At 41.8% G+C, this 72089-nt stretch overlaps 3 protein-coding genes across 3 annotated transcripts; 1 reads left to right on the top strand and 2 right to left on the bottom strand.

The window, feature by feature from the left end:
* Positions 1-3253: 3253 nt before the first annotated feature.
* On the bottom strand, positions 3254-22820 carry LOC117504440 (F-box only protein 15-like). The gene is made up of 10 exons (XM_034163913.1): positions 22626-22820; positions 15865-15900; positions 14838-14942; positions 14219-14449; positions 11088-11288; positions 10446-10566; positions 6874-6956; positions 5103-5248; positions 4725-4849; positions 3254-3700 (listed from the first exon to the last, which is right to left on the bottom strand). Exons 1-10 carry the CDS (start codon positions 22799-22801, stop codon positions 3440-3442), a joined length of 1485 nt encoding a protein of 494 aa, XP_034019804.1. The 5' UTR covers positions 22802-22820; the 3' UTR covers positions 3254-3439.
* Positions 22821-24432: 1612 nt separating this feature from the next.
* Positions 24433-55298, top strand: dyrk2 (dual-specificity tyrosine-(Y)-phosphorylation regulated kinase 2). Its single transcript, XM_034163914.1, has 8 exons — positions 24433-24463; positions 32895-33054; positions 38022-38127; positions 45837-46170; positions 46661-46824; positions 47256-47645; positions 47727-47817; positions 48574-55298. Exons 1-8 carry the CDS (start codon positions 24433-24435, stop codon positions 49221-49223), a joined length of 1926 nt encoding a protein of 641 aa, XP_034019805.1. The 3' UTR covers positions 49224-55298.
* Positions 55299-64201: 8903 nt separating this feature from the next.
* LOC117504089 (interferon gamma-like) lies at positions 64202-70907 on the bottom strand. Its single transcript, XM_034163461.1, has 4 exons — positions 70619-70907; positions 69734-69805; positions 65935-66219; positions 64202-65019 (listed from the first exon to the last, which is right to left on the bottom strand). Exons 1-4 carry the CDS (start codon positions 70736-70738, stop codon positions 64861-64863), a joined length of 636 nt encoding a protein of 211 aa, XP_034019352.1. The 5' UTR covers positions 70739-70907; the 3' UTR covers positions 64202-64860.
* Between the last annotated feature and the right edge of the window lie 1182 nt (positions 70908-72089).

Here is a 72089-nt window from a genome sequence, read left to right on the forward strand (position 1 = left end):
AAGCGATGATCCGTATAGCAATCCGCGCTAGGCATCACCCTGGTATGTAGTACGTCTCTTCTATCACGCTGTCGCGTCACCATGTAGTCCAGAAGGTGCCAATGTTTGGAGCGTGGGTGTCTCCAGGTTGCTTTGAATCTCTCTTTCTGTTGGAACAGGCTGTTGGTGATCGTCAAGTCATGTGCAGAGCAGAACTCCAGCAGCAGGCGGCCATTGTCGTTACAGTTGCCTATGCCATGTTTCCCTAGCACGTCCTTCCATACATCAGAGTCGCGGCCCACTCTGGCGTTGAAATCTCCCATGATGAGGAGCTTGTCCTGGGTGTTGACGCTCTGTAGAAGGTTGTGCAGATCGCTATAGAAAGCCTCCTTAATTCTGATGTCGGCCTGCATGGTTGGGGCATACACACTAACAATAGTGGCAAAATCCTTGTTGTTGATGGGGAGCCGGAGTGACATGAGTCGGTCAGAATGTCCAACTGGCAAACTGTGTAACCTATGTGCTATGGCGCTCTTAATCATGAACCCGACCCATGAGAGTCGACGATCTTCTTTAGCCTTCCCTGACCAGAACAGTGTGTAGCCTGTGCCTTCCTCGGTGAGTGACCCTTGGTCTGTAAAGCGCACCTTGCTGAGTGCAGCAATGTCTATATCAAGCCTTGCTAGCTCTTTGGCGACTAAGGCTGAGCGTCTTCGAGGACGATCGCTATTGTCTGAGTCCATCATTGTGCGTACATTCCAGCACGCAATTTTCAGGTTCGTTTTTCTTTTCGCACCGCGTGTAGTGATGCCTGTTGGCAGCGGTGAGCCAACCGGGTCTAGTGAGACAAGCCATGTTTAGACCACCCTTTCTAGGTCTGTCTCCATGTGGAGCAAGCAGGGCTATCCCTAAACAGGGCTGCTTGGTCACCCAGGGCCCTGCCGGATGATGCTGTTGTCTCGGGTCAGCAATCAAACGACCATAGCTCCTGAGCCGCCTGCATGCAGGATCGAGACTGCAGCTCCCAGTGCCATCATGCACCTGCTGTTTTCGCCTCTTCCCATCGCTGCAGGGCTTTCCTTCCTGCCTGCGCTCATTGCTTAAAGTGGGGATCAGCTCGCACACACCAATTCCACTCTTTAGGCAAGGTGGCACTCCACAGTGGCACAGACAAGCTAAGATGGCTGTGGCGACCACCAGGCTGTAGGTTTTACATCAGAGTGACCTTCTCCTAGCCTCTGGCTAAAGAACCTTCCACGGGGGCAGTAACCCAGGCTGGGGGTTTAACATCAGGGTTTTCCTTCCCCTAGGTGGACCGCCTTAACAGGGCTAATGAGTCCCATCTACCCACTGCTATAACCCAGTCAGCTGGGTTATAGCAGTGGATAGTGGGATTATAGCATATAGAGATGGCTGTCATTACATCATCAATAAATGCACAAGTTTACGTTGATATTTTGGACACTTTTCTTATCCCATCAATTGAAAGGATGTTTGGGGATGATGAAATCATTTTTCAAGATAATTCATCTTGCCACAGAGCAAAAACTGTGAAAACATTCCTTGCAAAAAGACACATAGGGTCAATGTCATGGCCTGCAAATAGTCCGGATCTTAATCCAATTGAAAATCTTTGGTGGAAATTGAAGAAAATGGTCCATGACAAGGCTCCAACCTGCAAAGCTGATCTGGCAACAGCAATCAGAGAAAGTTGGAGCCAGATTGATGAAGAGTACCGTTTGTCACTCATTAAGTCCATGGCTCAGAGACTGCAAGCTGTTATAAAAGCCAGAGGTGGTGCAACAAAATTCTAGTGATGTGTTGGAGCGTTCTTTTGTTTTTCATGAATTGAGTGATTCCCTATTTTTTTCCCCTCTGCTTGGTCTAAAGAAGTAACCGTTACTGACTGCCACAATTTTTTTTCCTGATTTCTTATAGTGTTTCTTAAAGCCAGAAAGTTGCCATTTGAAATGACTTTAGTTTTGTGTCATGTCTGTGATCTGCTTCTGTGAGCTGCTTTTTTTCTACAAAATTAAACAACTGAATGAACATCCTCCGAGGCCAGTGATTGCATAATTTTTGCCAGGGGATGTACATTCTTAAAAGGAAAAAATTAGTAATTTTAAGCTACATTACAAAATCTGCCCCTATGATAGACAGGTGACCAGTCCAGGGTGAAATAAGCAGGTTCAGAAAAATTGATTATAAAATTGAAAATCAATGTTTTTTTGTTATAAAAAAAAGGGGGGGCTAGCAAATATGTCTGTTCCTGGAAATGAAAAAAAATCATCAGAATCTTTATATATTCTAGCTGCTTGAATGTGGACTTGTTCAGTTGAGGTGAATAAAAAAAAAAAAAAAAAAAAAACTGAACCAGTTTTGAAATATTTCAAACTGATTTATATATTGCAGCATTTCAAACATTATGTCAACTTTCATAGATTGTACTGCAGTTGGTGTCAAGCCCTGAGGCACATTTATTGATGGTGAAAACTTTGTCCAGTCAAAACGTACCTGTAAATTGCCATGTTTGTTTTAAAACCAATTTGTAAAGCTAATTTCTACATTTTTTTAATCAAATGCAACACTGAGCATAACCTGTATCACCAAGCCCAACCTCAGACTTGTCTACAAAAGCAAGCTTCATGGCGTTATTGCGTACATTAGGTGTCAAACACTCCGCCCCCTACTGTCTGAAATGTATGTAACACTGAACATGTCCAAAGCTTCCTCGAGGTGACTTCTGTACCAAGTTTCACCTCAATATACAAAGTCTTTGTCAAGATATTGCGTACACATTTCAAGACCTCAGTGTCACTTCATTTAGCAATTTTTTTTTTAAACTTTCCCCAGCGACAAATCTGGCAACTTTCACTCCACAGAAATCGGTAGCCCGACAACTGGCCCTGAATCGGGCCAGATACTGGCCTCTCTCTCCTAGCCTGTAATTGGTTGGTGGCCAAGACTGACATCAGCGCATGCATCAGCCTCATGTTGATGTGGCACGAGCGCTGCTCTCATATTGGTCGTTTAGGGGTGGGAAATCTCACTCCAAAATTGAGGCCAGTATCCGGCCCAATTCATAGCAGGGCCGGTTGTCGGGCTAAGAAATCAGTCAAAAGTTTGACAGTAAGCACTGTTGTGAGATCGCCCTCTGGTGGTTACAAGTAGAACTGAAGCACAGCCAAAGGTGTGGAGTCCTGCCAGGTATGAACGGATGAACAAGTGACACTTTGGCTGTAAGATGAACTGACAGAATCTGACAAGTTATTTAAAAATAAATTAACTTTTTTATTTTAACACAAAAAAGGAGTCTGTAGTACTCCAACAACAAAACAAGCCTAATCGTTAGTTCCAGTCTCACAGAAACTACATTCATTTTTGTGTAACAAATAAATGATGATGAAACAGAGAACTGAAGGAACATTTGGAAAACCAAAGTGACCTCAGCAGCTCAGGTTCAGCCGCTGAAGTGTTTTTTAACTCTGGCAACAGAGACAAAGAGGCAGAGGCTGATGAGGAAGAACTGCTTCTCTTCATTCATCCAGACTAGGAGCATCTTCACCTGGCCGTCCGGGCTGTGGTAGTCAATCACATAGTGCTCGCCGCTGTACGCCAAAGACTCCAGATTCTTGGCAATTTTGATGCAGACGGGATGGGTGACGCACCAGAAGGGTTTCTGAGAGATGTCCAGCAGAGTCAGCGTCATGATGCAGCAGCCCTGCCACAAGACCGACACACACACACCTGAAACACTTTTTCACAGAGACAACTGAAACGCCAATCATTCAGCGATGGAACACGGGCTGCACATCGTGCATTTATTCATTTTGCATTACTGTGCAAATAAATAAGTTATATTGCTTTGCAGGAATGTTTCTGAAAACGTGGGTCACCAAAAACTGCTGAGACAAAAGCAACTGTTTTTGACTGGTCCTTATTTTGAATTTGTAGCGCCCCCTCCTGTCTGCTGAACGAGACCTTCACCTCAGTCTGCTTAATTTAGCAACTTTTTTTTTTTTTTTTTTTTTTTTTTTTACTTTCCCCAGCGACAAATCTGGCAACTTTTATTCCACAGTGATTAAAGGTTTGACAGTAACCACTGTTGTGAGGTCGACACGGCCAGGTTTATATTTCGATTTTTTTAAGTTTTTTTTTTTTTTTTTTAGCTTTATTGTCCAGTTTAAAACTATTTGTAACAAGTATAAATTATGGTTATGGAGTAATTAAAATAGTTTACTCACATATTATATTTCAAACAGACTATTACATTTTAAAAGCAAAACAGGTAAGAAATTAATCTATCAATTATTGTAATGATTTTTTTTTTCCAAAAATTCTATCAAATATTTACTCATTAGGCAATTAATCCTTTGGTTAACGTACTAGTAAATAATAACTATAACTTTTACCAATAATTTTTCAGCCTTATGTTCAAAAGTTGCATAAAACACGACAATAATTTAAAAATAAATGATTAATAAAATGGAATATACATGAAATACTATTTAAAATATTACATATCAGATTGAAGGTAACAGAAAACTTAAGTCTGGTTTTAAAAGCCGCTCACATCCACAACTTTAGAATTTAATGTTGTTCATGTTTCTAAATATTTGAGTAAAATGCATTTTTAGGATCCTAATTTGTTATTGAGGAGGTTTGAAAAAGCTCAGACTTCAGATAAGATGATGTTTTGGACGATCTGCAGGTTTTCTGAGCCGGTGGATTTTGGACAAACTTACATCCACTGAGCCCTCCAAGTCCTCGGTCCTCCAGGGAAACTTGATGTTTCCGGACAGCGATCTGTGCTGCCACACTTTGGACATGTTGATGGCGTTCAGCTTCATCAACCCATTACGGATATCAGCTGATTTAAAAAAATAAATAAATAAAAAAATCCAGGTTTTCACATCAGGTTCTGCGCAGCCACAACATCAGATAGTTTCCAACAAATCAGAATCACTTAAAATGGTATTTTATGTCAACAAAAAATAAATAAATAATAATGTTTGCAGAAACCATTAGCGCCTGTCAATCATAATGTGTGAAATTACAGAGTCAGGGCTGCATGATAATCTGCCTGGTTAGCGTAATCAGATTACACGACATAATCTGAATACCTGGGTGACATCGCAGGTGACTGAACTGCCCCGACATGAACACAGTGCTGGGGTTGTGCAGGACAATGTGAAGCGTGTAGCTTTGCAGAACGTATGCAGGGTTGGAGCAAGTCGCTGGAGGCCTGTCCACAGACTCAGAGTACGGGCTGCAGCAGGGGACAAACAAGAAGAGGACAAAACTGAACACACAACATAATCATTCAAAGAGATGCAGCTTTCCCTTCAGCTTCAAAGGTGGAAAAACAATAAAAATAATGATGATGAACATGTATGCATCTTGCATGAGAGGGAACATCCAGTTTTGTCAGGTGGCACACAAAGATGCCGGAAACTGGAAAAGGTCGGGGTCACGGCCACAGGTCAGCGGGCTGAAGCAGACTGACTGTCAGGAGGTCGGGGACGGACTCGCTGTCCATCCTTAAACACACTTTACAATATCAAATTAGGTCTTCTTCACTTTTTTCATATGTAATGATGTCTATTCTAAAATCAGACAAAATTCATACCACATTTGAGTCACAAATAATTATAACAGTATTTAATAAAATAACTGATAATAATAATATGGCCGATGAAGTTAATCTTACAGGCAGAGGTAATTTAATATGTGCAAAATAATAATTTTCAAATTCCACCCTTTTGTCTGTTTTTAAGCTTTGCTGATAGTCCTGCAGTGATGTGAGGACACTGGCAGAGGGCGCTATTACTGTATTTCCTAAAGCCGTGGTCACAACCCGCCATACTTGCACGTGCGTGCAGTCTACTTGCAAAAACGTGGACTAAATTTGGAGATCCGTACGTCGTAAGTACTGCCTCAGTACGAATTTAGGAGCACGCAGACACGCCATAGAGGTTTTAGTGCATGCAGAACTTTTGCTGTGGTCAGGCTGCGGATTCACCAGCAGTACAGATGACGCACGTTGTGAGTACTGCCTCAGTATGGATTCAAAGCAGCACATTTTCATTCAATTACTATTGAATTAACCAAATCCGTACGTAGGCAGTACGGATTACGGCACTCACCACATACTATGGAGGCCGACAGACTTGCATGCACGACACAGCTTCTCACTTGAACTTGGACATTATTTCCAAACTTCAGCAACACAGACACTCCACAGCTTCAGTCTGATAACTAGCTTTAACTTTTCGAGGCAAGTAAACACTCGTACAACTGACCGCTGCACAACTCGTACAACTGACCGCTGGACATGCTCATGCATCGCCGACGCTGAAAACACCTGCTGCTCCGGTACCACTCATAAAAAAGAAAAGCGACCCCACACACACACACTGCTTTATTGTCAACTCTCTATCGTTACACTCCTAGAGACGTGCGTTGAACGTACTCCCTCCCTCCTCTTGCTACTGCCTCAGTATATTTTCACAAAAACGTAGCGGCCGTGGTATCCGCAGAAAACGTACGGCGAAAAAAAAAAAATGCACGGTGGGTTGTGACCGGGGCTTTACAGACAGCTTCAAGTGTAGTCTCACCACCAAGGGTGCACGGTCCAATGTAGAGTGTGCACGGTCCATGGCAGAGCATGCACGTTCTGGAAAACCTTTCTGATACGTAAGAGTAGAATTGCTTCCTCAATGCAAACGTTGGTGCTAATTAAGTCAAAAATGCTACATTTTGAAGGTTGGTTTAAACTTGGCAGAGTGTGCACGTGACGTTAGAGGCACGAGCCAGCACCTCCTGCAACTGGACTCTCTCAGCTAAATGTGCAGATGACAAAACTCTGAGTCTGTGAACATCTGGACCACGTACCAGGCTGGAGTTCCCAGCAGACTTTTCTCCACCAGCCTGTGGAAGTGCAGACTGACCATGATGAAGGCGATGGTGCCCCGACCCTGTGCACGCACACATGCACACACTTTGACCTCAGGTTTTAGAAGCTGAAATCAACCAAAATCATTAACAACAACAACATATCTGTTGGGTTCTGGTTCTGTGGTCGAGTGCTTTTGAAATTAATTGTGGATTAAAAGCAGAAATTTATAAACTCAGCCACATGGGGTGTGCAGCCAGTACATTCTGAGTGCCGGTCCCAAGCCCGGATAAATGAGGAAGGTTGCGTCAGGAAGGGCATCCGGCGTAAAAACAAGCCAACCCAACTATGCAGACTCAGAATCGAATTCCCATATCGGATCGGTCGCGGCCCGGGTTAACAACGTCCGCCACCGGTGCTATTGCCCAACAGGGTGCCAGTGGAAATTGGGCTACTGCTGGGCGAAGGACGACGAAGAAGAGGAGGAAAACGTTGCCACGAACAGCGGAGAAGAAGAAACTAGAAGGGTGGAAATGAGAGTGGGGACTTTGAATGCTGTAGTATGACTGGTAAAGGGAGAGAGCTGGCTGATATGATGGAGAGGAGAAAGGTAGACATATTGTGTGTGCAAGAGACCAGTGGAAGGGAAGTAAGAGCAGGAGCATCGGCGGTGTGTACAAGTTGTTGTACCATGGTGAGGACAGGAAGAGAAATGGTGTTGGGGTCATTTAAAGGAAGGAGAGTATGTTAAAAGTGTGTTGGAGGTTAAGCGAGTGTCTGACAGGGTGATGAGTGTGAAGTTGGAAATTGAAGTGGTGATGATGAATATCATCAGTGCATATGCCCCACAGGTAGGTTGTGAGATGAAGGAGAAAGAAGATTTCTGGAGTGTGTTAGATGAGGTGGTGGAGAGTGTGCCCAAGCATGAAAGAGTGGTGATAGGCGCGGACTTCAATGGGCATGTTGGTGAAGGGAAAAGAGGTGATGAGGAAGTAATGGGTAGATATGGTATCAAGGATAGGAATGGGGAAGGACAGATGGTAGTTGATTTGCAAAAAAGGATGGAAATGGCTGTGGTGAATACCTACTTTAAGAAAAGGGAGGAGCACAGGGTAACATATAAGAGTGGAGGAAGGTGCACACAGGTGGACTACATTCTTATAGGAGATGCAAGCTAAAAGAAATCACAGACTGTAAGGTGGTAGCAGGAGAGAGTGTCACTAGACAGCATAGGATGGTTGTTTGTAGGATGACTTTTAGAGGTAAAGAAGAAGAAGAGAGTGAGAGCTCAACAAAGGATCAGATGGTGGAAGCTGAAGGAGGAAGACTGTTGTGTGAAATTTAGCGAGCAGGTGAGAGAAGCACTAGTTGGAGGGGAAGCAATTTTGGACAACTGGAAAAGTACTGCAGATGTGGTGAGGGAGACAGCTAGGGCAGTACTGGGTATGACATCTGGACAGTGGAAGGAAGACAAGGAGACTTGGTGGTGGAATGAAGAAGTCCAGGAAAGCATAAGGAGAAAGAGGTTGGCGAAAAAGTTTTGGGATAGTCGGAGAGACGAAGAAAGTAGACAGGAGTACAAGGAGATGCGGCGTAAGGCGAGAAGAGAAGTGGCAAAAGCAAAGGAAAAGGCATATTGCGAGCTGTACAAGAAGTTGAATAGTAAGGAAGGAGAAAAGGACTTGTACCGATTGGCCAGACAAAGAGACAGAGCTGGAAAGGATGTGCAGCAGGTTAGGGTGGTAAAAGATGCACATGGTAATGTGCTGACAAGTGAGGAGTGTGTGCTGAGAAGGTGGAGGGAATATTTCGAAGAGTTGATGAATAAAGAAAATGAGCAAGAGAAAAGGCTGGATGATGTGGTGAGAGTAAATCAGGAAGTAAAAGAGATTAGCAAGGAAGAAGTGAGGGCTGCTATGAGAGGATGAAGAGTGGAAAGGCAGTTGGTCCAGATGACATTCCAATGGAGGCATGGAAATGTCTAGGAGAGATGGCAGTAGAGTTTCTAACCAGATTGTTTAATAAAATCTTGGAAAGTGAGAGGATGCCTGAGGAGTGGAGACAAAGTGTGCTGGTTCCTATTTTCAAGAACAAGGGTGATGTGCAGAGCTGCAGTAACTACAGAGGCATAAAGCTGATCAGCCACAGCATGAAGTTATGGGAAAGAGTAGTAGAAGCTAGGCTTAGAAAACAGGTGAAGATCTGTGAGCAGCAATATGGTTTCATGCCGAGAAAGAGCACTACAGATGCAATGTTTGCTCTGAGAATACTGTTGGAAAAGTACAGAGGACAGAAAGAGATACATTGTGTGTTTGTGGACTTAGAAAAAGCTTATGATAGGGTGCCAAGAGAAGAGTTGTGGCATTGTATGAGGAATGTTGGAGTGGCAGAGAAGTATGTTAGAGAAGTGCAGGACATGTACAAGAATAGTGTGACAGATGAGATCAGACAGGAGTCCCCATGGACTACGATGTTTGCAGATGACATTGTGATCTGTAGTGAGAGTAGAGAGCAAGTTGAGTCTAGTCTGGAGAAGTGGAGATATGCTTTGGATAGAAGGGGAATGAAAGTCAGTAGAAGCAAGACTGAGTACATGTGTGTGAATGAGAGGGAGCCCAGTGGAATAGTACAGTTACAAGGAGTAGAAGTGGTGAAAGTAGATGAGTTTAAAAATTTGGGGTCAACTGTTCAAAGTAATGGAGAGTGTGGGTAGAGAGGTGAAGAAGAGAGTGCAGGCAGGGTGGAGTGGGGTGGAGAAGGTGCAGGAGGGATTTGTGACCGAAGAATTATCAGCAGAGTGAAGGGGAAAGTTTACAAACAGTAGTGAGACCAGCTATTTTGTATGGTTTTAGAGGACAGTGGCACTAACAAAAAGACAGGAGGCAGAGCTGGAGGGGCAGAGCTGAAGATGTTGAGATTCTCTTTGGGAGTGACAAAATGGACAAGATTAGAATGAACATATCAGAGGGACAGCTCAGGTGGGACGGTTTGGAGACAAAGAGAGGCGAGATTGAGATGGTTTTGGACATGTGCAGAGGAGGGACCCAGGGTATATAGGGAGAAGGATGCTGAGGATGGAGCCACCAGGCAGGAGGAGAAGAGGGAGGACAAAGAGGAGGTTCATGGATGTGCTGAGAGAGGACATGCAGGTGGTTGGTGTGACAGAGGAAGATACAGAGGACAGGGTGAGATGGAAACAATTGATCTGCTGTGGCGACCCCTAACGGGAACAGCCGAAAGACAAAGAAGAAAAGCAGAAATTTATAAATTTTAGTTTTGTGTGGTTGTTTTTTCATTTGTTTGTGGTGTTTTGTTGTTTAGTATTCAGCTGCATCTTATTCCTGCCAGTACTAACAAAACTATCTCAATGTGCTTCACAATAAAAGCTTTTCAGGATGCTTTTATTGTGAAACACTGGATAATGTATCACAAAAGAGCCATAATAAATATCATAAAATAAATTTACAAATACTAATAATAAATAAAAAAAATCAAATCACAAATGTATTTATGTCATCGATGTGAAAGCTACTGCTGTAACTAAACGTGTGGGTTTTTTTTCTTTAGTTACCCTCCAGATGCCGATGATGAAGCCTGAGGTCAGAAGCATCAGTTTGACCATTTTGTCTTTGCCGATGAACCGACCAGCTTCAGTTTTCATGTCCATCTGAAAAATCAGAGAACGCCAACGGCTCTGACGGAAAGAACAAACTGATTAAAGCACTCACTTCACACATTTGTAGAATGTTGGTTTGATGACAATGAGTTAAGACGTTATTGCACTCACAATATTTTTACAAAGTATGCTCCCAGTGACTTTGACCTTTGACCCCAAAGTCAATAGGCTTCTTGGGGTCATTATATTACTTAACACACATACAGTTTGGAGATGAGGCAGTTCTAACAGAAATTACTGCCCTCATAAGAGTGTTACAAAGTACATTCCAGTGACTGTGGCCTTTGACCTTTTGACCCCAGAATCAATAGGTTTCTTGGGGTCACTATGTGCAATGTATATAGCATGTTTGATGGCAATCAAGTAAGTACAACTGAAGTTATCTTGCTAAGAATTGAAATGCCAGATACTGACCGACTGGCTCCCTGCACACAGTGACGTCGAAGCTGCTAGCCTGAGCTACGGTGAAGAGAAATAATTTACCCGGGGGCACGGAAATGTTTGCGCACTGTGTAGGTGGGAGGGGTTGCGTGTTACTTGTTGACTTGGGGGTTCTGCAGTTCCTCACTCTTGACTCCGTGCAACTGCATGTAACTGATCCGACTGTACGGCGGCCAACAGCCTCCACGCCAGCAAACAATGGCGGACGACTCAGAAAAGTAAACCAGACTCTGCTTCAGCGTGCTCTCCCATCCCGACCAATCACAGACCGTCAGCTCCCAGTTTACCATCCAGTTCCTGAAAAACACAAGAACAGAAACAATGCACAAAAATCACCATGACAGATTTAAAAATATATATATTTTTAGTGCCTATACAGCTTCAACTGCTTATCCAGGATCGGGTAACGGGGGCAACAGCTCCAGCAGGGGACCCCAGACTTCCCTTTCCATGGCCATATTAACCACCTCTGACTGGGGGATCCTGAGGCGTTCCCAGGCCAGTGTGGAGATATAATCTCTCCACCTAGTCCTGGGTCTTCCCGGGGTCTCCTCCCAGATGGACGTGCCTGGAACACCTGCCTAGGGAGGCGCCCGGGGGCATCCTTACCAGATGCCCGAACCACCTCAACTGGCTCCTTTCAATGCGTAGGAGCAGCGACTCTACTCAGAGCTCCTCGTGGATGACTGAACTTTTCACCCTATCTCTAAGGGAGACACCAGCCACCCTCCTGAGGAAGCCCATTTTGCACGCATATATCCGCGATCTCGTTCTTTCGGTCATGTCCCAGCCCTCATGACCATAGGCGAGAGTAGGAACGAAGATTGACCAGTAGATCGAGAGCTTCACCTTTTGGCTCAACTCCCTTTTCATCACAACAGTACGGTAGAGCGAATGCAACACCGCCCGTGATGCACTGATTCTCCAGCCAATCTCACGCTCCACTGTCCCCTCACTCGTGAACAAGTCCCCGAGGTACTTGAACTCCTTCACTTGGGGCAAGACCTCATTCCCTACCCTGAGTAGGCAATCCATTGGTTTCCTGCTGGGAACCAGGACCTCAGATTTAGAGGTGCTGATCCTCATCCCAGCCGCTTCACAGTCGGCTGTGAACCAATCGAGTGAATGTTGGACGTCACAGGCTGATGAAGCCAACAGGACCACATTGTCTGCAAAAAGCAGTGATGAGACCCTGAGCCCACAAACTGGAAACCCTCCTCCCCCCGACTACGCCTCGATATCCTGTTCGTGAATATCACAAACAGGATTGGTGACAAGGCGCAGCCCTGGCGGAGGCCAACCTCCACCAAAAACAAGTCCAGCTTACTGCCGAGAACCCGAACACAGCTCTCGCTTTGTGAGTACAGAGATTGGATGGCCCTGAGAAGGGACCCCCTCACGCCATACTCCCGCAGCACCTCCCACAGTATCTCCTGGGGTACCCGATCATATGCCTTCGCCAAGTCCACAAAACACATGTAGACTGGGTGGGCATATTCCCAAGCCCTCCAGGATCCTTGTGTGAGTGAAGAGCTGGTCGGTTGTTCCACGATCAGGACGGAACCCGCATTGTTCCTCTTCAATCAGAGGTTCGATTATCAGCCGAACCCTCCTTTCCAGCACCCTGGAACCAACTTTACCAGGGAGGCTGAGTAGTGTGATGCCCCTGTAGTTGGCACAAACTCTCTGGTCACCTTTTTAAATATGGGGACCACCACCCCAGTTTGCCACTCCTTAGGCACTGTCCCAGACCTCAACGCAACGTTGAAGAGACATCTCATCCCTCCACACCCAGAGCGTTCAGCATTTCTGGATGGATCTCATCAACCCCCAGGGTTTTGCCACTGCGTATTTGTTTGACTACCTCAGTGACTCCAACCAGGGAAAATGATGATGAACCTCCATCAGCTTCCAGCTCTGCCCCTACTATAGAGGGTGCTCTGGTCTGATGCAGGAGTTCCTCAGAGTGTTCCTTCCAGTGCCCTATTACATCTTCAGTTGAGGTCAACATAGTCCCATCCTTACTGTAGACAGCTTGGATGGTTCCCTGTTTTCCTCTCCTGAGGTGCCTCATGGTCCTCCAGGAGCACCTTGGTGCCGACCAAAAGTCCTTCTCTGTGGTTGCTCTGAACTCCTCCAACACCTGCTGCTTTGCCTCCCCCACAGCAGAGGCTGCTGCCCTTCGGGCCTGTCGGTGCCTTGCAACTGCTTCTGGAGTCCTCAGCGATAACATATCCTGGAAAGAGTCCTTCAGTTGGATGGCTTCCCTGACCACTGGTGTTCATCACAGTGTTCGAGGGTTGCCGCCCCTTGAAGCACCTAAAGCCTTCAGGCCACAGCTCCCTGCTGCTGCTTCAACAATGGAAACTTTGAACATTGTCTATTCTGGCTCAATGACCCCAACCTCCACAGGGATGCTAGAAAAGCTCCACTGGAGGTGTGAGCTGAAGATCTGTTGGACAGCGGGCTCCTCCAGACATTCCCAGTTCACCCCCACTATCCGTTTGGGCTTACCAGGTCTGTCCAAAGTCCTCCCCACCCTCTGATCTAACTCACCACCAGATGGTGATCAGTTGACAGCTCTGTCTCTCCACCTGAGTATCCAGAACACGCGGCCTCAGATCAGATGAAACGATCACAAAATCAATCTTTGATCTTTGACCTAGGGTGCTCTGGTACCATATACACTTATGAGAGCCTTATATTTGAACATGGTGTTCATTATAGGCAGGTCATGACCAGCACTGGTGTCTCCCTTAGAGATAGAGTGAGAAGCTCAGTCATCCATGAGGAGCTCGGAGTAGAGCCGCTGCTCCTTTGCATTGAAAGGAGCCAGCTGATGTAGTTCGGGCATCTAGTAAGGATGCCCCCTGGGCGCCTCCCTACGGAGGTGTTCCAGACACATCCATCTGGGAGGAGACCCTGGAGAAGACATTATATCTCCACACTGGCCTGGGAACACCTCGGGATCCCCCAGTCGGAGGTGGTTAATGTGGCCCAGGAAAGGGAAGTCTGGGGTCCCCTGCTGGAGCTGTTGCCCTCGCGGCCTGATCCCGGTTAAGTGGTTGAAGATGAGTGAGTGGTGTGGTCTAGATGAGACACCTGATACTTCCACAAACAACAGTAACATAAAATGTGCGATTTGTAAGCGATTGAGAAAAAACCTTCAGGATGTGTTTTTAATTAATACCACTTCAGGAAGATGTGGTTCCAGGTCTGTCTGGTACCTGAGGATCCACTCGGTCAGGCTGGGCAGTCCTGTGTACGGACTGATGTGTCTCAGGTGTCTCTTCCACTTGCTCATCTCCTGTCCGATCGTGACCGTGAAGTACAGCTGCTTCCAATATCCAGCCGGCATCTTCAGGCCGTCCAGGTCCGAGGCCACATCACCCTTGGACTTCAGGTTCCATTTCTGAATATTCCCGAACTCTGACATGTAAATCTTATACCACATGACACTATGATGGGAAAAAAAAACAACAGAAAACAACTATGAAATATACTGTGTGTTCTCAGACTCGCCTGTTTCAAACCTCAGCATCCAATGAAGAGGTTACAACAATCCCTCATTTATAACAGGTGCAGTACAACATGTGGACACTAGGCTGTGCACTCACTTTAAGAATGTTTCAATATTTCAAATTTGCCGTCTTTCTGGGGATTTTTCATGGACAGGAGACTCTAGGATTAATCTGGTCATTTACTCCTCAACAAAATAAATCAACATCACGAGAAATAATTTTTATTGCCTAAGTTACCGGTGTGCAAGATTCAGGAGTTCAAGTGCCGGGAAACTTTGATCACCTCCTACAAACTGTGCAGGTGCGCCGACCTTTGGAGACTTACTTGTCGCCGGTGAGCCGGTTGAAGAGCTTGTTGACGTGACTGACGCAGAGCAGCGCGGATGCATCCAGGTACGACAGAATCTTAATCAGAATCTCAGAAGGCAGCCTGACGGAGAGTTAGAGAGACGTTACTGCGGGGAACTTTACGAGATTTATTCTTTAGCACCTGAGCAAAATCTCATATCAAGGTTCTTCGTCCATGTAGACATTACAACTTTTAGTGAACACTGAAAAGGTGCTATGACAACACCGAGCTTTTCTGTTCAGACATAAATCTGCACACAACAAGTTGAGCAAAAAAAAAAAAAAAAAAAAAAGCCAACAAATAAAACGGTTACTGACAGCTGCAGTTTGTCTTGCTGAGTCCACTAAGCCTTGACGATCAGAGTATTTGTGAAAGATCTTGTAATATCAGCACTGAAAATGTGAAGACAAACTGCCTTTTACACACTTCCCAACTGACCACCATTTCTAGAAGCTCACCTCCAGTGTCCAAATGAGGTTCATAACCTGCCAAGACTTTTCATTCTCAGTTGCCTAGCCATCTTGAAAAGGACATTACTTTCAATTATTTACTGTTAGTTATTTTTTTCTAAAATGTTGTCGATCTGAACAATATTTCCACTTCCAGACTCTGGCTCTGTGCACTTCCAGAAGTCTTGCACTGTAGCCAAATTACAATATGGTCCAGGTCACATCCATTTCCTTTGGGATAGTAAGAAATTTGAAGGCCCAAATTCAGAATAATTTTGACATACGTACTAAGCAGAACACGTGTACTGCAGAACCCCATTGCATTATGGGTAATGACAAATCACTTCAAAATCCTTAATTTTTTTATATTGGTTGGACAAATAAGTACTCAAAGGTTTGACTATGATCTATGAAAATCGAATATTTCCATCGATTTCAGTTTTTTAGAAACATATATAGTGAAATTAGCTTTTTTTTTTTTTTTTTTTTTTTTTTTTTTTTTTACATTTTGCAATTTACTATTATTGTGCGAGTATTGAGGGATGCTAACTTACCTTTCCAGAAAGTTTTTCCTGGGATGGAAAAGATGTCAGTTTGACAGAATATGCGCTTTGTTTTACTGTTCTCAGTGCAGCACAGCTGGAACCCACATGGTATATGAAAAAGATAATACCAATTAAATCTGTTATCAGACTTTCGCTGACTCGGGTCCAAACAGCTGCTGTGCTGAATTCAGCACTCCTGCCGTGAAAACCACCCCTTTCACAGGAACATGCATTGGAAGCATGTCGCCTTGTTCACGACAGATACACAAATGAAACGCACACAAATCAGTATTATTCTTATTCTGCGTCACGTTCTCTCCAGATATGTGCAAGTAAAGAGAATATGTTCATATTTACAAGCTCTTGGCTGCTTTTGTTCATTTGGAATGAATGGTCTGCTATTTTTATATTTATTTTATGAGATTTCATCACACAGGATGGTGTTTGTTTTAGTATTTATTTGTTAAATGATTTTAATTTTATTCATTAGTGTTATGATTGAATAAGCTTGAATAACTGTGGACCGTTTGAGGACCTTTTTGGAATCAGACTCAGTGTCCATTCCTTTATATATATATGTGTGTGTATTAGATAGATTAGACAGAACTTTGATTCCTTGGGAAGACCCCCTCAGGCAAATTGAGGTTCCAGTAGCATTATATAGCAGCACACAGGGCAAGAAGCACACAGTATCAAAAGTGAAAGTAAAAAAGAAAATCAGTTTGCAAATATAAATACACAATATAAATACCAAACACAGAGATCAATGCTGGTTTACTGACTACTACTGTTCCTCTCATTCCCAACCTCTGTCTTCCTGTTATATCTGTCTGTATATATTCAATATTTATTCAGAAGATCACAATAATAATCATCACCATCATCATAATTCTTATGATAGCTATTATTGTTATGATTAAAAAAAAAGTACACAAATCAATGGTTGTCATTTCATGTTACTTCATCTCCAAAACTGATTTGGGGGGGTGGGTGGGTTGGAGAGTACATTTTGCAGCAAGCCACGAATGTGCCCCCTCATACCCGACTCTACACTGACTGCACCTCGGTGTGTGTTAATGTGTGTGCCTGTATGTGGCCCTGTGGTACACTGGCGCCCTGTCGAGGGTGTCGCCCACCTCTTGCCCTAAGACTGCTGGGATAGACTCCAACCCCCCTGTCACCCTTGATTGGAGTAAGTGTATATACAAAACAAATGAATACAGTATGTTCATGTTTAGAGCGGTGTTTTATACAATAAATACTTTATTTCCTTAATTTAATTATATTGCTGAAATTTATTTCAATGCTGTTGTTGTGTCCTTTGTTATGTTCGGGATTTACAGAGTGTTTAAATCACAATTAAGTTTATTTCCTCAAGTTATATTATTGCTAAAATATGTATTTTAATATTGTTGACTTTTAATATCGTAGTGTTGATCAGTGTAGTAGTTTATATTAGGGATGCACCAATACCACTTTTTTTCCAGACCGAGTACAAGTACGAGTACATACGTACATGTTGGTACTCATCGATACCGAGTACCGATACAAATACTTCATGATACCATTACAGTTTTATCATGATTTTGAAAACATGTTTTATTCATCAGTTGTTGCTTACTTTTTGACTGTAACTGCTACCAATATCATTAGCTTTGTTTTTATTTGCAAACATTTAACTCAAATCGTGTAACTTCACTTTTTGACTCCAACAAATTGTCCTTTAACATTAACCGTTGGTTTCTTAACAAATATGACACTGCCAGACATTGCAGTGAAATGTAACCTGTGGGCTTCAGCACTACAAATTATACACCAATAACTGAACTCAAAGTGTCCATAACTTTTAATATGTCTGTGATCCTTTTTTGAAAATGTGAGGTGCAGATTCTTTTTAATGAAAAGAAGCTTCTCTGTGTTATCAGCTTTAAGCCTGTTTGTTTTTATCTACAATGTGTGACGCTGAGCTAAACAGCCTTTCACTCTCCACACTATTTTTTCAACTTCTAATTAAATACGTACCATTAACATACACAAATACAAGCCATAAATTTTTTTTTTCCACCAAAGGTGGAACATGTAAATACTGATGAGCACGACGTGCGCACACACGTGGCGTCTCCACTTCACAAGGAGGCAAAACAGAGTAATTTTAAAATTATTTTAGTGATTTATTTTTGGATCATGGGATAATTTCGTCGGGTGCACACAGAATCGTCTGATGCCTGTGGTAACTGAGATGTTAATAAATAAGGTGCGCAGTGACTCTTTCAACTTGAGGCACAAAGCACGGCCCATGGAGGGGAGCAGAGGCTCCAAAAGCAGCGCCACAGACATTCAACAAACGGATTACACCTGTAGCGGATAGAGCCGTTCTCCTGGCCTTGACAGCCACACCAGGGGCTGAAACTCACCAACCTGATGGACAATCTCCACCGCCGAACTACCCTGAGACATCCTTACTCTGGATGGCATTACCCTGACCTCTAGTAATACTGTGAGAAATCTTGGAGTCATTTTTGATCAGGATATGTCATTCAAAGCGCATATTAAACAAATATGTAGGACTGCTTTTTTGCATTTACGCAATATCTCTAAAATCAGAAAGGTCTTGTCTCAGAGTGATGCTGAAAAACTAATTCATGCATTTATTTCCTCTAGGCTGGACTATTGTAATTCATTATTATCAGGTTGTCCTAAAAGTTCCCTAAAAAGTCTTCAGTTAATTCAAAATGCTGCAGCTAGAGTACTGATGGGGACTAGAAGGAGACAGCATATCTCACCCATATTGGCCTCTCTTCATTGGCTTCCTGTTAATTCGAGAATAGAATTTAAAATTCTTCTTCTTACTTATAAGGTTTTGAATAATCAGGTCCCATCTTATCTTAGGGACCTCGTAGTACCATATCACCCCAATAGAGTGCTTCGCTCTCAGACTGCAGGCTTACTTGTAGTTCCTAGGGTTTGTAAGAGCAGAATGGGAGGCAGAGCCTTCAGCTTTCAGGCTCCTCTCCTGTGGAACCAGCTCCCAATTCAGATCAGGGAGACAGACACCCTCTCTACTTTTAAGATTAGGCTTAAAACTTTCCTTTTTGCTAAAGCTTATAGTTAGGGCTGGATCAGGTGACCCTGAACCATCCCTTAGTTATGCTGCTATAGACGTAGACTGCTGGGGGGTTCCCATGATGCACTGTTTCTTTCTCTTTTTGCTCTGTATGCACCACTCTGCATTTAATCATTAGTGATCGATCTCTGCTCCCCTCCACAGCATGTCTTTTTCCTGGTTCTCTCCCTCAGCCCCAACCAGTCCCAGCAGAGGACTGCCCCTCCCTGAGCCTGGTTCTGCTGGAGGTTTCTTCCTGTTAAAAGGGAGTTTTTCCTTCCCACTGTAGCCAAGTGCTTGCTCACAGGGGGTCGTTTTGACCGTTGGGGTTTTACATAATTATTGTATGGCCTTGCCTTACAATATAAAGCGCCTTGGGGCAACTGTTTGTTGTGATTTGGCGCTATATAAAAAAATTGATTGATTGATTGATTGATAGTGCAGATACTAACAGGTACAGCAAATTTCATCAACATGACACCTTCTGGGGGGGGATATAGGATGGAGTGCATTTCATGGCATTGGCTTGCTGCAAAATACCCCCCCCCCCCCCCCAATTAAATCTGTTTCCATATGTAACTACATAGACAGAAAATAACTTTAAATAAATTTAACACACATTTCCAAAAATACACATGTTCTTTTCACTTTTGTGTTGTATTTTGGAGATGAAGTAAGATGGAGTGACAACTGATTGTGTCATTTCTATCATAATAATGGTAATAATAATAATCATAATTATTATTATGATTGAATAAAATTAAAATAATTGTAACAATAAATACTACAACTCAGCCACATGGGGTGTGCAGCCAGTACATTCTGAGTGCCGATCCCAAGCCCGGATAAATGAGGAGGGTTGCGTCAGGAAGGGCATCCGGCGTAAAACAAGCCAACCCAACTATGCAGACTCAGAATCGAATTCCCATACCGGATCGGCCACCGGTGCTATTGCCCAACAGGGTGCCAGTGGAAATTGGGCTACTGCTGGGCGAAGACGATGAAGAAGAGGAGGAAAACGTTGCCACAAACAGCGGAAGAAGAAGAAAACTAGAAGGGTGGAAATGAGAGTGGGGACTTTGAATGTTGGTAGTATGACTGGTAAAGGGAGAGAGCTGGCTGATATGATGGAGAGGAGAAAGGTAGACATATTGTGTGTGCAAGAGACCAAGTGGAAGGGAAGTAAGAGCAGGAGCATCGGCGGTGGGTACAAGTTGTTGTACCATGGTGAGGACAGGAAGGTGTTGGGGTCATTTTAAAGGAAGAGTATGTTAAAAGTGTGTTGGAGGTTAAGCGAATGTCTGACAGGGTGATGAGTGTGAAGTTGGAAATTGAAGGGGTGATGATGAATATCATCAGTGCATATGCCCCACAGGTAGGGTGTGAGATGAAGGAGAAAGAAGATTTCTGTAGTGTGTTAGATGAGGTGGTGGAGAGTGTGCCCAAGCATGAAAGAGTGGTGATAGGAGCAGACTTCAATGGGCATGTTGGTGAAGGGAACAGAGGTGATGAGGAAGTAATGGGTAGATATGGTATCAAGGATAGGAATGGGGAAGGACAGATGGTAGTTGATTTTGCAAAAAGGATGGAAATGGCTGTGGTGAATACCTACTTTAAGAAAAGGGAGGAGCACAGGGTAACATATAAGAGTGGAGGAAGGTGCACACAGGTGGACTACATTCTTTATAGGAGATGCAAGCTAAAAGAAATCACAGACTGTAAGGTGGTAGCAGGACAGAGTGTCACTAGACAGCACAGGATGGTTGTTTGTAGGATGACTTTAGAGGTAAAGAAGAAGAAGAGAGTGAGAGCTCAACAAAGGATCAGATGGTGGAAGCTGAAGGAGGAAGACAGTTGTGTGAAATTTAGCGAGCAGGTGAGAGAGGCACTAGTTGGAGGGGAAGCAATTTTGGACAACTGGAAAAGTACTGCAGATGTGGTGAGGGAGACAGCTAGGGCAGTACTGGGTATGACATCTGGACAGTGGAAGGAAGACAAGGAGACTTGGTGGTGGAATGAAGAGGTCCAGGAAAGCATAAGGAGAAAGAGGTTGGCGAAAATGTTTTGGGATAGTCGGAGAGATTAAGAAAGTAGACAGGAGTACAAGGAGATGCGGCGTAAGGCGAAAAGAGAAGTGGCAAAAGCAAAGGAAAAGGCATATTGTGAGCTGTACAAGAAGTTGAATAGTAAGGAAGGAGAAAAGGACTTGTACCGATTGGCCAGACAAAGGGACAGAGCTGGAAAGGATGTGCAGCAGGTTAGGGTGGTAAAAGATCAAATCAAATCACTTTTATTTATATAGCGCCAAATCACAACAACAGTTGCCCCAAGGCAAATAATGTTAAAATGACTCTGTTCTGCCCCAAGATGCACATGGTAATGTTCTGACAAGTGAGGAGTGTGTGCTGAGAAGGTGGAGGGAATATTTTGAAGAGCTGATGAATAAAGAAAGTGAGCGAGAGAAAAGGCTGGATGATGTGGTGAGAGACTCATTCAAGGTGGAGGTGGGATTACACCAAGGATCAGCTCTGAGTCCTTTCTTGTTTGCAGTGGTGATGGACAGGTTGACAGATGAGATCAGACAGGAGTCCCCATGGACTATGATGTTTGCAGATGACATTGTGATCTGTAGTGAGAATAGAGAGCAAGTTGAGTCTAGTCTGGAGAGGTGGAGATATGCTTTGGAGAGAAGGGGAATGAAAGTCAGTAGAAGCAAGACTGAGTACATGTGTGTGAATGAGAGGGAGCCCAGTGGAATAGTGCAGTTACAAGGAGTAGAAGTGGTGAAAGTAGATGAGTTTAAATATTTGGGGTCAACTGTTTAAAGTAATGGAGAGTGTGGTAGAGAGGTGAAGAAGAGAGTGCAGGCAGGGTGGAGTGGGTGGAGAAAGGTGGCAGGAGGGATTTGTGACCGAAGAATATCAGCAAGAGTGAAGGGGAAAGTTTACAAAACAGTAGTGAGACCAGCTATGTTGTATGGTTTAGAGACGGTGGCACTAACAAAAAGACAGGAGGCAGAGCTGAAGATGGCAGAGCTGAAGATGTTGAGATTCTCTTTGGGAGTGACAAGAATGAACAAGATTAGGAATGAACATATCAGAGGGACAGCTCAGGTGGGACGGTTTGGAGACAAAGTCAGAGAGGCGAGATTGAGATGGTTTGGACATGTGCAGAGGAGGGACCCAGGGTATATAGGGAGAAGGATGCTGAGGATGGAGCCACCAGGCAGGAGGAGAAGAGGGAGACCAAAGAGGAGGTTCATGGATGTGCTGAGAGAGGACATGCAGGTGGTTGGTGTGACAGAGGAAGATACAGAGGACAGGGTGAGATGGAAACGATTGATCTGCTGTGGCGACCCCTAACGGGAACAGCCAAAAGACAAAGAAGAAGAAGTAACAATAAATACTACAACAAACACCATATGTCTGATGGAGCCTCGAAAAAAATAAATATGAAAATAGCAGTCAAGTGCTCGTAAATATGAACATATTCTCTTCACTTCCACATATCTGGAGAGAAAGTGACACAGAATAAGAATCATATTGATTTGTGTAAGTTTTATTAAGGTGACGAGCACCGAATGCGCGTTCCCGCGAAGGGAGAGCTTTTTCACGACAGGGGAGCAGAATTCGCTACAACACCTGTCGGATGCTCGCGGTTCTTTCACCTGGCCGGGTAGTTTCCGCGTGTCCCCGCCGGGTTCGGTGCTGCTTTGGGCCGCCTGCCCGGTCCGGGCCGTCCCCTACCTCGACCCGGCTGTCTTCTACACGGAACCTGGTCCGCGGGATTTCTCTTCAAACCGTCGGCGAAACTCCGAAAACACTCACCTCTTCCAGCCGCCATCGTTTAGCCAATCAGGAACAGTTGTGCTTTATTTTCACAATAAAAGCTTTAACTTGTCTCCTAACCTGATTAAAGTCATTACGTCATTCAGAATGATAAACATGCAGCTGAGTTTTAAGCATATATTTCCTGTCTTATAAAAGTGAAAGATAACTGCAGAGTAACTTAAGATTATGACACAATCGTAAAATGCTTCATGGGTTTGACTGTGTTAATTTTCTCTGACAGAGGTGGGCGATAGCGGGAATTTTGGTATTGATTCGATACCAAGGAAATACAGGCCCAGTATCGCCGGTATCGATACCGATACCAATACGTTTTCATATTTCAATTTCATAGATCCAAAGGATCCAAAAGACCTAGGATAGAATTTCGCCAAACATTGTACGTGACAATAAAATACTTTATTATCACAATCAACATTTTTGTTTAAAAAAATATCACTCAACACAACTTAAAACAAAATCTCCTGAGGTAGAGGGCTGACAAACCACAACACAAGGGTGCGCTGCTACGTGTTGTGTGACACAGCGCAGCGCTGCTCTTACAGACAGAGGGTAGACTTTGATGAATCTGCATGCGCAGCAGTCAGTGCGTGCGGGAGAGAAAAAAAGCTTGAGTATCGATCTTTTTACACGAGGATCGTTCAATATCAGTACCAGCGTTGGTATCGATATTATCGATATTAGGATCGAGCCGCCCACCTCTAGTCTCTGAGGGCCAGATCGTCATAGAACGTGGCCTTAGATGAATTGGGACCAGTATGTATGCTCCAATTTTGATAGAAAGTGATGTGAATTATTGGTTGGGTTAATAGGGTTTTAAAAAGGAACAGTTTGCACCATCTGTCATGCTACAGGATAACGGGGTCATAGAATCCAATGGATGTCCACTTTGTTTGACATTTTCTTTGAAGACCAAGCATTCAGCATGAATAAACTATTCCATTTAGTAATCCGATTAGCTCAATCAATAATTTTCATCACTTTTTACCAAAATTGGAACAATTTGAACACTTGACCCCTTTTTTTGTCGCTATTTTTACCGTTTTTACCCCATAGCTCCATAACATTCAGTCACAGATAGTCCAAACTATACCTTTTTGGAATCTTTATGATCAGACAAATAATGTGGTGTATGTTTCAGTATGATTGGAACATTTTTCACTTTTGACCCCTACTTGGCTATGGCTGCCTCCCTGGAATGACCGCCGTATATTTTTGTGTAGGTCATGGTACATTGAGGCTGGATTTTAAATCTTTAAGCAGTGCTGATTACGTCAAAATCAATGACTGTCTCATGGACTATGTTCCTTGTGGTTGGATTGTTTGTTTGGGTCTGTGATGTCTCACTCATCATACAAGCTGACTGATCTCAGACTGTCATTCTACACTGTCAGCAATTTTAAAACACAAAACTGTAACGTACCTATTAAGCTGCTTTTACTTCCTCTTCTGTCACACATTGTTCTATAGTTTTTCCTCTGACATACTGACTGACAATCAGGAAGACAGCAAAAGAAAAGGAGAAAGAGGAAAACTGTCAAGAAAGTCAGAGCCGTCAGTAAGCTGCGGCTCGCTTCAACTGAATGATATCTGGGCACGAGTGAACTGGTTACACGTCTTAACGTGATGTGGGAGACCTGCTCACAAATCCCCACAGGTGACTGAGGATTCCATTTGTGTTGCCAAAGTTTCCAGAAGGAGGTGTTTGATCTCAGTGGGCATGCTGGATATCAAGACAAGTGGGAGTGTGCAGCTCAGTGACAAGTCTGAACTGAGAAACAGTGCTGTGAACACCCGGAGGGTGTGCAAGGAGGCCTGTGCAAGACCAGGCTGTGGGCACCTGTGGACTAGCAAACCCAGTCAATGGAATCAAAGCACTCATTTAATCTGAACCTACACCTCATGGTGCATGAAAGCCTGGCCCTGGTGGATCACCTCGCTACATATGTAACGGAGGCCAGCAGGTGTCGCTGTGCAGATGTAGTTAGTAAATCTCACTCCCAACAGCTCAAAAGGATTCTCTGGTCACAAGGCCAGAGCCCTGGGTTTTAGCCTTCTGGTTACAGAGTCCGACTACCATGCCGGAGATTGTGAGTTCGTGTCCCAAGGGGAGCGAATGGGCGGAGTCATAACAACACAACGCAGAGTGCAACCGTTACACATATATGTGTTAAGTTTGAACCAAAATGGGTTGAAAATGAAAATCCTTTATCTAGACCTCAATTAATGACCTTGACCTTTGCCAGAATGAACCCTTGAGGACTAATGACAAGATCAACTTTCATCCACATGCACAGTTTGGTAGAAATTAGCCAACTGACAGATATCAAATCAAATCAATTTTATTTATATAGCGCCAAATCACAACAAACAGTTGCCCCAAGGCGCTTTATATTGTAAGGCAAGGCCATACAATAATTACGGAAAAATCCCAACGGTCAAAACGACCCCCTGTGAGCAAGCACTTGGCAACAGTGGGAAGGAAAAACTCCCTTTTAACAGGAAGAAACCTCCAGCAGAACCAGGCTGAGGGAGGGGCAGTCTTCTGCTGGGACTGGTTGGGGCTGAGGGAGAGAACTAGCAAAAAGACATGCTGTGGAAGAGAGCAGAGATCAATCACTAATGATTAAATGCAGAGTGGTGCATACAGAGCAAAAAGAGAAAGAAACACTCAGTGCATCATGGGAACCCCCCAGCAGTCTAAGTCTATAGCAGCATAACTAAAGGATGGTTCAGGGTCACCTGATCCAGCCCTAACTATAAGCTTTAGCAAAAAGGAAAGTTTTAAGCCTAATCTTAAAAGTAGAGAGGGTGTCTGTCTCCCTGATCTGAATTGGGAGCTGGTTCCACAGGAGAGGAGCCTGAAAGCTGAAGGCTCTGCCTCCCATTCTTCTCTTATAAACCCTAGGAACTACAAGTAAGCCTGCAGTCTGAGAGCGAAGCGCTCTATTGGGGTGATATGGTACTATGAGGTCCCTAAGATAAGATGGGACCTGATTATTCAAAACCTTATAAGTAAGAAGAAGAATTTTAAATTCTATTCTCGAATTAACAGGAAGCCAATGAAGAGAGGCCAATATGGGTGAGATATGCTCTCTCCTTCTAGTCCCCGTCAGCACTCTAGCTGCAGCATTTTGAATTAACTGAAGGCTTTTCAGGGAACTTTTAGGACAACCTGATAATAATGAATTACAATAGTCCAGCCTAGAGGAAATAAATGCATGAATTAGTTTTTCAGCATCACTCTGAGACAAGACCTTTCTAATTTTAGAGATATTGCGCAAATGCAAAAAAGCAGTCCTGCATATTTGTTTAATATGCGCATTGAATGACATATCCTGATCAAAAATGACTCCAAGATTTCTCACAGTATTACTAGAGGTCAGGTTAATGCCATCCAGAGTAAGGATCTGGTTAGACACCATGTTTCTAAGATTTGTGGGGCCAAGTACAATAACTTCAGTTTTATCTGAGTTTAAAAGCAGGAAATTAGAGGTCATCCATGTCTTTATGTCTGTAAGACAATCCTGCAGTTTAGCTAATTGGTGTGTGTCCTCTGGCTTCATGGATAGATAAAGCTGGGTATCATCTGCGTAACAATGAAAATTTAAGCAATACCGTCTAATAATACTGCCTAAGGGAAGCATGTATAAAGTGAATAAAATTGGTCCTAGCACAGAACCTTGTGGAACTCCATAATTAACCTTAGTCTGTGAAGAAGATTCCCCATTTACATGAACAAATTGTAATCTATTAGATAAATATGATTCAAACCACCGCAGCGCAGTGCCTTTAATACCTATGGCATGCTCTAATCTCTGTAATAAAATTTTATGGTCAGCAGTATCAAAAGCAGCACTGAGGTCTAACAGAACAAGCACAGAGATGAGTCCACTGTCTGAGGCCATAAGAAGATCATTTGTAACCTTCACTAATGCTGTTTCTGTACTATGATGAATTCTAAAACCTGACTGAAACTCTTCAAATAGACCATTCCTCTGCAGATGATCAGTTAGCTGTTTTACAACTACCCTTTCAAGAATTTTTGAGAGAAAAGGAAGGTTGGAGATTGGCCTATAATTAGCTAAGATAGCTGGGTCAAGTGATGGCTTTTTAAGTAATGGTTTAATTACTGCCACCTTAAAAGCCTGTGGTACATAGCCAACTAATAAAGATAGTTGATCATATTTAAGATCGAAGCATTAATTAATGGTAGGGCTTCCTTGAGCAGCCTGGTAGGAATGGGGTCTAATAGACATGTTGATGGTTTGGAGGAAGTAACTAATGAAAATAACTCAGACAGAACAATCGGAGAGAAAGAGTCTAACCAAATACCGGCATCACTGAAAGCAGCCAAAGATAACGATACATCTTTGGGATGGTTATGAGTAATTTTTTCTCTAATAGTTAAAATTGTATTAGTAAAGAAAGTCATGAAGTCATTACTAGTTAAAGTTAAAGGAATACTCAGCTCAATAGAGCTCTGACTCTTTGTCAGCCTGGCTACAGTGCTGAAAAGAAACCTGGGGTTGTTCTTATTTTCTTCAATTAGTGATGAGTAGTAAGATGTCCTAGCTTTACGGAGGGCTTTTTTTTATAGAGCAACAGACTCTTTTTCCAGGCTAAGTGAAGATCTTCTAAATTAGTGAGACGCCATTTCCTCTCCAACTTACGGGTTATCTGCTTTAAGCTGCGAGTTTGTGAGTTATACCATGGAGTCAGGCACTTCTGATTTAAAGCTCTCTTTTTCAGAAGAGCTACAGCATCCAGAGTTGTCTTCAATGAGGATGTAAAACTATTGACGAGATACTCTATCTCACTTACAGAGTTTAGGTAGCTACTCTGCACTGTGTTGGTATATGGCATTAGAGAACATAAAGAAGGAATCATATCCTTAAACCTAGTTACAGCGCTTTCTGAAAGACTTCTAGTGTAATGAAACTTATTCCCCACTGCTGGGTAGTCCATCAGAGTAAATGTAAATGTTATTAAGAAATGATCAGACAGAAGGGAGTTTTCAGGGAATACTGTTAAGTCTTCAATTTCCATACCATAAGTCAGAACAAGATCTAAGATATGATTAAAGTGGTGAGTGGACTCATTTACATTTTGAGCAAAGCCAATTGAGTCTAATAATAGATTAAATGCAGTGTTGAGGCTGTCATTCTCAGCATCTGTGTGGATGTTAAAATCGCCCACTATAATCATCTTATCTGAGCTAAGCACTAAGTCAGACAAAAGGTCTGAAAATTCACAGAGAAACTCACAGTAACGACCAGGCGGACGATAGATAATAACAAATAAAACTGGTTTTTGGGACTTCCAATTTGGATGGACAAGACTAAGAGTCAAGCTTTCAAATGAATTAAAGCTCTGTCTGGGTTTTTGATTAATTAATAAACTTTAATTAATAAGCTGGAGTGGAAGATTGCTGCTAATCCTCCGCCTCGGCCCGTGCTACGAGCATTCTGGCAGTTAGTGTGACTCGGGGGTGTTGACTCATTTAAACTAACATATTCATCCTGCTGTAACCAGGTTTCTGTAAGGCAGAATAAATCAATATGTTGATCAATTATTATATCATTTACTAACAGGGACTTCGAAGAGAGAGACCTAATGTTTAATAGACCACATTTAACTGTTTTAGTCTGTGGTGCAGTTGAAGGTGCTATATTATTTTTTCTTTTTGAATTTTTATGCTTAAATAGATTTTTGCTGGTTATTGGTGGTCTGGGAGCAGGCACTGTCTCTACGGGGATGGGGTAATGAGGGGATGGCAGGGGGAGAGAAGCTGCAGAGAGGTGTGTAAGACTACAACTCTGCTTCCTGGTCCCAACCCTGGATAGTCACGGTTTGGAGGATTTAATAAAATTGGCCAGATTTCTAGAAATGAGAGCTGCTCCATCCAAAGTGGGATGGATGCCGTCTCTCCTAACAAGACCAGGTTTTCCCAAGAAGCTTTGCCAATTATCTATGAAGGCCACCTCATTTTTTGGACACCACTCAGACAGCCAGCAATTCAAGGAGAACATGCGGCTAAACATGTCACTCCCGGTCTGATTGGGGAGGGGCCCAGAGAAAACTACAGAGTCCGACATTGTTTTTGCAAAGTTACACACCGATTCAATGTTAATTTTAGTGACCTCCGATTGGCGTAACCGGGTGTCATTACTGCCGATGTGAATTACAATCTTACCAAATTTACGCTTAGCCTTAGCCAGCAGTTTCAAATTTCCTTCGATGTCGCCTGCTCAGGCCCCCGGAAGACAATTGACTATGGTTGCTGGTGTCGCTAACTTCACATTTCTCAAAACAGAGTCGCCAATAACCAGAGTTTGATCTTCGGTGGGTGTGTCGCCGAGTGGGGAAAAATGGTTAGAAATGTGAACGGGTTGGCGGTGTACACGGGGCTTCTGTTTAGGGCTACGCTTCCTCCTCACAGTCACCCAGTCAGCCTGCTTTCCCAGCTGCATGGGATCTGCTGGAAGGGAACTAACAGCGGCTAAGCTACCTTGGTCCGCACCGGCTACAGGGGCCTGGCTAGCTATAGAATTTTCCACGGTGCGGAGCCGAGTCTCCAATTTGCCCAGCCTGGCCTCCAAAGCTAGGCTATGAAAGCAGGTCTCGAGAAAGGTGGTATGAGAACTTCAAGTCCAGTCGTTTGAGCTCTTTTGGTGCCTGTCGTTGTTGTTGCTGTCATTGTTGTTGTTGTTGTCTTGTGAGCAGCTTCAACACAGACTTTTAAAAAGAAGGCGCAACATGTAGTTGGAATACTGAGAGTACTTTAAATTTTTACACTTGTCCTTTGCTGTGGATGGCATGGTGGAGTTTATGACCTATACTACAACCAGCCACTAGGGGGAAATTGAGACATTTTGGCTTCACTTTTGAGGAGCAGGAACTACCATTCATCTTTTAATGGTCAGCGGTTAAAACATTCAGTCTTGTCTCAAGATTGAATCTAACTGCAGTTTTACAAAAATGTTGGGGGAACTCTTTCAGAACAGTTTGTACCACGAGTCTGACACCTTACGAGGCTTGAATTCAGCAACTTATCTGGACTCGGTGGGTAGAAACCATCGATTTCTGTTTTTTCACCTATTTCACACTAATCAACCTATTTTGATGTTTTCAAGCAGTCGCCTGTAATCAGGACTCTGTAATCTCTGAGTGTTTTTGGAATTTGCACTTTCCTTCTTCCCAGTAAATCAGCTGTCCTGACTTCTGAGCATATATTTGATTGTTTGTGTACTTTTGTCCTTGGGTTCACAAAGTTCATCTGATTTTTACCCGAGGCCAAAATATGGCCAACGGGTATTGCAAAGACTTTGTGTCTGTCCGTCTGTCCGTCCATCCATCTGTCCGTCCCTCCACCCGCCTGTCCGCCCACCCGTCCGTCCGTCCGTCCGTCCGTCCATCCGTCTGACTGTGCTCAGCATAAGTCCAGTCCTATTACTGCCAGGGTCCTGAAATTCACAGGGAACATTCTTGGTCGATAGGTCAAGGTTTGCCACCTTGGACAAGTTCAAAGATGGCAAACCTTGACCTATTCTAAGGGGTCAAAAGGTGACATTCTTTCTACACACTCTTTCACTGATTACATGCTCATACAGCCGAGGGTACCTTAGCATTACATTATATTTTAGTAACCAGATTACTGTCAACTGAATGTGTTCTTTGTGTTAGAGCCGCTCTGTAATTTAACTATAAACCCGACACCGTGCACGATCACATAATGGCAAAACAAACTATACTGCAAACACGTCAGTCTCCAGGTAATCTGATAAACAGCCACAGTATAAAGTGTTGATGACCTCACTTGAACAATACTCCCCTGACATCCACCTCCAGCTTCACTCTCGGTTTTTAGGACTTCTTATGAAGCAGTTGGTATTTTGGATTTTGGAACTATGAAAATTAATCGTCCATGGTTTAAAACTCTTCTGGTGAATGTGGCGAGTATCTCTGTTGTAAGTAACCATCACTTAGATTAACTGTTAACCCAGTGTGAGGCATCAGCACTGTTGCTATGGTTACATACCGGCTGCCGGAACATTTGGGAACACTTCAGCTATTCTACGTCTGCATGTTGGAATGACATCAAATTAAAATAAATCAATAAATAAAATAAAATCTGGTCAGGCAAAATGCTAAACTTGCACAATTTCTCCAATCGCAGCCACAGATGCCGATAGCTTCTTCAGAGTTGTTTGGGTGTCTTGGTGGCTTCCCTCACTAGTCTCCTTTCAGCATGGTCACTCAGTTTTTTGAGAACTGCAAAGACATTCATTTTATAAACTCACTTATTCCACTTCTGGAGAGATCCTATCCCAGCACACATTGGATGAGAGGCGTAGTTCACCCTGGATAGGCCCCTGGTCTATCACAGTGCCGACACATTCACAACTACGGTCAATTTATTGTCACCAATTCACTTAACCTGCAATTCTTTGGAAGTGGAAGGAAGCCAGATCACCTGGAGGGAACTGACATGAACACGGGGAGAACAGGCAAACTTCACACAGAAAGGACCAGGTGGGAATCAAACCTGGAAACTTCTTGCTATGAGGCAACAGTGCTAACCAGTAAGCCACTGTGCTGCACAAGACATAATCAGTGGCTTGGAAATGTTCATGTATCCATCCCCTGTCTTGTCTTGCCACTTATGCAACCCATCATTTTTGCTTTTATATTTTTATTTCATGTGTGTCATGTTGTAGAGATTAGTTTTCACTCATTTTTAAATTTTTATATACAACAGCCCTTTTAACATCATTCTAAAATTCAGATGTATAATAGCTCAAAGGTTCATAATTCATGTACTTTATCTTGCCACTGTATATCTGAAGTTTCCAGCATTATAGTTTTTAACAAAGATGTCTGCAATAATTGAAACTGAGTCAAGACTACAACTTTACCTATAGCAAGCAGCTGTAATAAGTTATTTATGTGTTCCTCATGGAGACAGAAGCAAAGCTTTAATATATATTATTGATTCTATTGGTAATATGAGAAAATAAATCAGAATTATGAACTGAAGCTATAACTGTGAAACAGTGGCGAATACTGATTCATAATTATAATTGTGCAATTCTTAGTACCTCATAATTTTGGATTTACTATCTTGTAATTATCACGTCATAAAGTGTGTGTTATATGGCTGGGGGGGCCTGGCTGCCGGTTTGTTTGTCTTTTTGTTTTCCTCCCAGGTGGCTTGCGTTTGGGACTGAGTGGCTGTGTTGCTGAGGCTGTCAGGACCTCACCCTGATCACCTGCGACTCGTCAGGACTCACAGCTGTGGTACATCTGGATGGATTGGAGCATGTTGGCATTTAAGACTGGAGTGCACAGTGTGTATTTGCCAGAGACTCGACCTTGTGACCAGACGGGTGAGATCGTCGTCTCGGGAGCCATCTCATCAACAGCGGATGCTGAGAACGTCCAGGTTTGATGCACAGTCTGTGAAAGAGGAGGGGGTGAGGTCTCACACTCGTCAGCACACTTCCTGAGGTACGTTAGATTTTGTGACTAACATTTATACAGTCAGTAAATGTGGTGTCCCTCACACCTTATTGTATTGAGCTGTATGTTAGTCATGTATCAGCTTTCACCGCAGTGGAGTTTTGTGAACTGGATGTTCCATGCCTGCAGGTTGGGAAGCTGATCAGTAATCAAGCCAGGAAGTGTTTGCTGTTTGTACACCTTTAAGTGTTCTGTGTGTAGAGTGTGGACTCACATAATGGTTCCTTCTTTCACAGACTCGGTTGTTGCGGCCACCTGGGGGGTGTCGGCGGGGTCCTTGGGTCCGAAACAGCTTCTGGCTCCGGACCGTTAGCGCTGCTGGGAGCGCACCACGCCAGGCCGCACCTTTTATTATTATATTATCACTGTTATGTATTAAATTCAGTTAGCCTTTGTACCGTGCTCTGCTTATTTCATACTGGGTCCTTCAAACGCTGGTCGGTTCTCCGAGCTGCGTCCAACACATAACAGTGTGATTCCTGAATAAGTAGGCAGATCGTTCAATCATACGTCATCAGTCACGTGGTATTCTCAATGCTCCACGGATGAAGTAAGTTTCGGCACAGTGCTTCGGGAGTTTAGGGATGTCAAGTGTCGACGTGATCTCACGAGGAAGAGGAGGAGCCACACACGGAGGAAGAGGAGGTGCCCGGGTCGCCCGTGTCCAGAGGAGAGGAGCGGCCGCCATGTTAACCAAGAAGCCCGGAGCCTCGGTCCTTCCGACGGGTGAGCGCAACCTCTGTAGCCGGCCGAAGGGCGTCACAGCCCGGCCAGTCTGACCCAGACGCACCGGTGGCGTTGAAAAGACACCGTAATCATTTGGAAACGGTGGGAAACAGTGAAGGGAAGTCTGGAAGCAATGTGGCAGAAATGAGGGAAGATTCTGTCTCAGAGAAATAGTTTAATTCAGTCTAATTATAAATGTTGGAGGAAAAATAAACGCGTGAAAACAGTCTCATGAAGACTTCTTCAGACGTCTTCCCCGTCCAGTTTATTTTTAGCTGGCAGATAATATGTGACAGCAGTGGCTTTTTAATCTGTAAGTTTAATCACGCTGATGCTGTTTTTGCTCTTTATTTTTTGTGTTGGGGTTTAGTTGTTGGTGATTTTCGGGTGTTTTTTTTAGGGTGTTGGTTTGGATGCGGCCTCATTTTTGGCCCCCGGATTCACAGATTGAAACAAAGCTTCAGTTCAGTCAGGTCGGCTGATTTGTCTGTGTTGACTTTCTTTCTTTCTTTATTAAGAGGAGCGATAGTCGGTTTCATGGTTAGCTTCGATGCTCGATACGGTTCAGTTCGCGGTGTGTTTGTTGTCTTCAGTCTCCATGACAACACAGTCCTTTGTTGTGCTGTAGCTTCTGACAGCACGTGTTATGTTTTTGAGTCAAGACGTATTGTTACACTATGATTGGTCAGGAGAACAGAATCACGAAATGTATCGTGATTTGATGTATATTATGATATATAATTACATCAGTGTTCACACTAATTATGTTGAAAATAATCTGTGGCAAATATTTAACTTTAAAGAAACCATGTTGATGTATCAGTATCCTGATGCTGTTTGTTTCCTGTTTGTATATTTTATGAATCAATCATGATTCTTCTGCAAGATTTAATGATTTCTTCCATGCAATCGTTGACTTTTCATGATATCGTGATACTCCTGTCAAAAAATTACAGGGCTGTTCCACAGGGCACAGTTCTGCTACATTCAGCCATGATACAAAAAAGTGCAAAAACAGGATAAAATGACTTAATCCAGCATGCCTCTTAAGAGGCTGGTTTATAAAGTGCAGACCTGGCAACCCACTCGAAAAACGAAAGAAAGGAGCTCAAACTGTTCAACTTTGAACAAAAACCACAACAAACACTGCTTTGGCTTTAAACTTTACCCCGATGGAGCACGATTGAACATTTTCACTCGGTAGTCACTACGAATACCACTTTTCAAGAAGTTTGAACATGACTGAAGCCATTAAGAGTAGAAATACCCAGAATTTGCCATGTACTATCAAAGATTATGAGAATCGTAATGAAATTTTTGAACAGGTCAAAAACTGGATCCCGATTTTAAATCCGGTGCCGATGTTGGCTGTAACTACTTGCGCATACTGAGTTTGTTCAAGATTGACATAGATGGATCAGGAAGTTTCTATGATGCTTCAAAACACACCCTGATTTGCTATTCAGGATTAAACGGGAACATCACTCTGTGGAATAGCTCCTTTGTACAGTCTGATTACTGAAGTACCGATGTACTGTTCCACCCCTATAATCTAGTTATTATAAAGTACCTTTTAATTGTGTGGTTGTTGTTTGTCTTTTGGCTGCTAATGGGATTGCTGTTAAAGTATTTTTTTTGGGGGGGTGGATTCCATGGCTGATGAGTTCACTCTGAGATTTTTAAAGAACTCGAAGGAGGAAGTGTGTGTGTGAGGTTCGAAGTTTATTCTGCATTTGATGGAAATTGTGAATTCAGAATTTCTGACTTCAACTCAGAAAAATAAGTCTAATAAAGTTATGATTAAACATTCTCATAATAATGATTAATTTATTTTGGCAACCAAGTAAAAATGTTGGAACTAACGTTTGTATTGACAACTCACGCAGCAGGTGTGTGTGTGTTTGTGTTGCTGTTGTTGTTGTTGTCGTCTTGTCCAGCAGACATCCAGCAAAACATTCATGGGGAATTATGTCCAGATTTAATTATAATGGTACAGATGCCAAAAAACATCTTTTATGACACAAAAGGTTAAATAAATTCAATCCACCTTCAAATGGGTTGATGTGTGGGCAATGTGGGATCAGAACCAACCAGTATTTCATTTTATCGATGTGTTGTTGAGTTTATGATTAAACATTTATTTAATCTTCATTAGAAATGTAATTTACAAAATATTTGACCAGGTTTGAAACATCTGACAGTCATATTCTTAAAACACTGTAGAAAGTACCTTGTACTGTAATACCAGTCTAAATTAAAGTCACCTTTCTGAGCGATGATTTAAAACTGTTGTCAAACCTGTATCAATTTCTGAGGGCTGAGTTGCTGTTGTCATCTCTCGTCTTTATAAAATGTGATGGCCTAGTTCAAAAATAATGAAGCCTAACTGCTGATTTGCATTGCATTTGTCATGAACAAGCCATTATTTTATTCAGCACCATCCAGATTTATCTGTGAGTTGCCTATAGTCTCTTTGACAGGTACTGAAAATTTCATGGAAAAATTCTGCACAGTTCCAGAGATATGCACGAAATTTACCCCAAAAATAGCACTTTTTTCATCAATTTTGTGTGACATTGATATTTAGCATTATCATTTAAAGTTGAATGTTAAAGAAATATCCTTGTATCTTGTCAGTTTGTTTGTTTGTGCTTCATGCTAACACATAGTAATACATTTTTGTAAAGGTAGAAATGTCATTTCTTAGAAAAAACATCATGTTCCTAAAGCAAGGTAAAACTGTTGCAAGCGTAATGCTGAGAATAAGTCCTTGATTTATTTGTGTCAAAACCTTAGCTATATCTCCTACTCTACTTCAATAGAATAATTATATTACTTGTTCAATAATACGGGAACTAATGGACAGAATTTCTTTGTTTCAGGTTTCTGCAGACTAAAGAAGATACCTCCAACTGTTGTCGCAAGCGTTACGCTCTAGCACATTATAGTATATATGCACTGATAATTCTAGCAGTGGACTGAACTGAGACCAATAGAAATATTGAAAGTGATGATAACATTTACAAAAAAGACCACTTTTAATTTTGATGGTTATGTCCACACTTTGGCTTCATATTTTTTCAACTAGGCCTTATGTTATGTTTATGTGTTAGAAATGTCAGTCCAACGTTCTGCAGCTCATCGAGTCGGTTTGCCTGATGTGAACACTTTCCATTAGTTTTGTTCCCCACCTTGTACTGCATTGATTCTAACAGATGAGAATCGCCATGGACTGTGTTTTCAAAAGTAGTTGTGTAAAGTGGTTTTGAATATGTTGCTGGAGTGTTGAAATTGTTTTTGTAGTGGAGTTACTTGTTGTTGATGTCTGGCTGAATGAGCGTGTGAAAACAGTTCGGGATTGACAGGCAGGAACTGAATTTTGTTTCTCTTCTCAGCCTGTATATTTTTATTTTATTTTTTAAAGCAGCAAGAAGTAATTTTTGAATATCTGTCACATAGATTAAAGTATCATCTGCATATAAACATTGTTAACCATCTGAGAATATTAAGATCTATATCCTTTATATTTTCTGCTTCACTGCTCCAAATAATTTGGGATCTTTTTGGCAAAATGGTCGTACATAGAGTTGTAGAAAAAAAACTCCCAACCCCCGTACACATCAGTTTTATTTGTCATATAGTTACATGTTTACTCTAAAACATCTGGATACTGTGCTTGGATTTGACTTTACTGTCACAGTTATGCTGCAGTTCTGTGTTTTCTGTACAATAACGGTCAAAGTCTACACGCTGTTGTTTAGACTTCGACAGCCACGTGTGTCTGGACAGATCCTTAACTTATCTTGATCATTGTTTTACACATTGGAAGACGATGGTCAATAACATAGTTGTTTTATTGGGGACTGCATGGATTGTTATCGCCACTACAAGCAGCTGTTTGGTTTCTCCTGAGTCTGTTGGTGGATTGGATTATTAACAGGATAACTAAAAAAAACAACAACACAAAACATTTTGAACTTGGTGATACTGGAAACAGTATGATTAATCATTTTGACACAATCCCTGCGATAGACTGGCGTCCTGTCCAGGGTGTACCCTGCCTCTCAGGCTATGGTCTGCTGGGACCCCCCCTATCCAAACTTGATTGGATTAAGCACGTTCTATATACCATGACATTGTGTAGGGCTGCAACTAAGAAGTAGTTGCATAATAAGCCAGCCATCAGTTATCATTATGATTCATAGGTTAACTTTGTAAACTATATGTGTGTATCGGAATAATAAGAGAGTTCTTGTTAATCCAGCATGATGGCCTGGTTATTTCCTCTTAATCTGCTCCTGCAGCTCTCTGAGCGTCAATCAGCAGATACATCTATGATGAAAATTTCCTTTGTAAAATGTATGTACGATCAATGGAGCGGATGCTCCGATTGTCCTACAGGAGCTCAGGTGGGACAAACAGGAAAAAAGTGTGCACACTGCTATTGAAGTTGGGCGGGGGGTGGTGTGGGGGAGCTGTGGTTTTTTCGAGGTAGTTCTATGTGTGCAGCTGCATTGCTGCCAAATTTTCCAAATCGTCCTGTCCGGCCACATGCCGAGCGTGCTCACCGGCAATCTTCTGGCATTTTCCAGCATGGTGTCGAGTTCACACTCAGCACGCTGGTGTTAGCGTGGAATACTGTATGTGCTCACTGCTGCCTTATCACTGTCTACTGTAGAGCTCGAATCTGCACTGTGGAGCTGATACAGTGTCAAAGTACACCAGAGCCTCATTAGAATTTGATTGATACTCAATAGTGTTTCACAGGAGATTATCTTGTTGGCTGAGGGGAAATAATTCGCTTGTCAAGGTGTGTACAAAAATGCTGTGTTTCAGTTCAGTTCAGGCTAATAAATGTCCACAACTGAAATACCACATTTTACAAACGTAAACAGGGAAATGACGCTAATTCTTTTCTCCAGAATTAAAAAAATAATAGGATTAAAATTTCTTCCTGTCTCTCTCAGGCAAAACGGCGAGTCTGCGTTTGCTCTGGACTCAGCGGCTCTCGGACGACGTCGCCCTGTCACCCTGCCGCCGCTCCGCAAACAAACCCATCGCAACCTCCTGACGGTAATAACGCACACGTGCAGGATCTTAACACGCATTAATTACTCTAACCCCCTAAAAACATAAGTTTTGGGTGTTGATACATCCAAACAACTAGTTCATTTCGTAATGTTACAGCTCTCTCATTCCACGTTTGGAACACACAGGTTTACGCAGAGATGCAGTTTTTCTGCTGCCCCCACAAAGACCAAATGAACATTTTAAATTTTTTGTATTGTCAAGCAGCAGTGCACCAACAACATTGTTCAAGCTGTTTGTGGTTGTTCTTAATATCTGTGGCAGCAGAAGTTGTCTGATGGGCGAATCTGCTCACACAAAAATCTACTTCTTGAAATTTTATATTTGAACTAATTATTTATCCTTAATATGGATAGAATATGTCACACGTCTGATTACAATGTCAGTCTTCTGGGTTCAGGCGGCTAGCTGCTGTTAGCGGCCGCTCTGTGGAACAGCCAGCAGTAGCTACACGGCTAATAATAGCCGCCTGTGCTTTAAACAGCTGATTGGTTTATAGGGCTGACACAAAAGATGTATGCACAACACTCACGCACACACACACACACACACAGCGAATAATGGGTGAGATGCAGGATTTGCTTTCTCTCTTGCCTCCAGGATGTCAAAGTTTTTGTTGTTTTTATCACAGTGTTTTAAGTACTTTTAGGACCAATTCAGATGTTTTTCATTATTACAGTTATTATCCTGCTTTTCTGCTAGGTCAAAGGTCACTGAACTCCATGGTGTCTTTTGCAAAAATCAAGCTGTGCTTTTCAAATCATTTATGTTTAAGTAACATTTAATAACTCAAAACATTATTAATCTGAAGGTTTACTGCTGGATTTATCGCTTCTGCCAACTGACCGGTCTGTAGGTCTTGTTGACATCACCAGGAAACTCTGTGTGTAAGTCTTTGTGATGTCGTAAGGCAGGTTCTTGAGATACCTGGTCATATTTTATTGTGCGATATAAACACTGTGAATCTGAAGCAAGATTTTTGAGTAAGTCTAACTACAAACAAAAGTTGTGGGTGAAAACATGAGCTCGTGTATTCATGAAAAGATTCTAAAGTTGTCATGACGTGGGGGAAAAACATGGGGAAAAACGTTTGCTAACTCGATACTCTGGGATGGCGTTGTTGTTGCAGACAACAACAGTCGCGGCTGTGTTGTTGCCTTATTCACTTCCTTTTTTATGTCCTGCAGTCTCCCTGTTGGTCAGAATCCAAGGAACGCGCAATTATTGATGGTGCACAGCAGGTCTTTGAACTGGGCGCACGGCCACATGAAAGAGTCGTTGTGAGGGACAGTTTGACGGTGTAGCAAGGAGAAAAGACGAATCGAGCTATCTGCACTGTGCAAGGCTGCAGGGTGCAGACTTGTCTGTGTGGTTCGCCTTCAAATTAAATCCAGGTTTAGAGGTGTAGCTGTATTGTGCAGGATTTGGATTTTAGGATTAGAAATGCTTCTTGGAAATGAGTCCTCACAAAGAGATAAATGCATGTGTGTGTATGTGTGTTTGTGCGCACATTAGCGAGTGAAACCGAATGCACCTCTGTTATCTGAATGGAGCCAGGTGTGCCTGTTGCCACGGCAGCGCTGAAGCAGACACCCCATCTGTCTTCTTTCTGTACAATCAGTCAAAATAAGCAGTTAAAACAGTGAAAAAGTTGTAAATGCAGAGAACGCGCTGTTAGGATCTGATCCATCTTGGCTGCACACTTAATCCACTTTGACGCTAAACCGCGATGTGGCTTTGTGTGATTATGTAACAGCAGAAAGCTGTGATTTAAATCGATAATCTTCACACTGCGCTGTGCACTGACGCTAAAGTGCTTTTCTTTTAATGCTCGTTTTGTCAAGAATATTAAATGTCTTGATGTGGAGTTCTCGGCTCTGAAGTGAAGGATGATGGTTTTGCTGTGCACACTGAAAACGTGTCAGGTTCAGGTGACTTTATTTGTACCCGTAGGTAGATTTGACTGTGAATAAATAAATAATAAATAAATAAATAAATTTATTTATATGACATGCATTGGTCAGCTGTCAAACAACTGACCAGTGTTCACATGACACTATCAACAGGCATGCACGTAACTGGTACTCACGGTGCTTGTGCGTGCTGAAAATAAATGATGTGCAGCAGAAAACACTAGGAAAGTGCTTCATAAGAGGAAAGCAATCAATCAATCAATCAATCAACCTTTTTTTATATAGCGCCAAATCACAACAAACAGTTGCCCCAAGGCGCTTTATATTGTAAGGCAAGGCCACACAATAATTATGAAAAACCCCAACGGTCAAAACGACCCCCTGTGAGCAAGCACCTGGCTACAGTGGGAAGGAAAAACTCCCTTTTAACAGGAAGAAACCCTCCAGCAGAACCAGGCTCAGGAGGGGCAGTCTTCTGCTGAGACTGGCTGGGACGAGGGAAAGAACCAGGAAAAAGACCTGCTGTGGAAGGGGGCAGAGATTGATCACTAATGATTAAATGCGGAGTGGTGCATACAGAGCAAAAGAGAAGAAACAGTGCATCATGGGAAACCCCCCACAGTCTACGTCTAAAGCAGCATAACCAAGGGATAGTCCAGGGTCACCTGATCCAGCCCTTACTATAAGCCTTAGCGAAAAGGAAAGTTTTTAAGCCTAATCTTAAAAGTAGAGAGGGTATCTGTCTCCCTGATCTGAATTGGGAGCTCGGTTCCACAGGAGAGGAGCCTGCAAGCTGAAGGCTCTGCCTCCCATTCTACTCTTACAACCCCTAGGAACTACAAGTAAGCCTGCAGTCTGAGAGCGAAGCGCTCTAATGGGGTAATATGGTACTACGAGGTCCCTAAGATAAGATGGGACCTGATTATTCAAAACCTTATAAGTAAGAAGAAGAATTTTAAATTCTATTCTAGAATAACAGGAAGCCAATGAAGAGAGGCCAACACGGGGTGAGATATGCTCTCTCCTGCTAGTCCCCGTCAGTACTCTAGCTGCAGCATTTTGAATCAACTGAAGGCTTTTTAGGGAACTTTTAGGACAAACCTGATAATAATGAATTACAAATAGTCCAGCCTAGAGGAAATAAATGCATGAATTAGTTTTTCAGCATCACTCTGAGGACAAGACCTTTCTGATTTTAGAGATATTGCGTAAATGCAAAAAGGCAGTCCTACATATTTGTTTAATATGCGCTTTGAATGTACATATCCTGATCAAAATGACTCCAAGATTTCTCACAGTATTACTAGAGGTCAGGGAAATGCCATCCAGAGTAAAGATCTGGTTAGAGACCATGCTTCTAAGATTTGTGGGCAAGTACAATAACTTCAGTTTTATCTGAGTTTAAAAGCAGGAAATTAGAGGTCATCCATGTCTTTATGTCTGTAAGACAATCCTGCCGTTTAGCTAATTGGTGTGTGTCCTCTGGTTTCATGGATAGATAAAGCTGGGTATCATCTGCGTAACAATGAAAATTAAGCAATACCGTCTAATAATACTGCCTAAGGGAAGCATGTATAAAGTGAATAAAATTGGTCCTAGCACAGAACCTTGTGGAACTCCATAATTAACTTTAGTCCGTGAAGAAGATTCCCCATTTACATGAACAAACTGTAATCTATTAGACAAATATGATTCAAACCACCGCAGCGCAGTGCCCTTAATACTATGACATGCTCTAATCTCTGTAATAGAATTTTATGGTCAACAGTATCAAAAGCAGCACTGAGGTCCAACAGAACAAGCACAGAGATAAGTCCACTGTCCGAAGCCATAAGAAGATCATTGTAACCTTCACTAATGCTGTTTCTGTACTATGATGAATTCTAAAACCTGACTGAACCTCTTCAAATAGACCATTCCTCTGCAGGTGATCAGTTAGCTGTTTTACAACTACCCTCTCAAGAATCTTTGAGAGAAAAGGAAGGTTGGAGATTGGCCTATAATTAGCTAAGATAGCTGGGTCAAGTGATGGCTTTTTAAGTAATGGTTTAATTACTGCCACCTTAAAAGCCTGTGGTACATAGCCAACTAACAAAGATTAAGTTGATCATATTTAAGATTTGAAGCATTAAATAATGGTAGGACTTCCTTGAGCAGCCTGGCAGGAATGGGGTCTAATAAACATGTTGATGGTTTGGATGAAGTAACTAATGAAATAACTCCAAACAGAACAATCGGAGAGAAAGAGTCTAACCAAATACCGGCATCACTGAAAGCAGCCAAAGATAACGATACATCTTTGGGATGATTATGAGTAATTTTTTCTCTAATAGTCAAAATTTTGTTAGCAAAGAAAGTCATGAAGTCATTACTAGTTAAAGTTAATGAATACTCAGCTCAATAGAGCTCTGACTCTTTGTCAGCCTGGCTACAGTGCTGAAGAGAACTGGGGTTGTTTCTTATTTCTTCAATTAGTGATGAGTAGAAAGATGTCCTAGCTTTACGGAGGGCTTTTTTTATAGAGCAACAAACTCTTTTTCCAGGCTAAGTGAAGATCTTCTAAATTAGTGAGACGCCATTTCCTCTCCAACTTACGGGTTATCTGCTTTAAGCTACGAGTTTGTGAGTTATACCACGGAGTCAGACACTTCTGATTTAAAGCTCTCTTTTTCAGAGGAGCTACAGCATCCAAGTTGTCTTCAATGAGGATGTAAAACTATTGACGAGATACTCTAACTCCCTTACAGAGTTTAGGTAGCTACTCTGCTCTGTGTTGGTATATGACATTAGAGAACATAAAGAAGGAATCATATCCCTTAAACCTAGTTACAGCGCTTTCTGAAAGACTTCTAGTGTACTGAAACTTATTCCCCACTGCAGGGTAGTCCATCAGGGGTAAATGTAAATGTTATTAAAAAATGATCAGACAGAAGGGAGCTTTCAGGAATACTGTTAAGTCTTCTATTTCCATACCATAAGTCAAAACAAGATCTAAGATATGATAAAGTGGTGGGTGGACTCATTTACTTTTTGAGCAAAGCCAATAGAGTCTAATAATAGATTAAATGCAGTGTTGAGGCTGTCATTCTCAGCATCTGTGTGGATGTTAAAATCGCCCCTATAAGTATCTTATCTGAGCTAAGCACTAAGTCAGACAGAAGGTCTGAAAATTCACAGAGAAACTCATAGTAACGACCAGGTGGACGATAGATAATAACAAATAAAACTGGTTTTTGGGACTTCCAATTTGGATGGAAAAGACTAAGAGACAAGCTTTCAAATGAATTAAAGCTCTGTCTAGGTTTTTGATTAATTAATAAGCTTTAATTAATAAGCTGGAGTGGAAGATTGCTGCTAATCCTCCGCCTCGGCCCGTGCTGCGAGCGTTCTGGCAGTTAATGTGACTCGGGGGTGTTGACTCATTTAAACTAACATATTCATCCTGCTGTAACCAGGTTTCTGTAAGGCAGAATAAATCAATATGTTGATCAATTATTATATCATTTACTAACAGGGACTTCGAAGAGAGAGATCTAATGTTTAATAGACCACATTTAACTGTTTTAGTCTGTGGTGCAGTTGAAGGTGCTATATTATTTTTCTTTTGAATTTTATGCTTAAATAGATATTTGCTGGTTATTGGTGGTCTGGTGAGCATGCACCGTCTCTACGGGGATGGGGTAATGAGGGGATGGCGGGGGAGAGAAGCTGCAGAGAGGTGTGTAAGACTACAGCTCTGCTTCCTGGTCCCAACCCTGATAGTCACGGTTTGGAGGATTTAAGAAATTAGCCAGATTTCTAGAAATGATAGCTGCTCCATCCAAAGTGGGATGGATGCCGTCTCTCCTAACAAGACCAGGTTTTCCCCAGAAGCTTTGCCAATTATCTATGAAGCCCACCTCATTTTTGGACACCACTCAGACAGCCAGCAATTCAGGGAGAACATGCAGCTAAACATGTCACTCCCGGTCCGACTGGGGAGGGGCCCAGAGAAAACTACAGAGTCTGACATTGTTTTTGCAAAGTTACACACCGATTCAATGTTCATTTTAGTGACCTTCCGATTGGCGTAACCGGGTGTCATTACTGCCGACGTGAATTACAATCTTACCAAATTTACGCTTAGCCTTAGCCAGCAGTTTCAAATTTCCTTCAGTGTCGCCTGCTCTGGCCCCTGGAAGACAATTGACTATGGTTGCTGGTGTCACTAACTTCACATTTCTCAAAACAGAGTCGCCAATAACCAGAGTTTGTTCCTCGGCGGGTGTGTCGCCAAGTGGGGAAAAACGGTTAGAGATGTGAACGGGTTGGCGGTGTACACGGGGCTTCTGTTTAGGACTACGCTTCCTCCTCACAGTCACCCAGTCAGCCTGCTTTCCCGGCTGCTCGGGATCTGCTGGAGGGGAACTAACGGCGGCTAAGCTACCTTGGTCCACACCAACTACAGGGGCCTGGCTAGCTGTAGGATTTTCCAAGGTGCGGAGCTGAGTCTCCAATTCGCCCAGCCTGGCCTCCAAAGCTACGAATAAGCTACACTTATTACAAGTACCATTACTGCTAAAGGAGGCCGAGGAATAACTAAACATTTCACACCCAGAGCAGAAAAGTGCGGGAGAGACAGGAAAAGCCGCCATGCTAAACCGGCTAAGAGCTAGTAGCTGCGCTAAGCTAGCGGATTCCTAAAAACACACTAAGTAAATAATGTGTAAATAATTTAGAGGTGATTCAGCATAGGGAGTGCTTTAGTTAAGGCACGTGAAGATTACACTGTGAAACAAATCGTTATCTAGTTAACTAGATCAATCTAACTGCGCAGATTAAAAAGCTAACAGATACAGCAAAACACCGCTGTGCTCCGGAACAGGAAGTGATACAATACCGCAGTGAGAGCAAACCACCAGTAGAGGCCAAATGAAATGAAACCATACATTAACCATTATTTATATTGTAGCAGGGTTTGAGATGTTGTCTTGCCATCATTACTGTTGCTAGGAAACGGGCTGTTCAAAAGCACACGCCCTCACACCCTGACTAATGTCACTGATATTTGGAATGTCAGCGATTCCATGCTGCCTTTGACGTTAGGAATTCCAGAAAGTTGTCTTTAATCACAGCTTCTGTCTTTAACATATGCATAGTTTTCTATTGAATAGCGTTTACAGCTGTGGGTGCATCACAAAGACAAATGTATTTCTGGACACCGCTGCTTCAAATTTTACGTTAACCTGGTGTGTAGCAACCGATACGCACAGTGACATGTGGGGATCTGCCGCATGCCAAAAGTTCTTTTTTTTATACTTTGACCTCAGTGAAATTTGTGCATGCTGCCTTTGGCTGCAGAGTTGTGACTGAGAGGAACCTGACAACACGACAAAGCAAGCGTGTGAGCGGCGAATGACTGTGGAATATTCAATAATTTATTTTTTTAAATGGATTATCAATAATAATTTTATTTATATAGCCTTTAACAAAAACAAAATGCTTCACAAAATAACCACACTGTCACAAGTTAATAAAAAGTGAAATAATTTAAAATAAATGACATAAAAACAAAATTTAATACAGTAAGCAATAAACATCCCCGACGGAGACTCAAAAAATTTATTTCCAATTCCAGCTTAGAAACAGTCTGCTCACAGGGTTTCATGATTATATTCAGTAATGTTTGAGTGAACTTAATAATAATCCAATCAACAAAAAAGCATGTTTGCTTTGTTTGTTTATTTTTTCTTAGTAACAAGGGAAATATAACTACATTTCCTGCTGTTTCTTTTGAATCAGGGAGGTTCTAAAGCTGTAATGTCGGACGCCGTCCAGTTGCAGGCGCAGGGCCGCATTACCCACCCGGATGAGGAGAACTCCAACAAGCATTCGGTGTTGACATCTCAGCCCAACGGCCTAGCTCCGCTCACCTCCAAACGGTCTGGCCTGCCGCAGCCAGAGCACCAGTCATCTGCCTCAGACCCCACCCACTACCGCCAGAGCAGTACAGCTTCCAACAAGATGACAGATGGCAAGCCAAAGCCTACCTCCCTAACCCCCGAGCAGGCCATGAAACAGTTCATGTCCAAAATGTCGTTATATGAGCACCACGAGATTTTCAGCTACCCTGAAGGTGAGTGTTAAAAATAGAGAATCTTTAAGACATCACAGTGATGGTCTCAAAAGACATGCACATATTTGAAAATCCCTGGAAATTGGTTCTGGGACAAAACGGGGAAAACAGTTCTCCATCTGAGAACAAGATGACAAGCTGACTGATTGAGATGTATCATGTGTCATACAAGACGTGTTTTAGTTGTTGTCCAACCCTCTGGAGTCCAAGGATGCACCAGCGCATCCAGATTAAACTTTTGTAATATTTCTATTAATAATTAAGTGACGGAATGTCACAGAGGCTTTGCTTGACCATTTTCTGAAAAGTCAACATCTTGGCTGTAGTTTTCACCTTCCCTCGAAATGATCAGTCACTCTAAGCCAATCGTAGAAGCCGGAGACAATCATATGGTTGTGCGGCATCAGTACTTCAGTGATGCCTTTCATCCAAGGATATTTTTAAAAAAGGGATTGTCTGAGTGGTAGTTTAAACTGTTTTCTTTCTCCAGTGTATTTTGTTGGTCCACTTGCCAAGAAGAGAGCCGGAGTCATGGGCGGAGCCAATAATGGAGGCTACGATGATGATCAGGGATCCTACATACATGTTCCTCATGACCACATCGCCTATCGTTACGAAGTCTTGAAGGTCATCGGCAAAGGCAGTTTTGGGCAGGTAATAATCTTTAAAATATTGATTCCTCGCTTATTACAAACAATCAGAGTAACAAAATATTGGCGATTTTCGCCTTGTAGCGTTAGCGTTATCTCACAGCAGCATACAGGCGGTGTTACTGACAAACATGTGGGCTGTTTCTGCTGGAAAAATGGCCCCACATCGTCTGTACAAACTTTTCGTGCAGGTTTTGGCCAGATGTTAACAAGAAACATTTTCCACCCAATTGTTACTCTGACAGAAGTCCCTACTGTGGGAGTTATTGCCTCACTTTGGGTCGATGCTTAAGGCTGGTGAATGTAATGCCTTGATTTATTTAACTGTGTTAGCGGTTATGTTATTAACAGTAATGTTAGCATTGTTACAAATGACTTAAAGTTGGTGGTAGATTTGTTCAGCGCGTTCTTTTGCTCCTCCTCCTGCTCCTCCAGGTGGTGAAAGCCTTCGACCATAAGACGCAGACTCACGTCGCACTGAAAATGGTTCGCAACGAGAAGCGCTTCCACCGGCAGGCGGCGGAGGAGATCCGCATACTGGAGCACCTGAGAAAGCAGGACAAGGACTCGAGCATGAACATCATCCACATGCTGGAGAACTTCACGTTTCGAAACCACATCTGCGTGACCTTTGAGCTGCTCAGCATGAACCTGTACGAGCTCATCAAGAAGAACAAGTTCCAGGGCTTCAGCCTCCCGCTGGTCAGGAAGTTTGCCCACTCCATCCTGCAGTGTTTGGACTCGCTCCACAAAAACCGCATCATCCACTGTGACCTGAAGCCCGAGAATATTTTACTTAAACAGCAGGGACGCAGTGGCATCAAGGTACGAACATGCAAGTTCCCCCCCTTGCTAATGTTTGTCCGCACTGAAACAGAGTAACCGCAGATTCCTCCTCATTCTCAGGTCATAGACTTTGGTTCCAGCTGCTATGAACATCAGAGGGTTTACACCTACATCCAGTCCAGGTTCTACCGAGCACCAGAGGTCGTTCTGGGTAAGAACACACAAAGCCACAAGTAGCTGTTGACTGGACAGACAACAGGTGTCCACCACGACAGAGTCTCAGAAGACAATTTGGAGGTTATATTTTAAAGTTTACATTACAAAACAGTGGGCGCATATTGGTACCATAATTAAAATTTTGCCCTTCTACCTTGAGTTAATGCGTCGCTAGTTGAAAGATAACTTTGAACAACACTTAGCAACCTTTACAGGAATGATGTGTCATCTTATTCCACAGCTATAGTTCAACACTCCAATCCTCTTCTTACCTTTATGATCCAGGTTCCTTTCCGGTTCCTTTGGCATGTGTTGGAATTGTGCGTTGTGTAGGGTATGTGGACATTTAGCAGCTTTAATTTGAGGTGCCCTCACCTTGCCCAACCCTTGGAATGGGTATCCTACAGGATGCCCCCAATTGGGGGGTGGTATTGTCACGGCACCGCTAACATTTTCACAACCAGTTCTCAATTATGAACCACAAGGATGGAAAATTCAGAATTTGTATTTATTAACCTCCAGACAGGACATCAGAGGGCAGGTTTTCATTCCAACCAAGCATTCCATGAGCTAAGTTATGGGGAAGAACTGCTAATTCTACCTAATTGGAGTGAAAACCTGTATCAGTCCATGGCATCTCTGCTCATTTCTGCTCTTTAACACAAAAACCAGGACTATGGTTTGATCCAGCTCCATTCATTGCTGATGTATTTGTTTGATTGGTTTGGGCTGGCTTTCCTCTGCCCTCTAGGATCCAGGTACGGGATGCCGATCGACATGTGGTCCCTGGGTTGCATCCTGGCCGAGCTGCTGACTGGTTACCCGCTGTTACCCGGTGAGGATGAAGCAGATCAGCTGGCCTGCATCATTGAACTTCTTGGCATGCCGAGTCAGAAGCTGCTTGATGCCTCAAAGAGAGCCAAAAACTTTGTATCGTCTAAAGGCTACCCGCGGTACTGCACTGTCAAAACACTACCTGATGGCGGAACTGTGCTTGTTGGTGGTCGCTCGCGACGCGGGAAGCTACGAGGCCCGCCGGCAAGCAGGGATTGGAACACTGCACTGAAGGGCTGCGATGATCCGCTCTTCCTGGAGTTTCTGAAACAGTGTCTGGAATGGGATCCGGCAGTCAGAATGACGCCGAGCCAAGCCCTGCGGCATCCGTGGCTGAGGAGGCGGCTTCCCAAACCACCAGCGGGAACAACCACAGGAGAGAAGCCCTCTTTGTCATCATCCAAACGGGTACACGCTGGCACAGATGGTGCCATCACCTCCATCTCCAAGCTTGCCACGGCCACCACAACCTCCTCCTCCTCCAAAACCAGGACTAACTTAGCAGCCATCACTGATGCCAATGGGAACATCCAGTCTAGGACAGTCTTACCCAAGCTGGTGAGCTGAGAGTGAACGCACCCCGCTGGCTGAGACAAGAGTTCAGGAGAAAACACGTGGACCTGACGAAAGCACGTCCATGTCTGAAGAACTTTTTTTTTTTTCTCGTTGGTTGTCACAGCGTTGGGGTGCGTTCAGGACATTAAAGTTCATCACGAACTACTGTTAATGTGTTTTAAAATGTGCAGACTGGTCAAGCTGGGGTGAGCTGAGCTCAGTTTGTGGTGCGTTCAAGCTCTGCTCAGACAATCCAGACACACAGCATGTAGCTTCAAACACAACAACAACCACATGGTGCTGACCCAGGGAACAAGCCTGCTTTGTTTTTAACGAGCTGAACTAGTTTTTAATTACCACACACCAAAAACAAATCCCAGCCTAAGTGTTACAAGGTTCTACCTGACTGAGTGACTGTGTGGCAGAATTAGTCACGTAGTTTCCTCCTAATTTTTAGGTTGTAATTTGGAGTAATTAGTTACAGCTGCAAAAAATAAAAAAATATCTCTTGCTTTTCCATCTTTCATATGACTAGTTCACTAGTTTTGTGAACCTTAATTCACAGTTTATATATATGTATATATATATATATATATATATGGTCAAAGTAGGTCAACCTATTGGTCAGATTGGCAGTTCACCGAAAAGAAAAAAAATTCCTTGAAATACAAAGATTTGACCTTTTTGAATGGTGTGCAGTGGCATTTGTGTTTTCAGTGTGAAAAGAATCGGCTTACAAAAAAACCCCTTTTAGCATCAATATTAAATTATTTTAGTACCAAGTGAGCACATAGTTGCAGAACACATTATTTGCATAGCCGGCAGCTAAGCAAGTGTAGCCATAGAGCTAAACTACAGCAATTAAATTATGTGACAGAGGAACTAATGTGACAGCCGCCTCGTCTTTGGAGGTGTCATTTTTGTGCTGGTTTCAAAGTCTGCAGCATCATAAAGTTTGATGCTGCGCTAATCATCACTGAATGACTTAAACCCATAAAGTAATCCACTAGTCACTTTGATTACATTGAATTAATTATGATCTGAAACTTTTGCTCTTACTTGCCCTAACAACCTGTTAGCTGGCTAATGTTTTAGCTAGTAGTTGTTCTGCTTTGTATAGCTAGCTACATCTTGCCATCAGTTTGCTTCTGTTAAGGTGTCATTTTGCTACACATTTGCATTTTTTAACTGACTAGCATTTTGCCTATCACATTTTTAAGATAGTCAACTAGTTGCAGTTGGCTCGTCGTTTGCCTTTTTGACAGCCTGTTGGCTAGCCTTACCCTTTAGCCATAGCCTGCTAGCTCACGCCACTGCCCAGCCTTACAAAGCACAAACAGAATGACAAATGTTTTCAACTCCGCTGATTTTAGAGCTTTTAAATGTTTTATAACTACTTCTGAATGTTTAGCAGCATTTATGATATGTTATTTTATGGATTGCGTTCTTTAATATTTATTGTAAGGACAATAAAATGAGCTATGTTAACCAAAGTTGACATCTACAACCCCAATCCCAGCAAACTATCACCGGATAATCAGTGCGTCTGATAACCTGAGTTTAACTTAACCTGATCTCAGTATTTTTTTTTTATGTTTTGGACAATATTAGTTGTCACTCAGACTATTAGCTCATTAAATTTAGTGTCCTTTCAGAAGTAATAAACATCTTCTAAAAGACAGAATAACATTTGTTTTGATCATCAGGGCTCGACCACATGATTGTATATTAAGGCTCGATAAAGCACTCTTTAGCCTGTTTGGCGTGTTTGAAAGGTTCAAATTTAAAAACCTGCAGTTTGAGGTCTGTAAATTGCGTTTCATCGCACTCTAAACAACATAGTTCACAACTTTGAAACTTCACTTTAATTATGTCATATGTTATTTTTGCATGTGTTTGTTATTTGTGCGCATCAGGTGAAGCAAGGAATTGGTTGTGATTGGTGTCTCTGATGTGTGCCGTTATCGATTGAAATTTTTAGCTGATTCCATTAGATGGCGCTGCTGCCTAGCGTTTTGTTGGTTCCCAGTTTGAGTGAGTGCTCATGCCAGCATAGGCCTCGAAGACGTAGCTACCAGCAGCATTTGATGCTGATGTGTAACTCGGAATATGAAAGTCTTAATGTGTGAGAGTCATAGGCACCCATGAAAACATTTAAAGGAATGCTCTGCAAAGCAAGAAAAACTACAAAAAGCAAATGCACGTACTCCAGACCACTAGAGGGAATAAGGAACTTGTTTAGAATCGGTATATTTTCTTCATCTAGATTCTTATGACTTTCCTGCCTTCAAGAAATTCTACCAAAGATGATAATCACGTGTACGGCTTAACTTTGTCTTCCTGCAAGTTTTATTGAAGTTGCTGTAAACTCAAAATGAGCTCATTGGTCCCTCCAGTGGCCCGGAGCACATCTGTTATAACATATTTTGACGTGTCTTTCGTTTTCATTTTTTATTGGAGTTGGAACATTCAAAGTTTTGAACCTGTTGGTGCTGCAGCTACATTTGTTTACAGTTCAGTTTTTGTTGATCAGTATCTGCAGCATCCCTGGATTTGAAGTCTGTTATTCCCTATACTTTATATTTTGCGATTTGCCACGTTTCTGTTTGGTTGGAATTTCTGTGCACCTTCTGGACCAGGATCAGCAGTAATAGTTTTGAGTGCCAAGTGCTTGCTAGCATCTATTAACTACATTTAATAGTTAATAATTGAGGTATTTCACTCTGCAACCTTTAGATGTGGCCGGGTTCTGACACACACACACACAAAAAACTATTTGGATGAATATTTGTGCAAAGTTGTTGCATTTGTGCTCTTGAATTAATGATTCATTTAACAAAATGAAGAAGAATGCAAATAATTAGAATGGGAGCAATAACACTAATTAAGGGCAAGTGGGCGTGGCTTGGAAATGGTGGATAACTATTGACATAGAAAAAATTGATCTTGTCGATTTGAATGCAATTTATTGAAAATAGCTGGATGTTACCAATGTATTGCAAAGTTACATAGTTAAAACCAAAAACAAAATATTCTTGAGCCCTCTTGAATTATTATTATTATTATTATTATTATTATTGTTATTTTTATTCTGCTTGTCCTCGTCATTGTGCTTTTTGACAGAACCATGTTTAAAATGTGACCTCTTTGGTGGAGATAATTGTTAAATCAAGAGCACTCTTATTTTGACTCTTAAAAATTTGTCATTTGTACCAGTTATTTTCTCCCTGATTAAAAAAAAATCTGTAATATTTATTAGAAGTAGACTCAGACTAGTTAAATACGATGATCAAAAGATCAGTATTGGTGAATTGATTACTAATGTTGGTGGGGATAAGTTGATTTTTATTTATTTTCTAGACTTTAATATTTATTAATATTTACGATGATGTGCTGTTTATACAGTAATACTTGAATATGTGTGTGTGTGTGTGTGTGTGTGTGTGTGTGTGTCAGGTTATTACATGTAGCAGTATGAATGTTGACTTTATGACACGTTCTTATGCTTGTTCCCTCACAAACACACAACATACACATCTCTGGCTCTGCCCACAGTGTGTGACTTCACTCTGGGAGGAGGAGCAAGACGACAAACCGTGTGTACTGTAGCACACGGGATAACGAAGCTATTATGAAAACACAGACACTACAGGCTCCGCCCACCTCAGGGAAAGCTCTGCCCCCCCTTCCCCACTGTGTCAGACATTATACAGGAGGATGTTTTTATTGATTTTTGTAATGATTTGTTTGTTTGTTTTGGTTCGACGTGCTGAGAGTTGTAACTTTGTGCCTTCAGTATCTCGTTCCATGACACGCCCTCCCAGCACGCACACAAATACATTTTGGTGCAACTCATTATGATGTCATAAAGACTCTGCATGATGATTTACTTTTGGTCTTCTCCAATAAAAATGCCACAGTTGAATCCATGACCTCTGACCTCTGTCTCCCAACCTCTGAGAGCAACAAGAATATTCCGTTTGTCAAACCCGTTTCACATCTACACAGTGTGACGCCACAAGAACCTTTTTTCTCCTGAGGTTGGGTCTCCAGACTTTATGAGATGTCATGAACACAGCTTAAGTTTCTAACGTTAACCGATGTTTACAGAGTGGTGCGATGCACCGTCACCAACTGAAGCTTTTGGCTCGATTAGCGCTAGCATGCAGATGTCTCTGTGTTTGTGCGCCGTTGGGATGAGGCGTGTTGTGTAACCCGGCTGCACAATGTACAAACATATCAGCCAACTGTTGCCTGGAGACGAGGCAGGTGGTGCCTACAGACAGCAGGGCTAAGCTAACACTAGCAAATTGTCCGCTGGTGTGCAGCCGCGAGCTCCTACAGTTTGCTTTATGGTGAAGCTAATACTAGCTTTCTGCTAGTAGCCTTCAGAAAGTTTTTACCTGCAAGCTACAGTTGTGTTGCGCTCCTGCAGAAGCGCTCATGTTAGCTGCTACCATAGGTATTATTGTTGTTAAAAGCTTTCCCCACCACCTTTTTTTATATTTGTACCTCAGCTAGCTCTGTTATTGTTAATGTTGTCAATGTTGTGTCTAACACCCAGGGCATTTGGTTGATTCTACCAAAGTGCATTCCTTTACAAAGCTAGCTCTGAGCTAGCTGCTGAAACAGACGGTCGGATAGAAAGTAAGATGGAAAGCAAAGTGTACGTGCATAGAGGAACATTAGGCCTTTTCAGACCTGCACTTTGCACTGTCAGTTTCCTTAAAGATTCACTCTGTCATGTTAAAAAAACACACCATGTGACACTACCTGCTTAAAGTGTGGATTAGCAAGGTGAATTCTATCGTGTTTTGTGCAGATAAGTAAAATGGCTAACTAATATGAAGGATAGTATTGGATAAACACTATAATAACCACACGTTATTTACTTGCAGAAGAGCTCAACAAACTAGGTTGAAGCAAGCTACATGTTAACTAGACAAAGTAGCTGGCATGGCAAACTATTGTAGCAACTGGGACAAGCTAACTAGCTTTTAGTTCCTTTATATGAACAGTTGATTGAAGGGATGCATTTGTAGTGTATTTGTTTTTACCCAAACCGCCATCTAGTTAATGCTGCGTTTGATTGCATTAGGAACTCTGGGGAAAAAAAAGAGTTCTGACTTGGAAAAGTGCTGTCGAAGTTCCATTCACATCAGAATTCCAAGTCCACAACTCAGGCAGGATCCATGAAGGCCGAGGTCGCTGATAAACAGAATAAGCTTTTTGTTCATTTTAACTTGTATGTAGTGTTTACGTTGGGTTTATTCAGTAAATGTATCTGACAAGTCCTGACTTCAGTTGTGGATCTTGGTGTAGCTCCCAGTACGGCGGTAGGTCACAGGGAGAACAAAAATGTTGCAGAAAGGAGCTCAATGTCTTTTTCCCAAGCAGATGCACTGGGATGCATTTAGATCAGACATCGGAAACACCGAACGTAATCGAACACAGCATTAGTACATGACATGGTGCAAATCCGTTATGCTAGGCTAACGTGATTACAGAGCCACGTTTAGATGCTAGGTAATGCTGCAATGCTATTGGTTGCATATCTGAAAAGGGCTAATTGGATAGCAGAAATCATTTAAGAGGAAGTGCACAGAACATGTCATTTTTAACTTTATGTTGAAGAAGATTGTGCCACTAGAGGGCGCCACACTGTTTTTCGCAGTTTGAGGCGAGCCTTCCCTGAAATGTAATGTGGCAAATGAATGAGCGACGCATATGAGCCAACAGACAATTTCTTTGGTTCCTTCGGGCATACGGTCCACGAGTACCAATCAAGAAGCATTGTATAAAGTGTTGGCGGGAGCCTGACTAGCCTGCTAGCTTGTTGGCATGATGCGACACTGTATTTCTGTGATGTTTGCCAGCTGATTTTTTTTTAAATGATTTTTACCTGTACATAATGTGGAAAGCTGTTTTAAAGTCGGGCGTTAATTGCGCTGCTATGCCACGCCCACTGGTTTTACGAAGTACTGTATCTGCTGTACACAAACATGAGTCGACACTTTTCTAGTGAGCCTTTGTTAAAAATTTTATTATGGTTGGAAGAACATTAATAAAGCATTTTATTGTTCACCTCTTGCTCTGATTCGCTCCTTTTTCACACAACCCATTAAGACAGTAATTAGTTTTACCACCGTAACGAGGACCAGCATGTGATTGGCCCAGCGGTCGTACATATTCAGTTAGCAAGAAGGATGTAGTAGCTAATGATAGAAAGCACCATGAGGCTAAACCCTCAGTGGTGCATCATAATGCTGAGTTGATGATATGTGCAGGTGAGTCAGCGTGTCCTCAGAGCTGCTGAACAATGACTCAGCAATTATCTGTATCATTGGGCTGCATCCACAGTGGGCGGAGCTTTCTTCAGTTCACAACCTGTAATGTCACCTGAGCTGTAGTTGCTCCACATTACCTATTAACACTAGTTTTTAAAATACAAATGCATATTAAGTGATATTTTACAAAATTATAGTTTTGAGTAAATACAAATTTTTATTTTCTAACATTTTGTACATGTCAAATTTTACAAGTTAGTATTAGAATTTGTATTAATATTTTAGTATTTTTGCAACATTTTTGTAAGTACTAATTTTTTATAGGTTGTAAAGATGCATTTATAGTTTATATTTTTATTTTAATATGTTTTATTTGCTTTTTCTTATTCCATGAAATAAAATTCTAGTTTCTAACAAAAACACACTTTTACTTTTGAAGTGACTGTGTGATTTTAAGTATTTTCTTATTTTATAAAAACTTTATGTTATTAGCCTGTGCCAAATCAACATGGAGATCCATATCTGATCGATCTAACTGAAAGAACTTGATAAAAAGTTTATTTGTAAAAAGATGTATAAGCATATTTTTGGAAATATATGAATATTTTCTGATAGATATTTTGTAATAACTTATTCACTTAATTTTAAGTATTTTTTAAAAATATTACAATTTTTACAAATATTTTTTTTAAAAATGTTGTAACTTTAGTTATATTTCTGTTTACTCCTAATAGTTTAATACATGTTGAAACAAATATTGTGTTTATTTCTTGTACTTATTTTCATATTTCATAAAAATGAGTAGTTATTTTTTTTAATTATAATAACTGCTTGCACTTTTTTAAATTTGGTAATCTCTTTCGTGGTGTTTATGACTTTTCTTGTCAGTTTTTTCGTTTTGGTGGTGGCAAATTGCCGTCTCGTGGAGACTCTGCTGTCGGGGTCTTTGAGTTCAGATGGTGTCGGATGATTTGTCAGGTTAAAGGTCAGGTTATTTCTGACACACGGTCTAATCTGTCTGCCACTCTCTGCTCGCTGTGAATCTGCAGCAGCAAATATTAAAGCCACTGTTTGAGATGCAACAGAAATGTGATTGAGACTCAATCCTTTTCTGTAAGAACTGTAACAGTTACTCCTGTCCCTGGTCTCCCCTACTGCACTGTCAATGTTTTTAAGGTGTTAATTTTTTTTTTAATCTTGTTGAAATAAATAATAATTGGTTTAGAAAAACTTATTTTGAGATTTACTCCATGGCATTTAATTTGATGGTGTGCTGCCACCTGGTGCCTGTGTGGCATCAGTGCATTTAAAGAATTTAATTTCCCCCTGAGAATCAGACCTTTGAATTTTGCTTGTATTTGCTGATGGTCACCAGTGGATGCCAGCAGAGAGTTCGTGTCAAAGGTCACCTGCAACCACACAAACTTCACAGTTAAATCATAATTTTAAGGTTAAAAAATTACAAAAAACAAACAAAAAAAACAAAAATCATAATTACCAAAATGTGTTACAAAATGTGTAAAAAAACAAAACAAAACTGAATTACACTTACACAGGCTCATGTCATATTAACAGTGGCGGCGCCAAGGGGGGGGGCTTAAGCCCCCCCAATACTGAGCCAAGCCCCCCTCAGACTCCCCCACCCCCCCAATAATTCTGCCAATAATGTGAAAAGCGACTGATATATTTGTGGATCTCAACTGCAGTTTTGCACTGAGAATGTCCTAATATTGCATAACTGAGCAAAGTGATGAATGTGTGTGTTCGGTGATCCACCAATGCTGAATCACCCTTCACAAACAGAATTTTCAGTTTTGCAAATAAACATTTATTTGTAAAAACCCACACACAAGTTACAAATCAGAAATTTGTGTTTATGGATCACAAAGCACATGTACAAATCAAAGGACATTTGTAAATCACCCTCTGTGCATTTGCAAGTATTAATGAGACAAATTAACTCCATACTCCAAAAATTTAGGTTTCCTAAATATTTATTACAGCCACTCTTAAAACTTCACTTATCTTTATAATTGTATTACTGGTAAATTTTAGAATTGATTTAGATGAGATATACTTATTATCTCACAGGAATATATCACAATTATCTGGGAACTACTTTCATCAAGCACGTCGGGCGCAGCCGCGCACTAACACAGAATATACAGAAGCTGTATATTGTTTGTTCGGCCAAAACCTCGGTGTTAAATTGGCAATAAATCTTTGATATAGATTATTTGTGTAAGGTTGATTCCATGCATTGTCTTGAGCACCATTTCAATGAATTCAGTTTGTATACCTATGTGCAAGTTTACTGAACTTGCAATCATTCTAAGTGATGTGTGTGTGCATTGATACCACATTTTAGAGGAGCACGGGTGACTAAAACATAAACCTTGGTATTTATAAAGCAATTTACTATATATTGTTCATTTCAACAACATTTTGTGGAGGCCCTCCAACTTTTACCCCAGCCCCCCCAACAAAAATTTTCTGGTGCCGCCACTGCATATTAAGAACATTTTACATTTTTAATTGTTTGATAGATAAAGGGTTATCGTTTTTTCTGCTTTTGGTTTCTGTTCCTTCCGTATGAATCTTGACTTTAATGTCTCTGAGCCTCCTGTGAAGCTCTGATCTTGCCGTGAGTCTTCATGGAAACGCTGCACAGTTTTTAATGACCACCTTGTTCTTTTGTTTGTGCATCTTTGAGTTTGATTGTTAGTGAGTATACTTTGTCTCGGCCTCATATGTCACTGCTGGTCCTTATAAATGCTCCCATTGGTCACAGACACGTCAGGTCCATAAGTATTTGGACATTGTTGGTTTTTGTTCAAGTCTGTGTTTCTGTATTTGCCTTTATCTGCTTTCGGTGGTTTGATAAAGATCTCACACTTCCTGCTCCGCTCACTGTTGATGGAACTAAAAGACCAACATTTTTGGCTGTTGAGATTGTTTTGAGTCTTTGTCTAAAACCTGCTCAGGTCTTGTCTGGGGCCATGCGCTGGTGCTGAGTGTTCCTGGATGACAACCACTCAGGCAGGACAACAGGTCCATTCATACCTCTCCAAAGTATCCATCTACATGCTGCAGCCAGGTGAAATGTGGGCATTACCTTGACCTCCAGTCGCTTGTGTTCTCAACACTGAGGCGCCTGTGTGCTGGATCATGACCAGAGAAAAGCACCACATGGACAAGATGTTATCACCGATGTTCCCTCATAATGCCAGTGATCCTCCTTCGACCTTTGACCTTATGACTTTCTGAGATCTTCGCAGGTGTCTCTCCGTGTTGTGAACACTGTACTCCACAGCTCTACCCAGCACTCAAGAGAAGTCCAAGACTCTGCCTCCACTCCACAGCACTGACGAAACCTGTAGTCTGCTTATGATGTCCAGCAAGTTACTGGGAATCCAGCAAACTCCCAGGATGTCCAGGAGAGCAGCTGGACGTTATGGAGGAACTACCAGGAAGAAGAGTCTCCTTGTCTTGGTCTCCACAGAGGTTCTCTGAAGCTCAGCTGGAGTCACCCTTTGGTTCTTGGTCACCACTTGTGCTCAGGTCCTCCTCCCTCCATGGTTCAGATGGTGATGTACTTAAGTTAAATGTGTCAGTGTGGAAGTAACCTATGTCAGACTGGCGTCCCATGCAAGTGGTGCCATGGACTCGCATCCAAGCTGTAACATTCTGAATGTAACAGAGATGGCGTGTTCAGAGAGCACTTTGGACAGGAAGTCACCGGGTCCAGGAACTCCAACAGGAACCATGCCACCATGCAAAAACTGCTTTTAGAGACTCTTTCTTTTATTCTGTTTTTCTTCCCTCCTTTCCTTTCTTCTATCTATCTGTCTGTCTTCCTTTTGTCTTTCTTTCTTTCTTTCTTTCTTTCTTTCTTTCTTTCTTTCTTTCTTTCTTTCTTAATGCATGAACGTTGAACACTGTAACACAATCAGGAACTGGAATTAAAAACACAAGAAAGGTATTGGTGGTGTGTGTGTGTGGGGGGGGGGTGTTTGAGGCTCTAAAGTGATGCTGCAGTTTAAAATCTGATCACTGCTTTCAGTTTGGATCCTCATGGCTGAATAAAAGTTCTTCACAGATCACACATGCTGACTTTATCCTGTCAGAATATTATCTGTCATTAGAGGGAGAGAAAAAACCCTCACTTCCTCCACTGCAACATGCCAAGTCACACCGAAACTCGTACGCCGGCCGAGCTAGACCACAGAAACTCCAGTAGGGGGGTTAACATGAGATGTCAGACTGCTAGTTTCTGTCTGCATCGCCATGGTTTCCGTCATCGTTCTGATCGAGTCATTAACATCGCAGACCTCAACCCAGCCGCCGAAGCAAAAATGCACGGCTAAACGGAAGGTGCAGCCTCAACGGTGCAACTTATCCATTAGTGCACACGTCTTCTGCAAAACCCAGTACACCTAAAATGTTCTGGATGCAATCTGCACCATTTGATTTCTGCGTCTGTCCCTTAAATGAAAAGGAGCTGCTGCTTGCCCCGACCCTTCCCTGTCTGTCTTCCACACACCTTTTAGGTGTGTAGTCTACAGTGCAGATGGGTTCAGTGGGCGTGTCTCATAGAGCATGCAAGAAGATATGGCCAGCAGGAGTGCGAACACATCCCTGACCCTCCTAGTGGAGGAAGAACTCTGACATTCCACCTGGTTCACCAGGTGTGTCCAGGTCTGCAAGTCCTCCAGCCCGACTCTGTGCACACTCTTGTGAAGTGGTTGGATCTTGAAGTGTAGCCAGATTTAGTCTTGAGCACTGAGCAGACAGCAGTCTGCACCCACAAGGAAGCCACTAGAAGTCTGCGTTCTGTAGAAAGACGTACAAACACAATGACAAGGATTATTGTTAATACTAGGATGATGTTAGACATCTCCAGTAACAGAGTTATACCACTGTTTTTGGAACCTAATAACACCTCTGGAGTGATGTACAAGACATGTCACTAACATTAGCATGGTGACATCAGTCGCTGGTCTCGCTAGCTGCAAACTCTGTTTTGTTTGTGTGTAAATATAACCTCTTTGATATATATTATGTAAAAACTAGCAAGAAATAAACACTTAACTTGTAACTTTGTAACCTGATAAGACCACTGGAGTCATTTACAAAACATTTCATGGATATCAGCGTGCGTGTTAACTTCTGCTAAGTCAAAGCTAACTTCCGCTCTTTGTCAAAAGCACACACACACCCTCCTGCAGATGCCATTAAAAAGTAAATATTCTTTAAGATTGATTGATAGGGGGCTTTATTGAAAATGTACAAATTGTATGTAAGACAATAGAATCTTAATAATTAATTAAACAACTGCGAGTTATAAAGAAGACAATGCTCACACGGCTGAGGGTATTTTAGCATTGTGCTCTATTTTTAATTCACCAAAAACCAAACTGCATTTTTCTACATTCATCCTGTTTTTTTTTGAAGACTGCACTGTCTTATTTCAGTTTAGGTATTATTCTGAAATCATTTTTTGAAACATTAATGTAACCCATGCTCATATTATTGCTTTAAGGAGACTGCAGAAGATTTGATTGTCTGCAGGTTGCTGGTGTGAGGAAACAGTTTACATCCACAGCCTCTCTCTCTCTCTCTCTCTCTCTCTCTCTCTCTCTCTCACACACACACACACACACACACACACACACACACACACACACACACACACACACACACACACACACACACACACACACACAGGCCGTGCATTATGGGTAACAGGCAGCATGAGTTACTGTAAACAAAGGCTACCTACCATTTATCAGAAGTGATGTCACTTCCTGTGACATCAGCTGGAGGTGGTCTGAAATACCCCGACTCCCCTGCCTGCACCAGATCCTGGTCTCTCACAGAATCAGATTAATCCTCTATGACAGCTGTTTGCTTGTTTGTTTGTTTATTTTGTGTCCTGCTCATTTAAATCTGCATGTGGTTGCTCCTCTTTGTCAGATTTGTGTGTGTGTGTACATGATATCTCAAAATGTAGAGGATGGTTATGATCAAAAATGATCTTTACAAGAAGCAGCCTTATGACATCACAAAGACCTATGAATTCCATTAAAGCCACATCTTCTGCCACCTGGGAGTGTTCATCACAACCTCTGTCAAGTTTTTTTTTCTTTCTTCAGTTTCTTTTAACTTTGTGAGAATAATTTCTTTAGATCCTTCTTTAAAATTCTTACCTGCTTCAAGTGTCACAGAGTGCTCTCTGCTGCCCTCTGATGGCCGAGGACAACAATGTTTGGACAAAGGTGCGCGCTCAGTGCACGTTCTAGTTTCACTCACTCATCTTCAACCGCTTGCTCCAGGTAAATGTTACGTTACCAGGTTTGTGTAGCATTCACGATAATGACAACTCTGAAAACCCAAGATGAGAGTTCCGAAAAACAATACGGCTGCCAACAGTAACATATTTGTGCTTTGTTCTTCACGATGAACACAATAATATGTTATTACAGCTGCTTAAGATAGGAAAACATCTCAGATAAATTGTATTTATAGTTGTAGTCGCAAATGTAGACATATTACATACACAAGTAACTAATTTGTTAAAAGTAGTGTGATATTTCTGCTTTAAGAAAACATTTTGGAAGCGGAAGGTGGTAATTTCCGACTTTATGATATGTCATGAACGCAGCATTGTTCCGACGCCAACAAACATTTGATTTTAAATGGTTTAAACACTGAAGTTTAAACTGGAGACAAACAGCAGTTTGTCAGCAAACGAAAGTAAACCTCTGCAATTAGCAGCTGAACTGACGAAGACCGACATTTGTAAGTAAATTTTTTAAAATGCTCTGAGTGCTACAGCTGTCGGTAGCAAGCTAACTGTCGTTAGCGGCATGTGAAACAAATATTTTTTTAAATCATTATTTTAAACAATTCTTTTAAAACAGAAGGGTGTTTGTTGTTTTAAATGTCCTATTTGTGATTTTTTTTCTGATCCGCTTTCCATTCTAATCATGTTTTTAATAAATTTGGTCGAACATTTTAAGCAATGCTGCGATCCAGACAAAGCCAGCAAGATTTTGTTAGACGTAATAACAGTAAACCACAAAATTTAGGAACGAACAGAGCAAAGTTTAATATTTGCAGCAATGTTTGTAAACTGTTTAGAGTGCTACAGCTGACAATTATTTTCTTAGCTAGGATGCTGCAGCTAGCAACTATCTTGCTAACCAGCTGGTGGCCATATTGGGAGGGGCACATAATGAGCAGCACATTATGACCCATTAAGTGTAATGTTTGTATTATTTGCAGATTTGAAATGGTATTAAAAATATAAGTGATTTTTCCCCCAAATACAATCATGATTAAATCAACAAATTGTGAAAGCTATTCATGTGAAGTTTATGTGAACAAAATTAATAAATGGAAATGGACTGCATTTATATAACGCTTTCCATCTGCATCAGACGCTCAAAGTGCTTTACAAATAATGCTTCACATTCACCCCATTGTGAGGGTGCTGCCATACAAGGCGCTCACTACACAGGGAGCAATAGGGGATTAAAAACCTTGCCCAATAGCTTGGACTCCGGCAAGGACGGTCGCATTCCTCCCCTCTCCTCCTATCTCTGCTCCGACCTTCAAAGTCCCAGCTTCACCAGACTGTGAATTCTTGAAATTATGATTTGGATTAACTATGGAATTGATCAGCTGGTCTCTCAACGCCATTGACAGCATTTGTTTTCGACAAGGAGATCAGGGTTTGGGGACCCTGCGTGCCCTGATGGAACCTACCCAGCGGGCTTTGTTCTCGATGGCTGAGAGAATGGAGTGTGACGTGGCTCCACTCTCTGTGGAAGACGTTGAGGATTCATTCGTATTCGCTTTTATGGTGGGAGGTTTGGTGCTGATTGGTTTGTGTGCTGCCCTGACCCACAGGAACATTAGCAAGACGGCTGCTTCCAGAATTTTGTCTCCTCATCAGTCCGTCATAATTGAGTTGGGCAATGCTGTGTAATCTCAGACTGCGTGAACTCTTGAACTCAAACGCAAAATGGATTCAATCTCGGAGCAAATCACTGCATTGCAAAGGAATTGTACTGCTGAGGACCAGAGAATATTCTTTATAAATTTGGACTCTCGACGGTCAGGGGTGCAGTAAATAGAATTCTGTATCTCTCCGCCAAACTTCAACATGGCAGCCTTATCGGCTCCTGAAGGCCAAATTCCCTGCTCTTCCCCCAGAAGGATCTACAGCCTTGGTGAAGGAATTCAGCCCCCCTTCTCATCTACTACACCCCCCCCCAGCCTGCTGGTGCCTGGCAACATCAGACTTTACACACACACGGACAGAAATTGACAGCTATTTAACTAATCTGCACACGACGCACGTCTCCCTCCCTCCGTCCCTTTTATTTTGTTTTGTTTTTTGTGCAAAATGAAGGAAATGGGTGAAGTGGTGGGCACAGGGGTATTGGGCTTGGGCATTTGGCCTGGTCCACATTACCTCGTTTTCATTCCAAGCACTGGATTGAAATAAAAAAAAAAAACGGCACGTGGCCATATCTTAAAAATATCTGTATCCATACAGAGTTCTGTGACAGTCCAAAAACAAACTCAAATCAAGTGTGTGAATAAAATCATACAGAAGAAAGTTTGTATATTTTTTAACAAGCTTTATTTATTTGTAAATTTCCATAGGCTGTATATAAATTTCTCTAACCCAGTAAATCAATTTCTTCTATTATTTTGGCAGTTATACTAGATTTAAATTAAAACTGGAATAAATACAATAACACAAAAAGAATAAATTACATTCATTCAGTTCTATTCAGTTATCATGTGCCAATCAATAAATACATAACAAATAGTCAACAATCAATGTGATTCAACATGAAAATCATAAATACAAAATATATATTAAAGAAAAATTACATCGGTAAATTGTAAAACTCCCTGAAGAGTATATTTGTTCTGTTTAGCAAAGTACTTCAGCACTGGACCTGGACCCAGTGTACTGTAAACATCATCTTCAAGTGGGCGGAGTCATTAATTAAAACATCTGTTACAAGCATTCTTCCACATTGTTGATAAATTTGTTAATGACTCCTATTGGAGATCAACTCTCTAAATCTTGATGTGAATTAAATAAATAAATATATTTAACATTTGCCACACTATTTATAATTTATCAAGCATAAGATACAAGTTCAGTTTTATTTTTCAAAAAAGTTTGATACTTGGTTTTAAACTGGTATTTTCAGCATTGCATGAAGTCTCATAATACTGTTTTTCACCTGACTGGAATTTAAATATTCTGCTGTTGTATTATAGTTACTGTTGCGGTTTTCTTCTTTAGTTTAATTGCTGTGGAGTTTTGATGCAGCTCAGATTTTCGGGCGCCTTTTGGCCCGCTGTGTTTGCCTCCGCTTCCGTCGCCGCAGCTGTCGTCGCTTATGGTTGCTGGTCTCAGCCAATGAGCTTGCTTTCTCATAAAGCCACGGCAGCTCCCACAGAGATTTACTCTGGATGATGAAGTTATCCATCTGAAGGAGAGAGAAACATTTTCATTAAACTGTATAAAAGCATAAAGAATCCTCGACACATGAAACTGCTTCTCGTGTATTGATGGTTAAGAGTTCCTGACCTTAGCTCACCCAAGGTAAAGGGTCACGGGTAATGCACAATTGCTTCTTAACCTGTCTCCCTTTACCGATTTTTGACCCTGATTTCTGTCCCAAATTCAAAATTGGGAAATAGGGCCTGATTTTTATTTATTTATTTAATCATAGCTAAAATTTGTATGTAATCAAGTTTCTTATGATTACGTACTACCGTATTTTCTTGAGTATACGTCACACCGGAACATAAGTCAGACCTTTTTGCTGTATTATCAGCTCTTTGATTTGAAATTTTTGTGCTTTCATCATCGGCATTGATTCTTTTATTATTAGAATGTATTATTATTATTATTAATCATTATCATCGCTGGAACTCCCAAACTAGTTGAAAAATATGATATTTTATACCCAATTACATGTAATTGTAACAGATTATTTGCGTTTTGTTTTTTTTTTTTGGTGGGGGCAGAGGGCGAAATTGTAGACAATCAGGCTCCAAAATCAGAAATGGGAGACAAGCTTCTTTAGATACTTTTTAAGTACAATATTACACTGATACACTGCGACACAGTTGTGCTATTAATCTGCCAAAAATAAATAAGTAAATAAATCTACTTGAGAGGAAATTTCTGTCTTTTACAAAACCGATCGTGTTTGATGTCTACGTAGCAAAATAAAAAGTAGGCTCATAAAAACACGAGCAAATGATCTGTAAAAGTTGTGCTGCCAACTTTGCCAGCTGGATGACCAGTGTCGCTTTGCCATTTTATCTGATACTGAAACCTGAACTACAAGATGCTTTCCTCTAAACCGTGTTCCGCCTGGGAGTTAAATTTTTACCTTGATTTGTCTCACATCCTGGAGTTCCTGCAGGAGAGTTTTCTGCTGCTGGTAGTGGAGGATTCTCAGGTCCTGGACTTTTTTCAAGATGTAGTTCAGCTCCTCCCTGATCTCCGCCTTTGCTCTGCCGCCATCGCCGGCAGTAGCCATGGTGATGGTGGAGGCGTGGCCCTCTTTAATTTCACCTGTCCCGGAACTTGTGTTGGACAGCTGGTTCAGCATCTGACCAATCATGTTTTCATACGTCTCCAAAACACTGCTTACAAAAATCCTCTTTTCTGCATCCTATAAGAAAGCAAAAAAGTCAGAATTCTTACTTCACACAGAATTCTTACTTCACTCTAAAGCCAAGAATCCACCAGGTTGGGATTCAAACCAGATTTCCCCGTGTGGATCCCCCCGTTAGCAGGATTACTCAAAGAGTAATCAACTGATTTTCAGCCAGCAAACGTTGGCTCTAACCTTGAAATGAAGCAGTTAGCTGGAAATTTGAAATACGCGTCTCGCACTCCATCACAGCGTTTTATTACTGAACATATGATGGGGTGTGAAGGGGGAGGAGCCAAGACATCTGAAAATGCTTAAAATATTTTTAATTGTGAAAGTTGAGTTGGTTTTGTTGGATGTCTGAATGTGAATTGATATGTGGCAGATTAAAAGGGTGGAGCCATTTTTATTATGAGACAAGAACTGATTTTTTTTTTTTTTTTTAATGGGGAAGAGAAAGTGTAAAATTTTGGGAGGATTTCGAACAACGTAGAGCCAGCAAATGTGTTTCGTTATTACTTATTTTATTTCATTTTATCTCCTGCCTACTTGCTGCGTTTTCATCCTTGGCAGAGTTCTGCACTTTAATGAATAAAGCACTTCCTGTAAAATTTACAGCTTTCTCCACATGTCAGAGTTTTCAGAAAAATTGGATATTTTTGCAAACCAGCAAAGACAAAAGCAGTTAAAATCACATCTTTTCTGTGCTGTGACTGAGAATTTGGAGACAGTTTTTTTTTTTTTTTTACCAGATTTACCTGAACAGCTGGAAAAAGTCATCTTTGCCAGAAAAGTTTTGGTGTGAATTAGAAATTAAAAATATTATTTCGGTAAGATCAGCGATGTAATTCGTTACATAAAACATGGATGTGTGTTAGCTGCTGTAAACATTTCACATGGTGGAAACACTGTGTGGTTTCCTACGCAGGACTAAAGTGAAGAGTCTGTGTGGGAGGGGGGCCACTCACTGAGTGTGAAAGGTCTGCAGCTCAGGTACCAAACCAAATCCTGCTCCAGAGCTTCCTCACATTTCACCATTGTCTGGATGTCTGAACCCGGGACACGCTTGGAGACAAAAAAAAAAAAAAAAACCCCGAGCTGGTCTCACCTCAGATGAGTCCCATCTGGACTCGACTAAAAAAGGACCTACATGGAAAACCCACCAAGTGTGTGGGTGTTCACTTTATACAGAACACCTCCATCATTAAACCTAAAAGGAACAGTTAGAACTGAACTTATGTTTGCTCCTCATCTAAAAAAGTTCACTTTTATTAAGAGGAAAAAGTCGTCAAGAGCAAAGTAAATTTCACTCCACAGAGAGTACATTTGCAAATAGTAATATCAACATTTACATTGTAAAAGCTACTCTACTAGAGAGTAACAACTCACTCTGATAGAGTTGATTACACTCTGTGATAGAGTTGATTACACTCTGTGATAGAGTTGATTTTGCTCTATGATAGTTGATTTCACTTAATGATGAAGTTGGTTTCACTCTGATAGAATTGATTTAACTCTGATAGAGTTGATTTCACTATGATAGAGTTGATTACACTCTATGATAGTTGATTTCATTTAATGATAAAGTTGGTTTCACTCTGATAGAATTGAATTAACTCTGATAGAGTTGATTTCACTTTGTGATAAAGTTGATTTCACAGAGAATTGATTTCACTATGATAGTTGATTTCACTTAATGATAAAATTGGTTTCACTCTGATAGAGTTGATTTCACTTAATGATACAGTTGATTTCACTCTGTGATAGAGTTGATTTCACTATGATAGAGTTGATTACACTCTATGATAGTTGATTTCATTTAATGATAAAGCTGGTTTCACTCTGATAGAATTGAATTAACTCTATGATAGAGTTGATTTCACTTTGTGATAAAGTTGATTTCATTGAGAGAATTGATTTCACTATGATAGTTGGTTTCACTCTGATAGAATTGATTTAACTCTATGATAGTTGATTTCACTTTATGATAAAGTTGATTTCACTTTGTGATAGAGTTCATTTCACTCTACAGTAGAGTTGATTTCACTATGATAGAGCTGACTTATGTTGATATGGGACCAAATGTAGTCCCGGCAGAGTAAATATTTAATTGCTTCCGATGTGTAGTGAGCACCTTGTATGGCAGCACCCTCGCATCGAGGTGAATGTGAGGCATTATTGTAAAGCACTTTTAGCGTCTGATGCAGATGGAAAAGCGCTATATAAATGCAGTCCATTTACCATTTAAGTGTTTTTGGGTTAATATTTAAGCATTTTTGGGTTAGTACTTAAACTGTTTTTGTGCATGGTTGCTTGTGCAGAGAATTGAACCTGATGTGAAATTTGGTTTGCATGTAAACAGTGAAAGTTTCATTTTGATGCATACATGCTGCATGGTGCACAAACAACCGCAGCGAAACCCAAAGAACACACCGACTGCCTGCTGACTCACCATCACACATTAGCCAGAGTTAGCTCAGCACCTCCAAAGTGCTAAATGAAATCATACTTTTGTATTTTTAACATAAAAGTTATTTCAGGTTTCTGAGCCCAGAATACATACATACATACACACAAACACGCGCATGCATATATATACGCATATATTCCCTGACAGACATGACTCAGGGTCAAATTTCCATGAGATCAAAATAGTTTAAAGGAAATTTTCATGATCATGTTATAGGATAACTATCTAATGCATTAAATTAAAAATAAAAATAGTAGTAAAATAAATACATACAGTCTCGCTTTACAGAGTAAATCCCCACTATGGTTTTATATTTCCTGGTTGGATCTTTGTCAAATATTTGTGTTTTCTGTCCCAGGTTAGAACTGACATTTTTAATAAACTACATTGTGTAAATCAGTTTAACCTTAAATTTATTAATTTATTTCTTTTAAGTTTCAGGTGGCGTACTGTTAAAGGGTGATATATGATCCTGTGCTCCCCTCAGGTTTGCCAGATTTTTTTTTTTCTTTTGATGGATGGTCTACGGGTAGATTTAAAAAAAATTGTATTAAATGAATAAAATAAAATATTGACCCTTCTAGAGGTTTCTTTTTTGGGGGGGGGGTGCCTAAATCAACCCCCCCCCACCCCCCGTCGACTTGAGCGCCACCTATAATCTTGTGCCTTTATTATCCCACATTAATTTGAAGTGGCAAAGCATTAGGCTTCACAATGGAATCCTATCAAGCCTGAACTAGCTTGCGATGTTTAGGGCGCTACCCAGAGATGTCTAAAATATAAGCGTCACTTTTGTAAAATGCAGTGTTTTGCAGCGCCCTGGCTAATTCTGATTTTGCCCCTCAAAAAATTTACACTTCCAGAGGCCCTGGGGTGGGGGTGGGGGGGGTGGTTTAGGGATCTAGAATTATAGAATTATGCTTATCTTTTTAATCTACCCATAGACCTGCCACCCCCCCCCCCACCCCCCCAATATACCTGACTTTCTGATATACCTGAAATTTTGCCTGTTAACATGATTGACATATTTTATGTCCAGATAAACAGTGGCATTTTTCTTACCTCAGTGTTGCTTTTCAGGAGCTCCTTGGAGAAGACGGGGTTCCCGTTGAATCTCTCTTTAGTTGAAATTTTCTATAAAACAAACAACACAGACATTCAGCTGTTTGAATGAAATTAGCAGCTTTGAATGTTTCAAAGTTTGTCATCAGTTCAGTCGGTTAATCACAGTGTGATTCAGAACTGACATTAATGGTCTGAAAATAATCTGAGAATTTAAAATTACAGAAGAAACAAATGGTCTGTTTGAAAGACAGTTATGCAGAAAAAAAAAATTATCTTTTAAATTTGTTTTTAATTATCTTTGTTCTCCAAAATGTGCTGCGCTTTGTGAGAATGCAATGATGATATGTTAAAATTCTGACAGTTTTCCCCTGAATACTTCAGTTTTAATCCCAAAGTCTAATCTGAGATTTGTTGAGACTTTAATGGCTAAACTACGTTACTGAAATCATGATCAAACTAGCAGGTTGACGCAGAGAGGGCAAAGTTCAGCTGAGGCAACAAGTGCAAAGAAGATGCCAAAAATTGCAACAAACAAAAAAAGAGGAGGGCAGTCAGATTACTGTGTTTACCCCATCAGAGCTTTGTGATGTCACAAGGTGAGTGCGCTGAAGAATATGACAGGAAAACCCTGTCTGCAGCGTTAGAAGCGACAGGAAGTGACAAAAGGAAATAGTTTGGGGGCAGCAAGACCACCAAAAGTAGCTGAACTTTTCCTCTTTTAAAATTAGTAAAACTAATAAACACGGCCGGGTGATGATGAGATAATCTCCATCCTCCCGTGTCAGCTGGTGGAGGTAGTGACAGAACGCTCACCACAGACAGACGCACAGAGATGGAGCAGAAGTTCTGCAGTAGGTCTCGCAGTACTGCAGTAGTACTCACATAGTGCTGCAGGAGGTTGTGGATGGTTCTGTTCATCTTTGGGGGGATGTACATCCCTCTAATCTGACACGCACACAGACACACAGACAGGCACACCACTGCCGTCACCGTGGCAACCATGGTACCACCACCTGATGGCTGTAATCGGACCGGCTACTTCGTTGTGTTGCGTCGCTGGGTTGCGTCCCAAGGCTGACCGGGCCTTGCTCGACTGCTGGGACTCGATGCGTAAATGTCCGATGCAGCCGATGGAGACGAGTTGACCTCTGACCTGCCTGTGTCTCTGTCTGTCCACGTATGTGTGTGTCTCGTCCCGTCCTGTAGTCGAGTTGCACTGGTGAAGTTGTCACCAAAGGTTTTATATACATCTGAGAGAGTGAGCGAAGTGAGCGGCTGAGAGACATAGACACACACAGGAGAGAGAGAGAGCGAGATCTCAAGGTGTGAAAATGTGGTTGTGACAGTTTCCTTTAAATCACCAAATTTCATAGAAGTGGGTGAGGGTGTCCCACTCACTGCGTCACTGCACACAAACCCTCAGCCGATAGCCGGCGGCTACACCAGGCTCAGACGCAGCCGGACAGGTTCCGATTCTGGCCAGTCCAGACCGGACTTGAGCTGAAAGCTGGATTGCTGCTCCCACAGTCAAAGTGCTTTTCTTTCCCACTCAGACTTCCAGATGTGCTCCAAATGAACCTGCTGACGTCAGTTCAGTCATCACCAACGCTCGTGACACGTGGGTAGTGAGCTCACGGATACAGGAGTAGTTCTCATGTTCCCAAAGAACTCGGAGTGGAACCAAGGTTCAGGTGTCTGCAGTTTGGGGGTTTTCACATTGTGAGGAGAACTTTGGGCTACACCCAGGAACTCTGTTAGATCTCCTGGGTGGTGGCCGAGGAGTCGATCTGATTCGTTCCATCTCAGATAAGAGAGGGTGAGATACTGATTAAAATCCCTGAGAAGGTTCTGGTCCTCCCAGATCATCCGCAGTAACTGTGTGCAGAGATTCTGTAGTCCACCTTCATTCACAGATCAGATGTTTGTCAGCTCAGGTTTCCTCAGAAGAATTAACCTGACCCTAACCGCCAGAAGAAGCAGGCCAGGGTTAAAATACTGCACCTGTTGGACGTTTGTGTCTTTGAGCTGAATTAGAGGCTCAGTGATGACCAAAAAGGAGAAAGGTCAAAGGTCAGACCTACCATATGCATTTGTTTTCTGTGTTGGCATCTTTCAGAGTAGATCAACATAGAAATAAGTGTGTATTTTGTGTGTCCTGACTCAGTTTTAAACCAGCTCCAAATACAAACTTGGACCTCAGGCAGGAAGACGGCTGTCTACCTAATTCATATTCAGTTTAACCTGACATCACCGCAGACAGCCCATCCATCCTCAAATCCAGGAAGTCACCATCTGTATTGCAGTCTTGTGAAACAATCAATCAATCAATCAATCAATCAATCAATCAATCAAT

This window comes from Thalassophryne amazonica, chromosome 22 (genome assembly GCF_902500255.1).
Source record: "Thalassophryne amazonica chromosome 22, fThaAma1.1, whole genome shotgun sequence".
In the NCBI taxonomy this organism is placed as follows: domain Eukaryota; kingdom Metazoa; phylum Chordata; class Actinopteri; order Batrachoidiformes; family Batrachoididae; genus Thalassophryne; species Thalassophryne amazonica.

Excerpts from the sequence above, each read along its gene's own strand:
- dyrk2 (XM_034163914.1), top strand. The coding sequence starts at position 24,433 with ATGTGGGAGACCTGCTCACAAATCCCCACAG. Across the intron at positions 33,055-38,021 it reads AGCCTCGGTCCTTCCGACGG|GCAAAACGGCGAGTCTGCGT; the intron begins GTGAGCGCAACC and ends TGTCTCTCTCAG. Across the intron at positions 46,171-46,660 it reads GATTTTCAGCTACCCTGAAG|TGTATTTTGTTGGTCCACTT; the intron begins GTGAGTGTTAAA and ends TTCTTTCTCCAG.
- LOC117504089 (XM_034163461.1), bottom strand. The coding sequence starts at position 70,738 with ATGGTTGCCACGGTGACGGCAGTGGTGTGCCTGTCTGTGTGTCTGTGT. Across the intron at positions 66,220-69,733 it reads TCCTGAAAAGCAACACTGAG|GATGCAGAAAAGAGGATTTT; the intron begins GTAAGAAAAATG and ends GCTTTCTTATAG. Across the intron at positions 65,020-65,934 it reads AGGATGTGAGACAAATCAAG|ATGGATAACTTCATCATCCA; the intron begins GTAAAAATTTAA and ends TCTCTCCTTCAG.
- LOC117504440 (XM_034163913.1), bottom strand. The coding sequence starts at position 22,801 with ATGGCGGCTGGAAGAGGTGAGTGTTTTCGGAGTTTCGCCGACGGTTTG. Across the intron at positions 15,901-22,625 it reads CGCGGAAACTACCCGGCCAG|ACATCTTTTCCATCCCAGGA; the intron begins GTGAAAGAACCG and ends TCTGTCAAACTG. Across the intron at positions 14,450-14,837 it reads AACCGGCTCACCGGCGACAA|TGTCATGTGGTATAAGATTT; the intron begins GTAAGTCTCCAA and ends TTCCCATCATAG.